Source organism: Lygodium microphyllum, chromosome 22 (genome assembly GCF_053477565.2).
Source record: "Lygodium microphyllum isolate KBCC chromosome 22, Lygodium_microphyllum_v1.1.10, whole genome shotgun sequence".
NCBI lineage: Eukaryota > Viridiplantae > Streptophyta > Polypodiopsida > Schizaeales > Lygodiaceae > Lygodium > Lygodium microphyllum.
This window is the reverse complement of record NC_141156.1, coordinates 41,618,592-41,690,680: the sequence shown is the minus strand read 5'-3', so window position 1 is coordinate 41,690,680 and position 72,089 is coordinate 41,618,592. Positions and strand designations below refer to the sequence as shown.

Genomic DNA, 72,089 nt, shown 5'->3' with positions numbered 1-72,089 from the left:
GGAGTTACAGAATCATCCCTGTTGCCTGTTGATGCAAAATCGTCACTAGGAAGTGACTGTGTGGTCAAATGCCACTTTCGCCAGTTTTGCAGATTTTCCCTTGTGAGGGTGAAGCTGTGTTTTTTGCAGTGACAGAATTTTTTGCAGTGTTCTGTAATGGCATCTGATTCTCTTTCACAGATTGTCACTGAAAAGCTTGACAAGAACAACTTCCAAGCATGGAAGTTTAGAATGACGAATTTCCTTATGGGAAAAGGATATTGGGAATTTGTTGCAGGAAATGAAGAAGAACCAGTTCTCCCTGATGTTCCCAATCAACAGCAAATGCAGGCATTTAAAGCATGGCATGAGAGAGCCAGGAAAGTTATGTACTGGCTGTCTATCAGCATTTCAGACTCTATGATTGTGCATATTCAAGATGCAAGTACGCCAAAGGAGGCATGGGATACTTTGTCAAAAATGTATAGCACAAATACGCAAGCCAGGAAAATGCAGCTCAAGCAAGAGTTGCATAATGTGCAGAGAGAAAATATGAGCATCAATGACTACCACATGAAGGTGAAGAAGATTGCAGATGCACTTGCTTCCATTGGGTCGCCAGTGGAAGATGATGATTTAGTTTCTGTGGCCTTGAATGGTCTAGGAAAGAATTATGCACAGTTTCGGACATCCATTTCAGTTCGTGAAAGATTTCCTGACTTTGAGGAGTTGATTGCTCTTCTAATTTTTGAGGAGCAGAGAAATGGTAGTGCATCTTCTTCAGGAGGAACTTCAAAAGAAGCTGTCTTCTACTCAAATCCTAGAAGACGTAGAGGCAGAGGTAGAGGAGGCCGATTTGGAGATCAGAATATGCAGCAAACTCAAGAAAACCAATCCTATGGAGGAGGACGTGGTAACTCTAGAGGCAGGGGGAGCCAAAGAGGTCGTGGTGGATGGCAAAGAGGCCAAAATGCAAACAACAATGTTGAATGCTACTACTGTGGTAAAATGGGTCATATGACTAAAGACTGCTATAAAAAGCAGAATAACATCATAAATGGAAAACTGCAACAAGGGAATTATGCATCTTCTAGTAGACAGGGTGATGACAGAAATGAGCATTTGTTTATGGTGCAGCACATGAATAATTCTATGACAAGTGCAGAAGAAAGCAACGATGTATGGTATGTTGACTCAGGTGCATCAAACCACATGACAGGTCATGCAGAATGGATGGAGGATGCAAGGAAAATGGAAAAACCAGGATTTGTGGAGACTGGTGATGATACTGCACATCCTATTGTGCAGATTGGAAAAATTCATTTGTCTATGCAGGATGGGAAAAAGAAATACCTGTCCAATTTATTTCATGTCCCAAATATCACCAAGAATCTGGTTTCTGTTGGTCAAATGGTTGAGCAGGGCTTGCAGGTCAGATTTAATCCTCATGGATGCTTTGTTGAGGATATGAAAAATAAAGGTCGCTTGATAGCAAAAGGAAAGAAGAAGGGCAGAATGTTTACATTGGATGCAGACACGCCTGAATTGAGTGCAGCAATGTTTGCACATGGGACTGGTGTAGTTGCAGATATTGATATCTGGCATAAACGCATTGGTCATGTTAATGTACAGCGACTTAAATCAATGCATGCCCAAAACATTGTTGCAGGATTGCCCAAATTCAAGGTTGCAGAAATGCATAAGGTATGTGAAGCCTGTTAGTTTGGAAAACAGGCAAGGAAACCATTTCCTAGACATGTTCAAGAGAGTGAGAAGCCATTGGAATTAATCCACTCTGATGTGTGGACTACTAAAGCTGCATCTCTCGGAGGCTATCATTATTTTGTCACTTTTATTTATGACTATAGCAGAAAAGTTTGGGTGTATTTTATGAAAAAGAAAAGTGAAGTTTTTGGGCATTTCAAAACCCTTAAAGCTATGGTTGAAAAAGAAACATGCCTGCAAATAAAATGCCTAAGGTCAGATGGAGGGGGAGAGTACCTCTCAAATAAGTTTGCAAGGTTCCTGCAGGAGAATGGCATAAAGCAGCAATATTCATGTAGTCATACCCCACAACAAAATGGAATTGCAGAAAGGAAAAACAGGCATATTGGAGAGGTATCTCGTGCCATGCTCAATGAAAAAGACTTGCCAGATTTTTATTGGGCTGAAGCAGTTGCTACAGCAGTCTACATAATGAACAGGACTCCCATTGCAGCAATACATGGAATGACTCCAGAGGAGAGGTATACTGGTAGGAAACCAGATATTTCTCATTTGAAAATTTTTTGTTGCATTGCCTATGTACATGTGCCAGATGAGTTGAGATCCAAGTTGGATCCAAAAGCTGAGAAGTGCATCTTTATTGATTACTCTCTGCAGCAAAAAGGGTATAGATGCTATAACCCTTCTACTCGTAAGTTTACAGTGAGCAAAGATGTTGTTTTTGATGAGATGAGTAGCTGGTATAAACCAGTAAATGTGATTGATGATGTAGATGCACAAAATGGTAATGCTGCACAGAATTCACAGCAGCAGTCACAAAATATTAGTGGACCTAGAGCGTCCTCTAGCAGTGGTTCATATTCTTCGCCATGGATGGGCAGATTGAGATCAGGAGAATCTTCTCAAAGTAATGCAGATAGTGGTACACAGGTATCACGAAAAGGAAAAGAGAAGGTTGATCAGCCCATGTTTGATGTGAATGCAGGTCACTCTTATGTGGATGGTGAATCCAGTGGCTCAGAACAGAGCATTGATGATGAGTTGGGTATTCCTTCTATTGTTACACCTGGAGTAAGGAAGACCAGGGATGTTTTGAGAGCACCTGGGAGTGAACCTACTTTGCGCAGGTCTACGAGAGCTAGGTATCCTGTAGATAGGCTGAAATATGATGGATTTACAGTCATTCACTATGCATATATGGTCAAAGTGATACAAGAACCAGAACCCACTTCTTTTGAGCAAGCCATGGGAAAAGAAAAATGGGAGAAAGCCATGGATGAAGAAATGGATGCCTTGGAAGCAAATGCTACATGGGAATTGGTACCTTTGCCTAAAGGTAAAAATGCAATTGGCTGTAAGTGGGTTTATAAGGTGAAGCACAATGCAGATGGTTCTGTGAACAGATACAAGGCAAGATTAGTAGTCAAGGGGTATGCACAAACATATGGCATTGACTATGAAGAAACATTCAGTCCGGTTGCAAGGATGGCAACTGTAAGAGAAGTCATTGCTATGGCTGCATCAAAGGGATGGTCTTTACATCAGATGGATGTAAAGAATGCCTTCTTGCATGGTGATTTGCAAGAAGAGGTCTATATGGAGCAGCCACCAGGTTATGTGCATGTTGTTCATCTTGAGTTTGTTTGCAAGTTGAAGAAAGCCTTGTATAGCTTGAAGCAAGCACCTAGAGCATGGTCTGACAAGATAGGACAGTATCTTGTCGCTATTGGCTTTCAGATTTCCAAGGTAGATTTCTCACTTTATGTGAGAAAAACAGAGAAAGGTATTATGCTGCTTGTCATTTATGTTGATGATTTGATTATGACAGGTGACAGTGATGAAGATATCCTTCATGTGAAAATGCTATTGAAGCAGAAGTTTGAGATGAAGGATTTGGAAGAGCTGTGTTATTTCTTGGGCATTGAGGTGATTAGATCACCAAGTGGGATACAGCTCTTGCAGAGGCAATATGGATTGGACATGCTGTCCAAATATGGGATGACAGGCTGTAAGCCTATTTCAGTTCCTTTGGAGCAGAATGTGAAGCTGAGCGCAGATGCAGGTGAGATTCTAGAAGACCCTACTATGTACAGACGCATAGTAGGAAGCTTGATTTATATGACTATTACTAGACCAGATTTGAGCTATGCTATTGGATTGGTAAGTCAGTTTATGCAGGCTCCAAGGAAACCACATTTGGATGCAGCTAGACGCATACTCAGGTATGTGAAGTCCACATTGCAGTATGGACTATTTTATGAGACTGGGGTTCAGATACAGTTGCATGGATACACTGATGCTGATTGGGCTGGTAGTATTTCTGATAGACGATCTACCAGTGGATATGTGTTCTCTTTTGGGAGTGTTGCAGTCACTTGGAGCAGCAAGAAACAGCCTACAGTTGCCTTGTCGAGCACAGAGGCTGAGTACAGGGGTGCAGCAATGGCTGCATGTGAGGTAGCTTGGTTGCATAAGCTACTTTATGATATGCATCAGCCTACAAATGGGCCAGTTGTCATTTATTGTGACAACATGAGTAGTATACACTTGGCAAATAACCCAGTCTATCATGCTAGAACAAAGCACATTGAGGTGCATTATCACTATGTGCGGGAGAGGGTTTTACTAGGTCTTATTGATCTAGTTTATGTCAGCACAGAGGATCAGGTAGCTGACATATTCACGAAGGCATTGGGCGCAGAGAAGCTGCGCAAGTTCAGAGACCTGCTTGGTGTGCAGGAATTGGGATTGAGCTCGAGGGGGAGTGTTGAGATATCGAGCTCCACTCGTGATACGCCAGGGTGACCGTTGTGTATTTATGTCACCGACTTGTCAGTTGCAGACGCGGTTGGTACACCACCCATGAATAATAGCTACATGATAGCTATCCCTATCTACTCTAGTTCGTGGCTCAGTTAGTATGCCACCTTAGTTAGTTGAGTTTGGTTTGAGACCCATATATAGGGTTCTTCTATTTCTTTGTAAGAGAGTTCTTTTGGCTTACACAACTAAGAAGAGGAAAACTGTTTTCAGCCTCCACCCTTGTGTGTATTCCCCCATTGTGCAAGCAAGAAAGCTTCAAGTGAGACTCCTTCCTTCTCTCCCACAATCTTAACAAGAATCTCCCACATGAGAGACATGCACTGGGTAATGAGAACCATCTCTAGGACCTTTGGCCAAAACCAAGCAACCACGACAGATCTTTCATGACCTATCCTAAAGAGAAACAATATATCATGCATCATGCAAACGACTGACAGAAATCAAGCTCTTACTAAGCATGGGAACATGTAAGACATCCATGAGCATAAGAGAGATCCCATCAACCAAAGCTAGGTGTATATCCCATGTACCAACAATAGCATAAGACTACTCAAGGCCCAAATCAATACATCCGTCAACCTCCCTCTAAGAAGAGAACCGTGCTCTATAAGGGGTAACGTGACAAGATGCCATAGAGTCCAAAACCCAATCAAAGGCATAGGCTTGATCACTGAGCAAGTAAGCTGTAGGGAGACAAGATGACAAGAATACATGCTCTACTGCATCATAATGGGTAACCACATGTACCTCACCCCTAGTAAGAGTGGTAACACCTACTACATTTATTGTATCTCTAACTCTTTGCTCATGTCGAGTTCGTCTCTGTCTCTGCTGCTCTCTAATATGTCTAAAGCATTTTCTTTTAATATGCCCAAGCTTTCCACAATGGAAGCATATAACATTTGTAACTGAAGAACCTAAAGAAGATGACAAGGAATCCAAGTCATCATGAATAGGGCTATCCATAGCATCCATGGAGCTCAAGGAGTCGAGGGCTGTCCCAACAAAGGGAACCTGCTCAAAAGACAATCATTTGCAAGTACACCAGTGGTAGAAGCATGCTACAAAGGTTCATGAAACCTCAACAGATGGGAAGACATAAAGGCATCAACCAAGGATGCAAAAGCTCCCACATGAAGAGGAGTCATAGCTAATTGCATGACATAACCAACCACAGTACAGTAAAGCATAAGACATCTATCATAAGAGCATACGATATTCATCATGGAATCATCCCATAACCATAATGGCAAACATGGCTCTGCAGTACATTAGACCACATAGTAGCATCCAAGTCAATGCAAGACCAATAAGTGGCATAAGATCGTGCAATGGTCAAGATCCAGGAGAAGCCCAAATACCTATACAACATCATCCATACAAGTGGCTTTGTAGGGTATACAACAGTAGACCATGTGCATAGATGGGTAAGCATATATAGCATCTACTCTCTAACATGGATGGGCAATAGTAGCCCCCAACTAGCATAGAAGCTAGACAACAAAGGAGCAAGAAAGCCATAATTGTAGCCCAAGCATTGTAAGTGCACTAATCAACCAAGTATCCCACAACAAATCCAAACACTAACAAGCAATCAAAGCTCAATGTCCAACTGCCAAAGAAGAATGGAGCAATCACTACTCAACATGTATCTGCATCCACCAAACAATATCTAAGAAAATCATCAGGCATCAAATGACCATCACATGTACCTGTAAAGATCAATGACAGGGTGCTGCCCTATTTATGACAGTCATGGGACTGTTCAAATAGTCCATGGCTAAGCTAAATTATCTCAAGCTCAATGCCAACCATAAATATCAGTGCCCAAACCCAAAGCCAAGTGTCGGGAGGCTTCAACAAGCCATAACTAAGTGCCAGATAAAGTAAATGAGTTGGGGGTTGTTGTAAATATCTGGGACAGGATAAAATTAGGCCTGATGTTGTGTGTACAGCCAAGAGGAGCTCAAGATCAAAGCCCCAAGTCATGTGCAAGCTTCAATAGGTGTCATAGATCATGAACCTAGCGCAAATCACGTGACTGGTACAACAGCACGTGACTGAGCAAAACAAGGTGGGGAGGCCTTAAGCCAAGTGCCAATGATGGCATACACTAGCCCCAAACAAGCCTACAAAGGCTCAAGTCAAGGGGAAGTAGAAACAAGCTCCAAAGAGTGAAGCTATGGTTGCCCCTGCTCTTCCAAACCCTGTTGTACCTGTGAATGGCTGAAACTGAGTGAAAAGTAGGCTCTTGTACCTCATATGCATAGCCTGATCGCACTCTAGAAGACCTGCTATGATACCAGTTGAAGGGGATGCAATGGCAGTGGAGAAGGAGAAGCTGAAGATGCGGGAGAGAAGAGCACACACAATGTAGGTGTTGTCAAGAATGATATGATAGCCTTATTGCACTATCTCATATATATATAAATAAAGAATTTGGGTGGTCACTTTACACAAGTAGGCCCAAGGGCCTTTTACCCCAACAGGTTGGTGAGGTGTGAATGGACTAGAGGACATGGGAAACCCTAACCCTAGCTCACTCAAAGGCTATATAAATGTTATGGCCTCTCAAGACCATATTAGAAACATAGGAAACACCAACCTACGTGAAATATCCATATTGTTGCAAACAACTACTTGAATCGATTTATAGCCATATTAAACATTTAATATTCAGGACCAAGGTGCAGACATAAAATACATATTATAATCATCCATAAAACGCCACTCGTGAAAAATATCAATCAAATTACAATCATCACAACTATTCTTGAATGAATAACTTGACATAGACATCATTAGTTTTCAAGAGACAAAGATAGATTGACAGAATAAGGCTTAAGTGACCATATCTAGGTGCCATCATGAAGATCTTCTCATTTTCGTGATAATTTTTTTTGAAAATATACAATTGATAATACTTAGGATAGGTGCCATCCTTTTAGGTGAAATCATATGTTATCCAAGGTCACTTTATATATGTTGATTCTATGTGTGTACATGTATACAAGTACTAAGGTAGAAAAGTACTAAGTGGATGACAATACCTAGGATAAGCACCATCCTTTCATGTAAAATCATATGACATCCAAGGTCACTTTATATATGTTGATTCTATGTGCATACATGCATACAAGTACTTATGTAGAAATGTGGATGATGCAATTCAAGCCCTAATACCTAGCACAGCCCAGTGGATGCCTGCATGGTAGGCATGACCTAAATCCACATATCCCTTCATCCAAGTAAAATATTGTGAAACCATTTCAAAGCAAAATGCCATGGCTAGGAACCCATTAAGTACAATGACATCCATAAAATATAATAGAGAATGAAGATACAGAACCAAGACTGAATAAGTAGATCACTACTCCAATGACAAAGAGTAGTTGCATCGATTAAGAAATATGTCAATGATGTTCCAACATCTATATTATAAGAAATGCATGGCAACGTACCACACAATTTGAATCTTGAACAAGAAATAGCATCACCAAAAAAATATACAAGATAATCCAAGAAAACATGCAAATGAAACAATACAAAACTGCATTTGCATCTGCATCATAATCTTCCATAACTTCAATCTGCATCATGACATCTGCAAAGTATTGTTTGGTATTGATCCAAACTTGTAAAACCTATATCTATTGACTTTCATGTCTATCTTTAGGTCCTTAAAACTTCTTATCTTCAAGTTGCTACTATAATTGTTGTTTTTGAGTTTTTTGTAGCCCTTCTTACTATATATCATGCATTTTAAAATGCTACAACACTTCCCATTGTTGTAAGAACTTTGGTTGTTGTTTCAAGAATTTAGGTTTATACAATCCTACCTGTAATTTTGACACTACCATGAAACAAGAAATTATTGCTACATTTACCTTTCACTTTTGTATGATCGGTTTGGAATCCTTCTTTAAATTAGTTCTATGTTGATGACAAGACTATATAATTAAAGCATTTCATGTTAGTGTAATTCCATATATATCCTAAAATTGCTTACATAGCCTTATGAGATCTTTCTTGAATGCCTCTTCAACATATATGCTTACTTTGATGGGTTTAGCCTCTCCTTCCTTATTCAAGTTGACCTCCCGTACTTCGTCCTCCACCACTCTTGCAGACATTCTCATAGTATGTTCATATTTTTGCTCAATCTGAATAATAACCTTTTGTCCTTCCTTATCTTGTACATTTGAACCGTCAATACATTGGTTCTCCTCAGTTTCCTGATTTTTAGGTTTTCCTTCCTGTCTAGATTGAGGATGACTTATTGCATGGTCCTGAACCACTTTATATTTCTCACTTCCTGACCTATCCTGAAATTCAAACTGCTCCTAATCTACAAAAGGACCTTCATGTTGTTGTACTCATGACTAGTTTTGATCTACAAGTTGAACAGTTTGCTATCCAAAAACTCACAGCAGTTTTGGGTTGCTCCTAATACCCTTGAATGACACTATCAACATCTATTTTAAACACTCAAACCACTAAAGGATTTTCTTGAAGAAATAACTCCTTCTCATCACTCTACATCATCCAACAAACTAATTGTTTGTGCATACAAATTCTTAAGAATAACATCCCAACTTAGAACATGAGAAAACATAATTGAGTATGCAAAGCAGCAATTTCATTATCCTTCTCCAAAGCAACTTCCTCAAGAGCATTAATAACCTCAAAACAATGTGAAACTTGCAATTCCACTACATACTTGACATGAGAAACCTCTTGTTGAAGCAAAGCTTTCTCTTTTTGAAGTCAACAGATAAGAAATAGAGCCTCAATTGTTGCAATTACTAATGCATTTTTTTCCTTTTTCCAACTGAGAAGAAAGCCATTGAACCATCTTAGTTGAAGATCAATCCATAGAGCATATCGCTTGCAAATCTTCAAGAAAACCAAATAAACTAATTGATTTCTATAATTCCTGATATTCAACCTACTATTGTAGACCTGAACATTGCTAAAAATTAATCACTTGTTATTTTAAAAATTCTTCATTCTAAGTGATTGGAGATTGATTATGATAGTTTGTAAGACACCAAAATATGGAAAATACATTTAAGCTATCCATGCAAGGTATATAATGCTCCATTCTCCCATTGGTAAGCTCATTTGTTGGGTTTGGCACACTTGAGGATCCTTGGTTGCTTTGGCTCTTGTCCTCTCTCACTCCCTCAGCCTCAATCTTTGGCAAAACCACAAGTAAGGGTAGCAATCATCATCATCACTCGAACTTGAGTCTAAATTTGAGATCAAAACATCTTCATATTTCTCCTTGATCTTCTCAATTGCTCTAAGCAACATCCAAACATGCTTCAAACTAGATTTAACTTTATGGCCTTCACGGTCATCATGCCACTCATAAAGATCATCAAATACACTCTCAAAAGAACTCAACTTTTCCCATGCTCTATTCATCCTTAAGCTTGCACCTTTCTTTGCTGCTGAAGAAAGCCTTTTGCAGATACCACTAAATTGCGTACATAAATCCATGCAAAAATACTTTAGGATTTTCCTCTTTCATAGGACTCATAAATATATAGACAACATCTTGAGGTATGTCCATACTCAAAGTAGACTTTGCATCTATTTTACTTATTCTTAGATTTACCCAAGATGAGACATGCCTGCAATTTGTAAATGACCTACTTTTCTTTCAACCAACCTTCTAACTTTTGCAATGATGAAATAATATATTTTCAACCTATGATATTCAAGTTATTCCTACAATTTCTGTAGTTTAGGCTGCATGAAAAACTCTTTTGCAAGTATTATCTGAAAACTCCTATATTGATCATATTTCTCTATCTTGTTAGGCCATCTCTAATATATCTTTGATAATTTAGGTTGCTCCTACCATTTCTACAGCTTCTGACACTTTTGCACTTTAGGTTATACCTCGTGGTTGATTTCGGTAGAGAAAAATCATTTCTTCTCCTTATGCTTTATCTTATTTTCTTCTACATCTTCCTATTCATCATCTTAGAGAGAAAAGTATTTCTTGCCAATCCATTACTCATTATTACATTTTCTTGAAGTTGCTTATGATCTCCTTCTTTGTTGGTAGCACATTTCTTGTGAGTCTTCTTTGCATTCTTTTCCACCATCTCCTGAAGATCTGAATTACATAAATCTTCATGAATTGTAGAAAACTTCTTGAAATGCTGGAATTTGCCTAAGTTGCAAGCATCTGCTTGGGTGTATGTCTACCTTGAAACTACATGAATCTCTATTTGCTCTAAAATATCTTGAATGCAATACATTTTAAAGAAGAGATAACCTGATACCCTCCATTTATAAAAATAAATCATGATGTCTTCCTAGAATAAAAGATCACCTTTCTCTCATCGTTTCTAGTTTCCTCTCACCAAACTACACCCTCTTTTATTGCTCTTGTATCTTCTTCTATTGATATTTCAATTTTGAAGAAGAAACCTGAAACCTTGAAATTAGGGTTGCATCTTGAAACTCCCAAAATGAACCCTTGAAACTACTGCCTATCTCATAGATTTGAACTTTCAACTTGAACTAGACTGCTTTGAAACTAGAGCATTGAGAACTCTTGAATAGATTGAGATCTTCGGGCTATTGACTAAATTGTTGCAATAGTATATTATTTCCATTGCATGAATCTTGAAATTAGAGCATCCCAATAGAACTTATAGTAAGAATTTCAAAAAAGGAAGATGAAACTTGAATGATCTACCTTATAGACATGACTAAAATCTTTAAATAGATTCGAATCCTCTTCTGCCACCTGATCTTTAGATATTATAGTCATGTGCTTTCACATGCTACTCTTGCAAATTTCTTATTTCCAGTCTAATGCCTAAATCATGAGAATTATACCCATGCAACCAGCAAGATTACCAAAATCTTATGGCTTCTCAAGTCCACAATAGAAACACCAACCTGCTTGAAATATCCCTATTGCTACAAAAAACTTTTTGAATCAATTTATATCTATATTAAATATTTAATATTCAAAACCATGGTGTAGACATAAAATACATATCATAATCATCCATAAACACCACTCTCTTGAAAAATATCAGTCAAATTATTATCATCACGACCATTTCTAAATGAATAACTTCACACTGAAGATAACATTAGTTTTCAAGAGAAAAAGAAAGATTGATAGAATAAGGCTTAAGCAACCATATCTAGATGTTGTCCTAAATATCTTCTCATTTTCATGACCAAAATTTTTTAAAAGATACAATTGATAATACCCAAGACAAGTGCCATCCTTTCAAGTGAAATCATATGATATCCAATGTCACTCTATGTCACTAAATTGATTGCTTATTACGCATTCTCTATTTAGTAAATTTATATCAATAAACTAATGACTCACTTTTCTTTAAGTGTTGATGATGATCTAGCATGGCCATTAGACCATTTAGAGACCAGTATTTCTAGTGCATCACTTAATGGGGTGATCAAAGCACTGTGATGGGGATATCTGGTACAGGCAGTACAAGTTATGAAGGAGGAAGGAAGTGTCTCCCAAGTGTAAGAGTGTAAACAAGAATCAAGGAGTTACACATAAATGAAGATGGATTGAGTTCTAAGAAAAGGAAGTACATTAGCATTGTGTATATGTATTTATGTGTGCATTCGGGGATGATTGGAAATGTTTACTTGTGTGTAATGAGCATTGCATTCATCTATGGTCATTCTCTCCCTTACAAGTCAAGGTTTAAGGTATTTTCTTTCATTAAGAAAGACGAGAGAGGTAATTCTCTCACTAAGAAAGACAAGAGACATCATCCTCTGGAAGTGAGGAGAGAAGTGATTTTCCCTTTCTAAGGTCTAAAATGACACAAGCTTTTGTGTGGAAGTCAATCTTAAGGTTGAGACCCAAGGCAATCTGATGAACTCTCCTTATCTATGGCTCAAGGTGGTTGCATGGACCATAAGTTAAAAATAGAGTTTAAAAAGCAGCTCTTCTTAAAATAGGCATGGTGAATCCATTTTTAAAATATCTCGCGATAGAAACTTGATCTCTAAAAATGGATCGAGTGGATTATTGAAAACGACAAAATCTACAACTTTCATTAGATGTTTTTTCATTCGAGCAACACATAGAGAGATATTTCAAAATTGGTGTTGCATAGTAGGTGTTGGAACAGCCACATCTTGCATGAAGATTAACCTTTCCAATCTTGGCACTCAAGTCTCTCTCCAAGAAGAGAAGATCTCGAAGCCTATAAAAGAGGAGTCTCTCCTTGGGTGTGGGAGAGGTAAAGGAAGCATCACTTTGTATGCATGCAAGAGAAGGAGAGAAGGCGGTTCAAATCTCACAAAATGCTGTGAAAGCTCTGCTAAAATCAAGCTCCAAGAGGAGATCCCTGTAGGAGAGAAGGAGAGACTCAAGAAGGATCAAAAGGTGCCAGCTTCCAACTTGTGCAAGAGTTAGTCGGTTGTATACCGTGCAAGGAACCGTGATCTTGTTCCTAAGATCTACAAGTAAGAACTGGTTATGTGTAATGGAGGAGCTTGCTTCTCATCAATGATATAACTCCACAAGGAGGGGGACTAGCCCATCTTCCAGTCCCTAGTGTGTTGTCAATCTCTCTCTCTCTCTCTCTCTCTCTCTCTCTCTCTCTCTCTCTCTCTCTCTCTCTCTCTCTCTCTCTCTCTCTCTCTCTCTCTCTCTCTCTCTCTCTCTCTCTCTCTCTCATCTTTCTTTTCTCTCATTTGTTCTCTCTCTACGCCAACATAATATTCACCATATATCTTTTAAGTATATAAGAAAGTCGAGCATATATCTCGGATCTTATAACACTTTACATATGCTGATTCTATGTGCCTACATGCATTAAGTAATAAGGTAGAAAAGTACTAAGTGGATGATGCAATTTAAGCCCTAACAATAAACATGGCCAAAGGTCACTCTTTGTAGATGAGAGATTGTACTAGTTCTACTTTCATGAGCAATTGAATAAGCGAGATCTTCTTCTTGTACTTTGTGAGCTCTCTTCTCCCTCTTGTGCAAACTCTTCCATACTACAACTTTGATATTTCAACATGGTATCTGAGTCATCTTTGATCCATTAAGCTTCCTAATCCTATCTTAGTTGAGTGCACAAGAAAGTTTCATTCTTCATCTTATCCTCTCAACCTCCATAGCTAGATGTGGACATGTAGTCAGTGGTGGAGAGGGCAAAGGAGGGCATATTAGTTCCAGTTTCTTTTAAGGAGTTCTTCCCCACCTTAGGGCACAGCTACTCATCATCCTAATCGTCAACATTGTGCACGCAAAAGGATAGCATTGGCATTTTTTCCAAAATAGTGCAGTTTTCAACAACAATATGCATCTTGTCAATTCATGCGGTGTAACGTGCCCGCCCCTCAAATCGCAGGGCCATGTCTTAGCAGCCGATCGAGATCTAGAAGATGCTGCCCGACACTCCCAAGGAATGACACGGGGTTTGTCAACTAGGGTCTCTCGAGTCTACCTCGCAAAAGAACTTATCCGGCTGTTCCCACTAGGATCAACCTGAAGTCCGGGTTCCTAGCAGTCGAGTCTTTCTAACAGCCTTCTAGCGTCGGTCTTCAGCCGCTCCACTTTGCATAGATACAACTGGACCCAAGCAGACTCATACCGCACTTGGTTCAAAGAGAATGGGAAACGAGAGGGATGCATCGCTCGACCTCTCTGCCCGTAGGACATAGTCCCATTCCGGTCCCCTAAAACGGTATGGATCAGGGTTCTAACCAACATTGTCTAAGGTCATCGTCCAACCTTCCCTAACATTCATCGCTAACATTTCCTTTTGAGGAAAGCTCTCGGCTAACCGAGACCACCCTTCTATAGGATAGACCCATTGGTCACATCCACCATGCTTCCCTCGGGGGTTATTTTAGTTATCTAATTACCTACCACATTACGTTTGACACATAAAAGCAGCTTCCTTAATTAACCCTATTAATCACATGTTCCTTTACGTAATTTAGGGCACTGACACGAAAACAAGACAAAACAAGATCAAACACTTCCTTAACTTATCTTCAGATTAATGTTTGTCTCCTGCCCATACAGGAGAATTAAGTGTTCCTTTCTGCCTCCGTAGAAAAATCCTTCCATCTCCCGGCAGTAAAACCCGAAGGTTTATCCTCCCAAGATTTCACCTTGTAACTAGTATCAAGGCCTCGAGATCCCATCTCGAGTCACATAGAACACTTGTGTAGGGCTCGGAGGCATTGGGATTTACGGCCAGATCCCCCACTAGCACCCAAGCGTCCTCCTACTCCAAGTAATTTCCATGAAGAGACCTCTCGCGGTGGGTTCGGTCCACATTCCCAGCGCGGATTCATAACCCCCTTGGAAAGGGTTTGGCAGCTCGCGGGGGGGTAGCTAGCGCCATCCTTCCTTAATTATTCCTTTAGGGAATCAATCACAGCTGAAGCACCCAGCTTACAAACAATAACTAAGGAAAACATCCCTTTCATTTCCAATCAAGAAAATATCATTTTCTACATCAAGCAATCACTTTGCTTATAACCCACTTGTCCTTAGTAGGATCTCCTCTTACCAAGGCAACCAACCAAATTCACTTAGAAATATCCTTTTCAAGACAACCAAGCATAAGCCTTGATCAACATTCCATTTGGAGTCAGGTTACTAGCCTAGCTTAAACTAGGAGGGTATCCACTTTCAATAATCCAAGACAAGATCATTAAGAACAACTCACAGCACGTGTGTTTAATCACTCAACTTCTTTTGAATCTCTCTTTCCCCTGGGTTTTATCCTAGGGTTCCAAGTTGTGAACCCTCGATTCTTTGCATGTCTTTTAACATACTTGGTAATCTTCAAGACACAATATATTGCAAAACTTTGTCATACATTCTTTCCATCCTCTCTTAGTGCGATGCTATGCAGAATTTTCTAATCAAACTTATCTCGCATGCACATGGCTTGTTTAATATATTAGTACAGCCTAAACAATCTTTAACTCTCTTTATATCTGGCAATGAGTACTTGTTCCTAAAGTGTAGGGTCCCATGTGACTTGAGTATATAAAAGTTTAAACTCAATTCACTAATCACCTCTATGCTCTAATATAGGTAAAAGATAAAACATCTTTCCTTGTACGCGATCCATGAAAGTCTAAGAACCTGATAGTATTCTAAATGCAATTTTACCCTAATATTTCATGTGGTCTCTAAACATAAACATTGGCTATCATAGGTTAAGACAACCTATTTGTGGTATGCAAGATCAAGACATGTCTTCCACGTGGAATGCAAGATAGATGACAAGTCCTCTATGCTTCTGTGCAGTTGCATCCTATGAATGGAAGCTAACATTTCATGTATTTATTTTAATCACGGAAGTAAACCATGAATTATAGTTAACAAATCATGCACTAAACTTAGTGAAAGTCTATCATTTTATTTGATATATTATGAAAACCTTATCATTTCATGTGGCAGAATGAAATCAATAGTTCTTCCCTAGGCCAAGGAGAACCTGATTTCGTGAGATGGGGTCTGGAGTTGTGCTAATTCCCGCATTGGCTATGCCCGGTGCTCCACTAATGGCCGCAATTCCAACGGCTCCAACTGCACCATGAATTCCACATGTACTTGTCCCTTGAGCAATTATGGTAGCTCCTGCGGTCTTCACTCCTTCTTTGCACTTAGGGGCCATGGTAAGTAGCTAGCAAAAAACTCTCACCTTCCTCTTTATTTCTACCTATTTGTTTTTCTTAACCTTTCTCTCTTAGCCTATATTCTCTCTATTTATCTCCCCTAGACTCTCCTCCTCTTCTCCCTCTTCTCTCTCACCCTTCTTCTTCTCCTTCTCTTCCTTCTCCTTCTCCTTCTTCCTCTTATTCTCCTTCTCTTTCTTCTTCTCTTCTCTCTCTTCTCACTACTTCTCTCCCTTCCTCTTCCCTTCTCTTCCTTCTCTTCTCCTCCTCTTCTCTCTCACCCTTCTTCTTCTCCTTCTCTTACTTCTCCTTCTCCTTCTTCCTCTTATTCTCCTTCTCTTTCTTCTTCTCTCCTCTCTCTTCTCACTTCTTCTCTCTCTTCTCACTACTTCTCTCTCTTCTCTCTCTCCCTTCCTCTTCCCTTCTCTTCCTTCTCTTCTCCTCCTCTTCTCTCTCTTCTCTCTCACCCTTCTTCTTCTCCTTCTCTTCCTTCTCCTTCTTCTTCTTCCTCTTACTCTCCTTTTCTTTCTTCTTCTCTCCTCTCTCTTCTCACTTCTCTCTCTCCCTTCCTCTTCCCTTCTCTTCCTTCTCTTCTCCTCCTCTTCTCTCTCTTCTCTCTCACCCTTCTTCTCCTTCTCTTCCTTCTCCTTCTTCTTCTTCCTCTTATTCTCCTTCTCTTCCCCTTATTTCTCTCCCTTTTCCTCCTTCACACGGATCACCAGGGGGGGCTTTCCAAGGCACCTGCTGGACTGGGAAAGGGGGGGGCACTCTACTATCTCAATCGGAGAGGGGGCCATATTTTTCTGCCAATGGGTAGCCTGGTTGTCTGCCAGGAGGAGGGGGACGAGCTTCTACCTACGTCCGTTGGAGGGGGCCTGATCTGCCGGAGAGCAGTGGGGGGGGGGGATGCTTCGCAACGACAAGGGGGAGCACGCTACGCCAGTCGGAGGAGGCCTCGAGGCCTGCAAAACGGAGGGGGAGGGGAAGGTTTATAGGTGGAGGGGGGGAGGTGGCACGGCGGTGCTACCCGCCAGCTGGGGGGATGCATGCCCCCCATCTTCCACACAACACACACACACACACACACACTCTCTCTCTCTCTCTCTCTCTCTCTCTCTCTCTCTCTCTCCCCCGCCATGCACATGGCAGGGGAGAGAGAAAGGGTGAAATTTTTTAAAAAATTTGTCAAAAAAAAAAGGAGGGGGGGGGGGGGGTTTCCTATGGGGGTACAGGGACGTTACATCCTCTTGGGCTTAGAGGAATCGAGATGTCCTCATCTCGAAAAGACCTAGGGAAAGGGGGGGGACTTTCCAAGGCACCTGCTGGACTGGGAAAGGGGGGGCACTCTACTATCTCAATTGGAGAGGGGGCCTGATCTGCCTACGTTCGATTGAGATAGTAGAGTGCTTCTGCCTACGTCCGATTCGAGGGGGGGGGCACTCTACTATCTACCAGGAGGAGGGGGGGGAGCTTCTGCCTACATCCGTTGGAGGGGGCCTGATCTGTTGGAGAGCAGTGGGGGGGGGGATGCTTCGCAATGACAGGGGGAGAGCACGCTACACCAGTCGGAGGAGGCCCCGGGGCTTGCAACGGAGGGGGAGGGGAAGGTTTATAGGTGGAGGGGGGGGAGGTGGCATGGCGGTGCTACCCACCAGCTGGGGGGTTGCATGCCCCCCCATCTTCCACACAACACACACACACACACACACTCTCTCTCTCTCTCTCTCTCTCTCCCCGCCATGCACATGGCAGGGGGGAGAGAGGGTGAGATTTTTTTAAAAAATTGTCAAAAATAAAAAGGAGGGGGGGTTTCCTATGGGGGCGCAGGGACGTTACATCCTCTTGGGCTTAGAGGAATCGAGATGTCCTCATCTCGAAAAGACCTAGGGAAGACAAGCATTAATGGGCCTTAAAGCATGTGGGTTAGGACCCATTAGGCTTCTGCTGCGCTACTCTGATTACTCAAATTCTTAATTTAAAATAACAACTTGTCACAATTCATAGGGTTCAATAGGTTTTATTCCAAGTATAAGACTTATTACCTCAAGAGGATCTTCTTAGGATATCTAGTCATCCTCAAAGGTTACAACATGCTCCAAGCCTTCATCATCATATGGTTCATAATGTGCGCCAAAAGTAGAGTTTAGACAGCTTCGTTTGACCGCATGTTCCTGATTCTTAGGGCCCAACTCAGGACAATTTGTTTGGATGTGTCCTAGTTCATTGCAGTGGAAACATCGGCATTTGGGACATCTTTTACGGATGTGACCTATCTCACTGCACTTGTGGCACCTCTTGTCTTGATCCCATGTGTCATCTACATCATAGTTCCCTAATTTAATCTCTTGGACGATTGGATTCGCTTGAAGTAATGCGTCTTGCAAGTCCGTTGGGTGCATTGATTCCAATCGAGTGTTTATGGGTGGATTCATTCCAGCACAGAACTTTGCCACATGTTGTGACATGTCCATTTGTGGCACATACTTTTAAGAGAGAGGCAAATTTCGAATAGTATGCATCAAGGGATAGTCCAAGTTGCTTTAATTTATAGAATTCGTTCATCTTCTGTGTGCGATAGGCAGGTGGCAGATACCTCCCTCGCACAGCTTCCTTAAGCTTATTTCAAGTGACTGTCCCCTCTGAGATTGCTTGGTCTCTGCACCACTGTTTCCACGAAAGTCTTGCTTCTCCTGTAAGTTTAAGTTTGGCGAGCATGGCTTGGTTAGCAGGTGCAGTACCTGCTGCCTCAAAATAGTCCTCCATGGACTCAATCCAGATCTCGACATCCACTTGAACAGTCCTTTCCTTGCCATCAAACTTGAGTGGCCTAATTTACTTGAGAAGGAACTTCTTCTCTTGCATGTCAGCATTCGTAGGTGCCGAAGGTGCCTGACAGTCAAGCCATACCACTTAGGTTATTTAGGTTATGCCTATGATCTGAACATTAATCGATCATGCATTATTAAGAAGTTTTGCTCTGATACCAACTGTAACGTGCCCACCCCTCAAATCGTGGGACACGTCTTAGCAGCCCATCGAGAGATCAATCTAGAAGATGCCGCCTGACACTCCCAAGGAATGACACGGGGTTTGCCAACTAGGGTCTCTTGAGTTTGCCTTGCAACGGAACTTATCCGACGGCCGTTCCCACTAGGATCGACCTGAAGTCCGCGTTCCTAGCAGTCGAGTCTTCCTAACAGCCTTCTAGCATCGATCTTCAGCCGCTCCACTTTGTGTAGATAGAACTGGACCCAAGAAGACTCATACCACACTTGGTTCAAAGAGAATGGGAAACGAGAGGGATGCATCGCTTGACCTCTCTGTCTGTAAGGCATAGTCCCATTCCGGTCCCCTAAAATGGTATGGATCAGGGTTCTAACTAACATTGTTTAAGGTCATCGTCCGACCTTCCCTAACGTTCATCGCTAACATTTCCTTTTGAGGAAAGCTCTTGGCTAACCGAGACCACCCTTCCATAGGATAGACCCATTGGTCACATCCACCATGCTTCCCTCGGGGGTTGTTTTAGTTATCTAATTACCTACCATATTATGTTTGACACATAAAAGCAGCTTCCTTAATTAACCCTGTTAATCACATGTTCCTTTACGTAATTTAGGGCACTGACACGAAAACAAGACAAAACAAGATCAAACGCTTTCTTAACTTATCTTCAGATTAATGTTTGTCTCATGCCCATACAGGAGAATTAAGTGTTCCTTTCTGCCTCGGCAGAAAAATCCTTCCGTCTCCCGGCAGTAAAACCTGAAGGTTTATCCTCCCAAGATTCTGCCTTGTAACTAGTATCAAGGCCTCGAGATCCCATCTCGAGTCACGTAGAATACTTGTGTAGGGCCCGAGGCATTGGGATTTATGGCCAGAGCCCCCACTGGCACCCAAGCGTCCTCCTACTCCAAGTAATTTCCATGGAGAGACCTCTTGCGGCGGGTTCGGTCCACATTCCTGGCGCGGATTCATAACCCCCTTGGATAGGGTTTGGTAGCTCGCAGGGGGGGTAGCTAGCGCCATCCTTCCTTAATTAGTCCTTTAGGGAATCAATCACAGCTGAAGCACCCAACTTACAAATAATAACTAAGGAAAACATCCCTTTCATTTCCAATCAAGAAAATATCATTTTCTACATCAAGCAATCACTTTGCTTATAACCCACTTGTTCTTAGTAGGATCTCCTCTTACCAAGGCAACCAACCAAATTCACTTAGAAATATCCTTTTCAAGACAACCAAGCATAAGCCTTGATCAACATTCCATTTGGAGTCAGGTTACTAGCCTAGCTTAAACTAGGAGGGTATCCACTTTCAATAATCCAAGACAAGATCATTAAGAACAACTCACAGCACGTGTGTTTAATCACTCAACTTCTTTTGAATCTCTCTTTCCCCTGGGTTTTATCCTCGGGTTCCAAGTTGTGAACCCTCGATTCTTTGCACGTCTTTTAACATACTTGGTAATCTTTAAGACACAATATATTACATGACTTTGTCATACATTCTTTCCATCCTCTCTTAGTACGATGCTATGCAGAATTTTCTAATCAAACTTATCTCACATGCACATGATGCGTTTAATATATTAGTACAGCCTAAACAATCTTTAACTCTCTTTATATCTGGCAATGAGTACTTGTTCCTAAAGTGTAGGGTCCCATGTGACTTGAGTATATAAAAGTTTAAACTCAATTCACTTATCACCTCTATGCTCTAACATAGGTAAAAGATAAACAATCTTTCGTTGTATGCGACCCATGAAAGTCTAAGAACCTGTTAGTATTCTAAATGCAATTTTACCCTAATATTTCATGCGGTCTCCAAACATAAACATTGGCTATCATAGGTTAAGACAACCTATTTGTGGTATGCAAGATCAAGACCTGTCTTCCGCGTGGAATGCAAGATAGATGACAAGTCCTCTATGCTTCTGCGTGGTTGCATCCTATGAATGGAAGCTAACATTTCATGTATTTATTTTAATCATGGAAGTAAACCATGAATTATAGTTAACGAATCATGCAGTAAACTGAGTGAAAGTCTATCATTTTATGCGATATATTATGAAAACCTTATCATTTTTTGTGGCGGAATGAAATCAATAGTTCTTCCCTAGGCCAAGGATAACCTAGTTCCGCGAGATGGGGTCTACAGTTGTGCTAATTCCCGCGTTGGCTATGCCCGGTGCTCCATTAATGGCCGCAATTCCAACGGCTCCAATTGCACCATGAATTCCATCTGTACTTGTCCCTTGAGCAACTATGGTAGCTCCCGCGGTCTTCACTCTTTCTTTGCGCTTGGGGGCCATGGTAAGTAGCTAGCAAAAAACTCTCACCTTCTCCCTTTATTTATGCCTATTTGTTTTTCTTAACCTTTCTCTCTTAGCCTATATTCTCTCTATTTATCTCCCCTAGACTCTCCTCCTCTTCTCCCTCTTCTCTCTCACCCTTCTTCTTCTCCTTCTCTTCCTTCTTCTCTCCTCTCTCTTCTCACGTCTTCTCTCTATTTTCTCTCTCCCTTCCTCTTCCCCTCTCTTCCTTCTCTTCTCCTCCTCTTCTCTCTCACCCTTCTTCTTCTCCTTCTCTTCCTTCTCCTTCTTCTTCTTCCTCTTATTCTCCTTCTCTTTCTTCTTCTCTCCTCTCTCTTCTCACTTCTCTCCCTTCCTCTTCCCTTCTCACTTCTCTCCCTTCCTCTTCCCTTCTCTTCCTTCTCTTCTCCTCCTCTTCTCTCTCTTCTCTCTCACCCTTCTTCTTCTCCTTCTCTTCCTTCTCCTTCTTCTTCCTCTTATTCTCCTTCTCTTCCCCTTATTTCTCTCCCTTCTCCTCCTTCACACGGATCACTTGGGGGGGGGGGGGGTTGGGGGGCGGGGGGTTTTCCAAGGCGCGTGCTGGACAAGGAAAGGGGGGGGCACTCTATACTACCTCAATCGGAGAGGGGGCCAGATTTTTCTGCCGACGGGCAGCCTGGTAGTCTGCTAGGAGGAGGGGTGGGGGAGCTTCTGCCTACGTCCATTGGAGGGGGCCTGATCTGCCATAGAGCAGTGGGGGGGGGGGGGGGAGGGAATGCTTCGAAACAATAGGGGGGGAGCACGCTACGCCAGTCGGAGGAGGCCCTGGGGCCTGCAATGGAGGGGGAGGGGAAGATTAATAGGTGGAGGGGGGGGGGAGGTGGAACGGGAGTGCCACCCGCCAGCTGGGGGGCTGCATACACACACACACACACACACACACACTCTCTCTCTCTCTCTCTCTCTCTCTCTCTCTCTCTCTCTCTCTCTCCGCCATGCACACGGCAGGGGGAGAGAGAGGGTGAGATTTTTTTAAAAAAAATTGTCAAAAATAAAAAGGGGGGGTTTCCAATGGGGGCGCGGGGACGTTACATGCGGTCTGTAGAAGGTGCGATCCCAATAGCCACCATGGGCATTTGTAGCCCCCTAAGTGGACTATCCCTACCTAAATGGGTTTTACAAAATTCTCTCTCTACTAGTCATGCAGAGTGAAATCCTAACTGTGTGTGTGGTTGGTAGTCATAATTAGAAAGCTTGAAGATCTCTTCTTTCAATCGTAATCATCCTGGTTGAAACTAACAATGATTCTAATCTTTGATTAACCTTGTCTAGAGTTCATTATAGATGTGGAGGCTCCATCTCAGGACTAGACATACTTAGTGGACATCATTAAGTCCATAAAAAACCGACATTTCACATCTCAAGTGCGGCATAAACTGTGAGAAGACTACTTGTAAGCACTAATGCTATATTTCTCACTCATTGCTTGTCGATATTAATTAGAAATTTGAATCTTAAGTCTGATATATGAATGCCATTTAGGATTTTAGCACAGTCATTAAGTGCTTATCTCATTAAGTGACATTATAAGGCTATATGTAAAATTATAAACCCATACACAATGTCATTGCTCCTCTCCAAATGTTATCTTGTTGATGTTCAATTAAATTTTGAATCACTTTCAACCTATTACTTATTTGATTTAAACATAATTTAGTTGCCTTCATTCTTATTGCCTACTTTGTAAAGAATTAGACACTGTCGTTTCCCTATGCAATCAGTAATATCTTCCTATCACAACCTATGTTGATGTAAAACCTCAAATCCACAAGTTTCATGGGAGAGATTTCCATCCATGGAGGGTATTGGTGAAATATAAAATGATGGAGAGGTGTTGTAGGTCCTTCATCAAAGGGACCAAGGCCATTGACCCATCCAACCCTATAGATGTAGAAGATGATGAAAGAGCCCAAGCTATAATAATATTGCACCTGGATGAATCCTTAATCCACCTCATTGATCAACTTGCAACTACAAAGGAGAAGTGGGATGAGCTCGAGAAATTGTATGGTGCAAGAGGAAATAACTACAAAATCTTCCTCAAAATAGAGTTCTTCATCTTGAAATACAAGAAAGGAGAAGACTTGGGAAAGTTCATTTCCCACATGAAGGGGCTAATGGCCCAACTAACTTCAGTCCAAGCTCAAGTTGCCAAAGAAGATGCCATCGCAATACTTTTAAAGGTTGTAAGGAAAGTCTTTCCAACTCTTGTAACTACTTTAACAAATGTACCAAATACTACACACTTGAATGTGTCATTTAGTCTTGTCTAGACAAGGAGAAAATAAATCAAAAGGAAGATAGCACTAGTTCAACATCTACCTCAACAATTCATGATCAACTTTTAGTTCATATCATTTCCATTAAATGTTCCTTTTGCAATAAAAAGGGACATATTGTAAGCAACTGATGGAAAAAATATCTCAATAAGATGAAGTGCAATAAGTATGTGCAAATGGGACATATAATTAGTAAACATCCCAACTCCACTGAAGCACCAAAAGAATTGGAGGCCAACTATGTGAAACACCAAAAGAATCGGAGGCCAACTATGTCTCTAAAGCAGTTGATGACTGCCTTTTCTAGTATCCTTTGTATCATCTTTCCATAAATATCATTGTAGCCTACTTTATAAAGGCATCCCACTGATTGATTAAGGGGAAAAACATTTACATCCTACGTAATCCAATGCTACCTTGGTATTTGGGGGGGGGGGGGGGGGGTATTAGAAGTATAGCATGAGAACCCTATGCAAGCAAGGGTGCACAAGGAAAGGTGAGATGAGAACCCTATGCAAGCAGGGGTGCATGAGGGAAGGCGAGGTGTGAATAGACTAGAGGGTAGCAAAAACCCTAACCCTAGCTCCCTCAAAGGCTATATAAACATGGCCAAAGGTCACTCTCTGTAGATGAGAAAGTGTACCATTTGTACTTTCATAAGCAACTAAATAAGTAAGATCTTCTTCTTATACTTTGCGAGCTCTCTTCTCCCTCTTGTGCACACTCTTCCATGCTGCAACTCTGATATTTCAACACCAATACGAGTTCATCTTTGGAAGATACAAGATTCCATATATAAACTTGGTGGTAGCCATAGAGCACGCAATGGAAACAAGATGAGACTTCATCCTTGTAAACATGGAGCTTGACAAGGCCTATGATAGGTTGAGATGGGACTTTTTATTGGTTGTCATGGAAAAAATTGATTTGGGAGACCCTTTTGTAAGATGGTGGACAACTATTCACAAATGCTACTGCTAAGATTGGTGTCAATGGATATATGTCACATATTTTTAGGTGCAAAGATCAATGAGGCAGGGGGGCCCTCTTGCTCCACTCCCTCTACTTAAGGTTGTTCAACATAGAGTGGAAAGAGGCCTTATAAAGGGACTCCCCCTTCCTAATGGGGTACAAATGTGCACACAACTCTTTATGAATGATAATTCAAATATAGTACAAGAAAAGAAGCAGAATCTCCAATTATTATTTGGATATGTATGACAAGTACACCCAAATCTCAAGTGCTGTGATTAGTAAATAAAAAATAAAGATGGCATTTTTGGGTCTAGGGGGACCACCTGGACTGGCTATAGAGGGTTTGGGTTCAGGATGATTAAGGTGGGTGAGGGTGAGGTACTTAGATATCTAGAAGCCCCTATTGGTATGGCTGTGACTACCAAACAAAAGATGGACTAGCTTCTCCAAAGAATTAAGCAAAAGCTACTAAAATATTCCAAGATGTCATTGTTTGTTTTGTAGGGAAACTAATGGTAATAGATAAGATAATGTGCCCAACAATCATGTTTGTGGTTGTGGCGGTCATGCCTTTTACGAAGGTGCAAATGGATAGATTAGAGAAAGTACTTAGCTCATTCCTATGGGCATATGGCAATGTTGAGAAGTGACATGCCATTCCACGGGATCTAATAGTTGAAAGTACTTACAATTGAGGCTTGGGCCTTGAGAAACGTGAAGAGAAAGTTAAGAGATTCTCCTTCAGCTTGTTACACATGATAGAAAGTGATGAGCCATGGGTAGTTATCGTAAGGGATGTGCTCAAGAAGGGCACTTTGAAGGGAGGCAGATGGGGTATGTTGACGTTGATGGATGTGAGTTAGTGAGTAGGCTAGTGGACAACTAGAAAGCAATGATAAAGAGATTAAAATGTAGGGATGGGAATTCTAGGAAAGGTGATGGAGAATTATTACAATGCGTATGGACATTTCCTCAAGTCTATGCTAATGACACCATACCATTCAGCCAAGAAATGAAAACTACAAAATGAATAGCGGACAAGTGCATTGTGAGATGGCTAAACATGTGGTATGAGGCCAAGGGTGAGTTGCTCAACACCCAAGAGGCTACAAAGAAGTATGCACTAGGAGGGGAGGGGAGAAGGATAATAGAAGTGGACTTGAGAGAAAAAAATGAGGATTGGACATTACTTATGAAGGTAGGCCCCATTGACGGCAATGCCAAGGGTAAACTTGCCAATAAGGTGAAAATCAAAAGAGATTTCTAGGGAGAGAGGATGGCGATAGCTATGAAAACTCATGCTAAATGGAAAGATAGTAAGGAGCATAAATTCCTTCTGCATCTTATGTTGCATTTAGTGGGAATCAATGAAGCATGTACTTTGGACTTGAAGGGAAGTGAGGCTAGTATGGAAGAAACTAAAAGAGTGGTTTAAAGTTGCAAACCTAAATGAACTGGTGAAGATGTAGATGGATTTATTTGGCGACATGGAAAATGGATGAAGAGTCACTAAAGATTTGGAATATAGTTAGGGTAGTCCTCTTTAAGCATGTTTGGTCTAATAGGAATAGAGTCCTGATGGGTAAGGATAGCAAAATAGCCAGTGGTGACATCTATAAGATGGTTAGGAGGAGAGTTTGGCCATCCTTAGGACCTTGAAAGGGAAGATGCATGTATTTAAAATAGCCTATAAGAACTTAACAAGATGCAGTTAACTTTGGTAAAGTGCCAAGGCTAAGTCAGCACTTGTATGTATCTCAAATTTGCTTATATTAAATATATTTTACATAGCATTATCAAAAAGAATAGATGAAAGATCAGTTAAATGTTAACTAATATATATCACATACACATGTATATTGCACAAAAAGTGTAATATAATAAAATTATTGTAGAAACACCACATTACATAACACACCACCATAAAATTGTTCTAGTGTGCCAGTCACAATACCGAAATATATGGCATCAAGTGAGAGTCCTGGAGTGCCTCTCTCTTAACGGCTGTGAGTCTCCACGTGGCGGTGCAAATCTCTACCGCTTTGAATCTTCCTCCTCGTACCACCCCTCCAACAGGCCTGCTGTGCGCAGCGTGTTCTCTGCGAGGCCGTTTACCGTCGCACGCCATACTACACAACTCACCAGGTTCTCTCTCCTCTCACATTCTTACCCCCCCTCCCCCCCCCCTTCCTTCTTCCGGACCCTCTCGCGTGTTTGCCTCTGTAACCAGTATGCCTGATACGCGTGTTGTCTTCACCATAACAAGGGCTGTCTGTCTTCGATCCTATTTTTCAATTTTGCGTTATAAAGGCGTCAAGAATTTATAAAGCGAGTTTTTTAAAGGACGTAAGGTAGAGGTATTTCCCCTTTCTCAGCAGCTTACTCCAGTTCTCGATGATGTTAAGTTAGGAAATAAATCTCTCCTTGCGGCTACCCCTTTTTTTGATGGGCTATCTTACGGTCTACCTGCTACCTGCTTGAGCAGTTGTGTACAAGCTACAGTTCTTTCGGCTCTCAGGGGGTGAATGTTGTACTCTCCAGATGGAAGAGGGTTGAGAGAGCCTGATAATTGCTGGGTTACTTTAGAAGGATTGGAGTGAATCATAAGAAGTTGAACAAAGTCAGTTCAATGACATATTTCAAAACATAAGGCCAATGACTTGTGTGCAGGTGTTAGTCTATGTTAGCGTAGACCTAAAGAGAAATCCTAATGCATAGGGCCAACGACTTGACTGCAGGTGTTTGTCTACATAAACGTGAAGATAAATCCTAATGCTGCACAAAGCCAATGACTTGAAAGATCAGCTGAAGGTGTTGTCAATAGTAGCATAGACCTTTTCTTGAGTATCAACATATGTGATGAGAGAGAGAGAGAGAGAGAGAGAGAGAGAGAGAGAGAGAGAGAGAGAGAGAGAGAGAGAGAGAGAGAGAGAGAGAGTCTCTTCCCCCTTTTCTTGTCCTTAGAATCAGAGAGAATGGATTGTGCATTAACTTGGATAAGGTATTCAAGTATCTTAGTGTATGTCTGTCGACATAATCATCATACTGGGGATCCTTCCTTGTAGTATCTTTGAAGAGGATGAGAGCATATAGATACATGTCTTTGAGGTACTATAAGATGGTCTTTAATGTGTAAACATGTGTAGCTAGAAGTTCTAGGTAAGAGACAATGGTAAATGCTTTTAATAAGATCATCTACTCAAGAACTCTGCTAAGATAGAGAGGCTATTAGCATGATATGCTAGAAAAAGGGTATTCTTGTTTGGCATGTGTTACTTCTGAGAATCCTAATAATGGGTGATGGTGCTTAAACTTGCTAAGCAAAGTCAATAATAAGTGAGTTGAGGTGCTGCATTGTGAAGCATGAAATGGTCCCATAGATCTTCAACGGCACAAGCCATATAAGCATAGAAGGGAACATAAGTAGTTGGTAGTTGGACATTGGACTTGCCTTGTAGATGTAGACCCTGTTAGTAGTCATGAGTGTCTTCACAATCATCTCTTGCTTGTGAGCCTTAGTTCGAGACAAATGAGAACATTAGGAGCTCTGACACTTAGTTTATCGTGTGTTTTTGTGAAAACATGGGATCTAGAGCATGGTAGCTATGGTGGCTCACTTACATAGACTAGATTCATATAGACACTGACATGACAGAGACCAAGAGACTTGACTCAAGAACAAAGAACAAGCAGCAAGTACACTATACTGAAGTACAAAAGGACAATGACATTGCATTCATCTCACATGAAAATGATAAGCAAGTACAATGTTAAACAGAGTTGGGTAGGTGACAGTCTTTCCCTCTATGCCTATGGGATTCCTCCAGTTTGCATGTCCTGAGCCCATTTGCTCTTACAAAGAGGTAGCATGGATGTGATTGCAAATCTCAACAGTTTTGATGGAGGAAGTAGCTCTGGCTAGGGCATGCATTTCTTTTCTATAAGTTTTGGGTGTGTTTACATTGCTAGAGATTGGTTTACAACTTCTTTGCATTTCTTTTTCAATGGCTGGAGGACTTGTTCCCACTTGGCAGAGGTGATCAGCATTATTATTTTGCAATCTGCAATTTATCTATTTTATTGCTGGAAATGCAGTTGGCCAACAGTTTTAGGGTCAGTTTGATTAGGTCAGCCAGATTTGGGCATTTCCTGCTAATTACAGCAGGATGAATTGGTGGCAGCCATCATTCTATAGTAGATCTTCAGCATACTCCTACATCCAAGACACTCCTTCATCTTTGGGTGTTGCCTTCCATCATCAGCCTGATTCGATGCCCTCATTGATGCCTTGGGCTGAGTGTAGGGATTGTTTAGTCCACTCTATGTTCAACTTTCATTCAGATAAGTGCATATTTTCTTCTTTTATTATCTTCATTCATTGCAGTCTTTCTCTTTCCTTCTCTCTCCATGTTTATCTTTCCTCTTCCATTGTGCGCTCACATGGTATAATCACCAACGCGAGGACTGGGAGGTTCTATGAAAAGAAGATCACATTTAACTTGCTGGTTGGTGCAGATTTGTCACAAAGAATGCTGATTTTCTGCCTTCTCAGTCTTAGAGCACGATTTTTTCTCTTTATGAGTCTATAGGATTTTGTCCTTGTGCATGTACGTAGACTTTGGGCCGCAACGTAGGTGTGAATGAAGATCTCTTCTCTCTACCATCCAAAGACCTTTGCCCATTGTATCACCATAGAAAAGAGACATTGGATGCTTTGTGTTGATGATTCCCTTTCTATGTAGGATCACATCAACAGGATGGACATGCGAGAGGAGCTTGCAATCCTTGGTAGGATGATCTCATTGAAGGATATAGCAATGATTCTCCTTACTCAATTGCCATCTCCCAAGTATGACGTCTTCTACATTAGCTTGCTTATCTCTAGGGTTTGGGAAACTCTTCTATGGGAAGAGCTAGCTCCGCTTGTTTTGGAGGATGAAGAGCGACTCATAGATATTGGTGATAGTGGATCTAGCCTTACTAAGCCTTTTATTGTAGGTTCAGGAAGGGATACAAGAAGGCAAAAAAGAAGAAGAAGTAAGTTAGACACTTGGATGCTTCCTCCGGCTCTGGCATAGATTTAGAGAAGCCTAAATGCCCACACTATGGGGAGGGGCATGCATTGTGAGGAGAAGTGTTGGAATAAGTACTCTCATCTTCATTTGGGAGCGAAGGATGGAGCTAAAACATTCTGCCATCACCTTTGTCTTCTACCCATGCGTGTCTCACATCTTGCATGGTCCTTCTCATGTGCGCTCCCTTGCCCAAATTATCCACCTTTGCTTATCCCATAGCCCGCCCAGTGTATGAGCATGTATACGTGGGAGGTGCCTAGGTGCATTACAATAGGGAAGGAGCTGGCTGATGAGAGATGATGAAGATGATGATGTGTGTGAGAGAGAGCATGGTGGCGATGATGATTGGGCCAGCAAGGAAAAGTAGAATGGTTGGTGCTAATGGGGGAGGAGGAACGATGAAAGTGGCAATGACCAATAATCCAGTTTTGTAGAACTCTTTGACTAGTGGTCCCACCAAAGTTATAAATTTTTATATTCAATGAAATAATTCTTTTTGGATTGTATTTGTGAGCCAAAGAAATGTCAAAAATATGATTAGTTAGTGGCAAGTTGTATTTGGTTAACATCCCCTCTTGATCCCATAAAGGGTGATTGAAGAGAGTGAGAAATAGGCTTGGAGTCTCTGTTCAAAAGGCCCCATTCCAAACAGCCCATGGGTGTCACACAAGACTAACCATGGGCTTACTACGATCATAGAGGCGATGGATATCTTCTTTTGAGTTGCGCAAGAGGCCCACCCTAGTGAATCAGTGATATCAAGACATTAGAACAAGGGTGCCATGAAGGTTTGTCCAAGGGTATGCAATGATCACAAAGATGACGCAACACTCCTATGGGACATAATTGCAATTAACATTCCTTCTTGGGTGGGGTGGTAAGTGTTTACCACTTAATCTTGGACAATAGATTCTTGATTGGCTCCAAAAGTAGTATTTCTTTAACTTGTATTGCAATTGGAAGAAGTACCGTGAGATTGCTCTGATCTCCTTTGAAATCCAATGCCCATTGCTTTTATTAACGACCAGCAAGCCTTTTTATCAATTTGCCCCTTGATCTGACAAGAGATTGGCCTCCAATTGACCCTTGGCTGGTCAAATCTGGCTGCTCAGCACCACTATTCTCAAATGGTAAACTGCCATGGTGGACACTTTAAGCTCTAGGATGCTAGGCCACATGAATCTTGAGCTAGATAGCTATTGTTCTAGTGTGTCGTTACATTAGTTGCATGCTCATGCATTGATTACTGCTTCATTGTCACTTGTGCTTATTTTAATTTTTTCTGTCTAATTTTTGAAGAGGAATACTGTTTTCTTGGTTTTCCATTGGTTAGGAATTTCGGCAAGCTTTTGGCTGCTATCTTCTTCTCAGTGATGGGAAAATCTAGCATGGGGGTATTAAACTTTGATGGAGACTAGGTCTGGGAGCTGAAGATTATAACAAAGGATCTCTCAGCTGAACGAATACTGTTTCTTTGTTCTCTCTTGATTGAGAACTCTGGCAACAAACCACACTCTTCTTATATGAGTGATTTCTGTTTTGAGGGCCCATTTGTGTTTTGAGGGTGGGCCCATAACACCCCAACATTGTCTTGATCCAAATATTTTCATCCAATTGTTTATTTATTAAGTTGATAAAGGTTTAAAGGCTAATAATCTGTTATGCAACTTGTGTGGGGGGCAGGGCAGAGAGGATGGAGGGAGGGATCTCTTTCAAATATTTATCTTCTCAATGTGTTTGTTTGTAGGGTTGAAAGAAATGTCTACTTCAAAAGAAGGCGGATCGAAGAGTCCAATATCCAAGATTCTAAGCTTCAATGTTGGCAAAAGCAGTACACCATCTGAAGCAGTAAGTGCACATCCTGATTCGCTTTGACATTTTCATGATTACTGTGATACCCAGGGTATTCCATGGTATCTAAAAGTGTAACATATCTATGTACTGTTGTACAAAGATATTACTGTACACAATGTATTCCATGGTGTCTAAAACCTTATGTCTTTGTACATTCGAAAACGTCACAGGAGGTTTGTCAAAGGCAGAAAACACTTATGCATCGTCGGTCTGCTGTTAGTGCCGAAGTTACAAGCCTGCAAGAAGCTGAAGCATTCCAGCCCAAGGCAAGTTCTGCTGTAATGCTGTAACATTTGTCTCAACTGCTCTGATTTTTTTGATAGATTTCAGTCCTAGCTTGTTTGTTTGACACGAGCAGAGTTTACTTTTCTGCACAGAATATACATATATGTTCATTCAAACTCTCCAATGGGTTTTATATTAATTTGGGGTCTTATCATCTTCCAGGTCATTCTGAAGAATGATGGTGCTAGACAAAGAATTCAACGTGCTTTAGAAAACAATTACTTGTTCAAGTATTTGGATCGAGAACAAGCAAAAACTGTATGGTCTGGTATTCGATCCCTAGTTATGCCAATTGTATTTTTTCAATGCTTCAGTGAATTAATAGGGACCAAAAATTGACATTTTCTACTCATGCAAATAAGGTTATTGATGCTGTAGAAGAAGTCAAATATAATGCAGGTGATATTATCATCAACCAAGGGGATCTTGGTGATTGCTTCTATCTTTTAGACGTAAAATCCCTTTATCGAATCACCTTGGCTGATAATCTTTTGAGAAATATTTAATGAGATTGCCCCACATGCTATGAGTGATACCATGCTTCTTCTATGACAAATAGGAAGGGGCCTGTGAAGTTTGGCTGCAGCAGAAGGATAAACCACAGCCAGAAATGGTAAGGCAGTATGTAGCTGGTGATAGTTTTGGTGACCTTGCTCTTCTATACAACACTCCTCGTGCTGCAACAGTGAAGGTATTCTCAAACTGTCCTTGTCTATAGTGAAGAATAAAACCTATCATCAAGAGTGGTTCATAGGTAGATAGGTTGATTATTTTCTACGTCATACAGTAACATCTCTGCAGGAGTCCGGTGTTTCTTTCAACAGGCAAGCTCCAACTGCACACTTTGGGCCATGGATAGAATGACTTTTCGGACCATCTTGCTGCACACAACTAGTACCAAAAGAAAACTTTATGAAAAGTTCTTGGAGGATGTACCTCTTTTGAAGGTCGGCTCGTCATTTTAGCAGCTCATGATGCATCTTATATCGACTCAGAAACAACTTGGAACTTCAATTCCTGTAATAAGACACCTGATAAAAACAGAACATTGGCTATTACGGATAGAAATTAATCCTTTCAGCTCCAGCCATGCTGGTGGGCCCTTGTAATTTGTTGATTTCTTTTGAGTATTTTCATTAGCCACTTGTGACCTTGATGTTGTCTGTGTTGTTGTTATTGCTTTTCTTTTGCATCAGACACTCGATAAAAATGAAAGAGCAGCTATTGCTGATGTCCTGGAGGCCGAATACTTCGAGGAGGGTAAAGAAATTCTGGTTGAAGGTCAACCAGGAGACAAATTTTATCTTCTTGAAGAGGTTGTATTGTCTTATGAAAGCTTCTTTCAAAAATTAGAACCCTCTTTTAATCACGTTTTGCTAGACCTTAATCTCTTTTGTGTGTACAACAGGGGGAAGCAGAAGCCAGGACAGGAGGAAGAGTGGTTATGAACTACAAGCGTGGAGATTACTTTGGTGAGTTAGCCTTGCTGAACAATAAGCCCAGGGCTGCCACCGTTGTTGCTGTTACTAAATGCAAGTGTGTCTCCGTTGATCGGCACAGTTTTAAGGTTAGCAAATACATTTCATCTTTTAAGGTTCGAAATTATTGTACCCTTAGGAGCAGGTTCTGCATTATTCTGTGCTACTTTGAAGCTTTAGCAATTATCTTGTTGAACCATAGAATGTAGATTTTTTAATTCATTGACCCTGGTATGTGGAAGTTTTTCCACAATATTCTAAAAAGTTATGTGAAAGTGAATTTTTATCCTTCACATTGTGTAGCAGCTTAGAAGGAGCAAAACATTGTAAATGGCGAAGCCAACTCAGCAAAAATTTGTATTCATCTTGTTATATGATTCAAATGCAGTGGGAGGAATGAACGGAGATAGATGTTGAAAGACACCATGAACTAAATGTACTTCACACTTCAGAGAGCACAATTCCTAAACAAACAGAATGTTGTAATCAGGTGCTTCTGTCTAGTATATTTAGCATTATATGCAGCTTACTGGTGGCAGAAACTAAATAGGCAAACCACAGGTCTGGCAGGTTAGTAGAAAGAGAGAAAGCTAGCTGTATTAACATCTACACGAGGCCAAATTGGCCTATGAGACAGAGGATAGATACAGCTTAACCCAGGGAAAGTATTATGTATCCTGAGTAGAGAAGAGAAAAGTATGACTGAAGAAAGATCTAGCTAGGGACGATGAAAGCTGACAAAAAAGAGAATTAGAACCAGATATCTGATACAACTGCCAGAGATGGCAAAGCTGATGAAAAGTATGGAACTGACTGATATAAGAAGCTGTGGAACTGCCTGATATAACAAGCAGTGAAGGAAGTAAGAGGATCAATGTCATCTTGTGGTGTGCGTCATGGTCATCCAGCATAGATGCCAAAACATTGGGGCTGGGCTGCACAAGGGTGTGCCAGTATCCTCTTGCATTTTCTGGTGGTATCTTGAACATGAATGTGGACCAGTGAGCTGACTCCCAAATTAGAGTTTGGCTTATAGGACGTAGACACACTTTGGGAACACACACCGTTTAATGAAACCTTAGGTAATTTACATGTTTTGGGGCTGTTTTAAAGAACTAATCAGTTTATAATGCATTTTTAGATCAACACTCCCTCTTAGGCCCAAAATTGGAACCATAAAGGGATTGCAAGCATAGCCCTAGCCCATAATCACCCCGATATGTCCCACCTCAAAGCAGCCAGGGCATTGAACAAAGGGTACACATTGGCTGCCTAATAGGCTACCAAGACTACAAAGGTGATTATCTTATATCGTGAGTCCAAAGAGTCACCTTGGAGAGGCCAAGGCATTGGACTCCTCGCGTGCCTAATGGCCTAGTGGAACCTACAAAGGTTGGATGGAACCACCTTTTTTTTTGGGTTGGGTTGTGGGTTTGAGATATATGGTTTGTGGCCTATCAAATATTGTGCCCCAGGGGGAGAATGAAAAGGGATGGTTAGATCCAATCACATCATAAAGTTATCTTGACTACCCGTGGGTGTTGATGATGAAGAAAAATAGTGAATAAGTATGGAGGTGTGGTGGTAAGGTAGTAAAAGAATTGTTGGTGGAAATAGCTTAGGATTTGCCTAGGGGAGCTTTGCATAGTTAGATGCATAGAGGTTTGCTACATGATGAGAATGTGTATGCAATAGGTGCCACTTGGACAATGTTCCTCATGGGAAAATTGTTCACTTGTTCAAGTACCCTTTTACAAAGATCATGATGATCATGCAATGAAAGATTAGGTACAACAAGAAAGAGAGACCGATGTCAAAGAAAAATGCCGAAACTTGTAGAACACCAAGAAAGGGTAGAAAACCCCCTCTCAACCATGGATGTCGATGCCGAAGGAGAAGGAACTTGATGTTGGTCTTTGTGTAGTGTCAAGAACTATAAAGAAGGATGTGGATGAAGCACCCTAGTTGGAGAAGCTTGGAAGAAGCTATAGTTATGTATCAAGAGATGTTGCAAGATTTGCCTTAGGAGGGAAAGTCTCCATGTGGTTGAAGAGCAAGTCTCCAAGGAAGACGAAACCACAAAGGAATGATGAACTTCCCATGTCTCCAACCTAGGAAGAACTAGTGCAAACTTGCATGTTAGTCCTAGATTGAACTATAAAACCTTGCTAAAGAGATTAGAATTTGCGAAGCCGAAGGACAAAGTAGCCTATGTGCTTGACTCATTAGCCTAAGGAACTAAGAGTACTAAATAATGTGAAACTAGTCTGTGTACCCTAAAGGGAGCATAAGTGTGTGGTGACTATCGCACACTGCCATCGGTATATTGTTGCCAATGAAACCTATGTCGAGGTGGCAAAATGGTCCTAGGTGGAGTTGCAGGAGAAGACTCTGAAATGGATGCAAAAAGTGTGAGTGGAGTGGTGTTAGCAAATTAGTGATCCAAACCTGTAGGTGTAATGTAAGGGGGGGGGGGAGATGAGGCTGTCCATGTGCCACATGTCTAGTGGCATGTATGCTAGGAGGAGTAGATGGGGTAGCGGTGCGAGATGTAGTTCCACTTGACCGTCTAGGGGGAGTGGAGGCAATTATGGCGTGCTATGGTTTCTTAGCTGGAAAACCTAGGGCCATAGTACAACACTCCTTGTCTATATGGCTTGATCTTTGGCAGTGTGTGCAAAACTTATTCCTTCTTGGAAGTTGCTGCCAAATGGGTTTGGTTTCTTTAGTATCTTTAGTTTCGTCTAAAGAAGGGGTGTCACCCTTGTTTTGAGTTGCCTTCCTGGCTTGAGAGTTTTTGCTACCTCTGGTGTTTTCGTGGTTATTAGAGCCTCTTCCGAATAGGAAAATGGGAAGGACTTTTTGTGGACTTGGCCATGTAGCCTTTCATAATGCAAGAATTGGCATTCAAACTCATAGAAGGTCAGCAATTGGGGCAACAAAATGATGCAGTACATAAAGTTGACACATTTAGAAGGTTGCTTGTTCAAAAAGAATTTAACTCGATCATTGATTGACTTTAGGGGGCCAATGGTGTGGCAAATAGTTCAAGGAAGTTAAATGTACAAAAACATGAGGTTTAAGATATAATTATCGAGTTTTGGCCATAGCATATGAAATAGTTGGAGAATAATTGAGGATGGAAGTTAGATATCTATCCCCCTTCCCCCCTCCCCTCCCTCTCATAATGCACATGCACTCAAATTACTCTCAACATGGCACAAAAAGATAACATGATATATAAGAGCAAGTCATACTCTTGTATTACTCAATGAAAGAAAATGTACAACATAGGCACATCTTAGGATTACAGCCTCTTGATGCTGCACATTTGAGGGTTCACCATTGAGTATAGGCAATCATACATAGAGTGGAAACTAAGTAGAGCTTAGAGTCATTACTACTCCCTATATAGGTGCTTTTGGGTGTAACACCAAGGAATAGCTACAAAGCCCAAAAGTAGGGAAGGGGGAGTGGTGACCTCACACTCACCCCTCCTCAAAAGAGCTTGAAGTTCCTTTCCAAGTTGTTGGGCATGGAGGCCGCTTATTACAATGCTTTGCTAACCTAATGCAAGCTATTTCTAAGAAAAGATACATTGCTTCATAGTCTTATTACAATCTAAGTAAGGGCTTAAGATACATTGCTTCACAGTCCTATTACAATCTAAGTAAGTGCTTAAGATATATTGGAAGTATTGTTGGGATTCTCCTTGAGCCAGATAGGGAAGGCCTCTTTGCCTTTTTCACGAGCCTTCTTTTTTGAAATCTAGGTGGCTTTTTGAGAGGGCGCCCTTTCTACTTGGTGAGGTACTTGAAATAACCCTTGTGCTCTCGGTCCCGAAGGATTGCCTCAACTTCAAAGAGGTCGTTGGAATGGATTTGTGGAATGTGCTGTCCCCAATGTGTATCTGGGTAGAATCTATGTACAAAGCGTGCATAAAAAGCATTGTGCACATAGATACTCTACGGTAGGTCAAGCTTGTAGGTGACACCATTTAGAACTTGGACTATTCGATATAGTTCATAGTGTCATGATTGAACTTTGGGCTTGTGTTCTTGGGTAATGACATATGCTTGGAGCTGAGACAAGGACTATGTCTCCCTCGGTAAAAAGGACTACTTTCAACTTCTTGTTGGCTTGCTCTGTCATGATGATTTTACTCTTCTCTAGACTCTACTTGGCTGCTACATTTTTGTCTCCCTAGTTTCTTAAGAAATCTTATGCATCTTGATTTTCTACCTTTGTGGCTCTGGAGGCTAAGACCAAGAGGGCAATGATTTGTATACTTGTGGCTAACTCAAATGGGGTGTAACTGGTTGCTATGTGCATTGAGCTATTGTAGTGGAACTCTAGCACATTAAGATAAAGTTCGCAATCTTTTTGATCCACTCGAGCATAGCTTTTGAGATAGTGTTGGATTTTTTGATTCACTTGCTTTGTTTGCCCATCTATCGTTGGGTGGAAGAATGATAAGAACTTGAGTTGAGTCTCCAAATCTTGAAGAGTTTCTTTCATATATTGCTCATGTAGTGACCATCCCGATCTGATACAATGGCTAAGGGCAATCCATGTAACTTAAAGATATAGGGAAGAAAGGGGGGCTATCTCCTTGAAATTCAATGGCGGCTTGGCTAGGACGAAGCATGCTTGCTTGGAAAAATAGTTCACCACTACAAAGATCACAATATACCCATGGGATTTTGGGAGTTCTACAATGAAGTCCATGCTGATGATATCCCATGGGCGGCTTGGTACTATACTAGCATTGGTTGAAACAAGCTGATCACCTTTGTGTGAGGAGTCTTCACTAGCTAGCAAGTTGGGCATGCCTTCACATGGTCAATAATCTCCTCTATGTTTGGCTAGAAAAACTATCTCCTTAAGGATTTGAGGACTTGCTTTGCCCCTTGTGTTCCTGTAGTTTCCCATCATGCACTTCATGTAAGATGCACTTTTTCAACTCCACACTATTTGGGATGTATAGTCTCTTGCATACAAAAAGGATTCCTTCTTCAAGTGTATGTATTCTGTGAGGTATCCCTTATCATGCTCTAGTGTCTCCTTTACTAACTCTAAAATACTTACTGTGCGCAAGCATGTTTTTTAGCTAAATGCATTGGCTATTTTGTTTGTGGAACTAGGCTTATGCTTAATCTCAATGTCAAATTTTGTAAGGAAGCCTAGTCATCTTGCTTGTGTAGCAGACTTGGATTGGACTTGAAGTATTTGGGAGAAATGTTGTCCGTGAAGGCTATTGTGTATTTGTCTTGCACATAGTGCTTCCACTTCCTATGGCAATGTATCATTGCTAACATTTCTTCTCATGGGTGCTCGAACTAGTCTCTGCTTTTGTGAATTTCTTAGATTCATACGCAACTAGATATCCATGTTGCATCAACACTCTCCCAATGCCATAATTTGAGGCAACTGTTGAGACAAAGGGTTTGGTGAAGTTTGCTACTTTAAGCATGAGGTCTTACTCATACACTCCTTGATAAGGTCAAAAGCTACTTATTGATCATTTCCCCACTTGAAATTTCCTTCTCCTTTATTAAGTTGAGATAGTGGGGTCATTATTGTCTTTCACAAACATTCTACAGAATATTGTGAAGCTTAGAAATTCTGTAACTTCGTGGACTGTTTGTAGTATTGGTCACTTCTTTACAGCTTTTACTTTCTTTGGGTTCACTTTGATTCCTTCCTTCCCCACAATAAATCCCAAGAATTTTAACTCCTTCATTGCAAACTCATACTTCTCTAGCTGGGCATATAGTTTGTGTTATCTCAGTTTGTTAAATACCATTTTTAAGTGTTTTTTGTGCTCCTCTAATGTTTTGCTATAAACTAACAAATCATCTATGTAAATGATGACGAACACATCTATCTTTGGCTTGAATACTCCTTCCATCAATCCATAAAAGGTTTTTGGTCCATTGCTAAGTGCAAATCCTAGGACTTAGCCATTCAAAGTTTCCAAATTTAGTGCAAAAGACAGTCTTTGGGATGTGTTCGTTAGCTATGCGGATTTGGTAGTAGACTAACCTAAGGTCTATTCGAGCGAAAATATTTGGCTCCATGAAGTCTATCTAGCAAGTCGTCTACTTAGGGTATGGGTTATTTGTTTTTTATGGTGATTTTATTGAGTCCCCTATAGTTTACACACAACCTAAGTTCTCCATCTGTTGACAAACAACATTGAGGCTCTGAATGGTGACTTGCTTGGGTGAATAAAACCTTGCTATTCCAACTTACATAGTTGCTTCTTAAATTCCATCAACATGGTGTGATTCGTTTAGTACGGGGCCTTAGTTGTTGGTACTAGCATTGGAATTAGCTTGATTTTATGATCTACATCTCTCTTTGGGGGTAATCCTTTTAGTATCTGGGTCCATCTATTGAAAAACAACATTGAGGCTTTGAATGGTGACTTGCTTGGGTGAATAAAACCTTGCTATTCCAACTTATATAGTTGTTTCTTGAATTCCATCAACTTGGGGTGATTCATTCAGTAGAACGGGGCCTTAATTGTTGGTACTGGCATTGGAAGTATCTTGATTTTATGAACTACATCTCTCTTTGGGGGTAATCCTTTTAGTAATTGTGGGGCATTACATCTGTATACTCTTTTAGCACTTCCTTTATTTCCTTATTGCCTACTTACAATTTTGGTGCTTTGGGACCCATTCTCCAAAGGTGTCATCATACATAGGTACACCATATGTCCTTGCTTCATAGACTTCTCCACTTGTTTGGCAATGCATGTCATGATTCTAGGTCAAATGCTTGTGATAGGTTCTTGGGTTGAATGAGTTGAGAGTTCTTGGGTTACTTGGTCTTGACTTGGCAGCTTTGTAAGAGGCTCATGGTTTTTTCTCCCTCACTTGCACTTTGATTGGTGATCTATTTGGAAGTTGCATTCTCTCATATGGGACTCGTACTCCTCATTGCATATCTAGTAACATCTCATTGTTTCCTTTGCCAAACATTGCCATAACATACTTATCAATAAAATTTAGGGCCCAAAATGACTTCAAAGTCATTCATAAGTATCACTAGAAAGTTAAGCTTGGCCTTCCATTTCCTTGCTTCAAGTTGAACTACAAATGCTCGTTTCACTTCTTTTGCTTCTCCTTGCGTAAAGGTCACTGTTAATCCTTTTGATACTTTGGTTAATCTCAATCCATTCTTTACCGTACGCTTTGGAGTAAAAAGATTGTGAGTTAAGAAATAGTCTAGTAAATATTACTTGTTTTAACATGAGTCTTAATTTTAACTTTTAAAAATCACAATGTATATGAGAGTCAAGTTTTAAGTTTCAGCATTGATTCATGAACACAAGTAGGGTAAGGGGGACTGAAAAAGTGATGGCTCCCCTTTTTGTGACGTTTCTTTGGTTGGAAGCAAGGCCTATATAGTGACAAATCCCCCAACTTTTAAGCGGCAAGCACATGAAAATAGGAACATGCCTTTTACATAGAGTATGGAGTCATGATTGTCACTTTATTAGTATTCTTACTCAAGTAGACACATAATACACCTCATTCTATGGGAAGCAAGACTGCTTTTCTTCCTGCCCTAAGCTTGTCACAGAACTGATCGCGGCCCATCCTTTCCTTGGCCCTGGCAAGGCCTTTCTTTCCCTCAGGCATGTCACAAAACTGGTCATAGTCCATCCTTTCCCTAGTCCTAGCAGGGCTGTTAAGTCAAGTGCACATTTTTCCTCCTGCCCAAATGCGAGACAAAAGGAAGCTTTGTCCATCCTGGAATGTAGACCTGCCACATACAAGAAAAAGCAACGTCTCAAAAAGGGGGTTGTTGCCAATATTAGTGCAAAAAATAAGACGTTGACTGAAAATCTGCATTAATGCTCATGTTAGTTCATCATTCCATTTTCAAACGAGTACAAAGATGTGCTCTTTCCTTCCAACTTGAACTTGCAATGAATTAGCCCACCAATGACAATGCAGTCGTGATCACTATAAATTGATAGTCTCTCTAACTTCCTCTTCTAAATAGCTGCTCACTTGCCATTGCCTAATGTATGCTACGATCCCATCCCTTTGTGAGTGCAAGGCTTGCCTCGCTACAAGACGTCCCTTTGTTGCCCATATCTCGTGCACAAGCTTTTGCTCTTGGACAAACAAGGGTGTAAGGTTTGTCCTTGCGGTGGGATACATGTCAAGCCTGTTGCATTTTGCACTGCTAAGAAGTTAGCTGCTTCTTGCAAAAGCCCATCTACTGTGTTGCCTGCACTATTGACAAAACTGCCAAAGCTAATCCCTACTTCACAATCTATTTCCCTCTCATCTCAATCTGTCAAGGGAGATCAGCACAGTGCTGTACAAAGTGAACAAAGAAAACTATCATCAAGCTCAGCTATCCAAAGTGAACACATCAAGCTGTCCGCAAGCCCACCAAAAAAGAGGGTTTGTTGTTCAGATTATGCACACCTACTGAATTGATACTTACTCAATGTAGTACTTATTAACTCTCTAACACCTCTTTCTTCTGCATTACATACTTGTATCTATTTTAGACTATATTGCCAATTAGATTGTTAATGTGTTTTTAGGTGTTGTGGTGTTATGCAGAATTATCATTCCACCCAGTGTTCAACTATTATCTCACCATTGTCATTTGCTTTGTGTTCCAAGTAGACTGCCCATACCTCTTCCCTCAAAAGAGAACTTCAAAGGTGGCACATTCTTTGTTGTGTTTGTAAACACAACAGCCTAATTGCTCTCTCCATCATGAGGACTAGATGCACAAGGATTACCAGAAAAATAAGTGAAAGGCATATGTTCACACCAGCCCAATGATGTTCTCTTCCTCCACCATTCAATGCTGGAAATGCACCAACATCATGGGAGGAATCTGAGCCCTCCAATACTCCAATTGCTAAGCCTATAACCAAGAGAAGGCAGCTACATTGGATAGAGTTGGACATGGCCAAGGCAATTGCTACACATGGTGAGGGTATGTCTATGTGAGAGTGTCATAGGCAATTTGGCATGAGTTATAGATGGTAGATCCAAAAAGAAGTGTAGGGGCCCCCAAACCATTGTTACAGTTGATGAGGAGAAAGCTCTTCTCAATTTTGGGCATTCAAAATGCAAGACATTGGGCAGTCGATCTCCTTGAGATGCTTAAGATTGAAGGTTGCTGAATTGTGTCAAATGCATGAGACCCCTTTTTCCAATGGCATCCTCGAAAAGAGTTGGTGGGATGAATTTTGAAGGAGACATCCACAACTCACATTTGGAGTAGATGAAACCTAGACAAAGCAAGGGCAATTAGTCTTCGTCCAGAAGTGGTGAAAATGTTCCATGACAACTTGCAAGCCATGTACAATCTCCATAATTACCTTCCCGAGAACATTTGGAATGCAGATGAGACAGGTGTGCAAGGCTGCAAGGACAAAGGTATGCGGGTATTGGCTCGAAAGGGGTCAAAAGTTGTGTATGGCATAACAACGAACAATCGTGAATGGCTCACGATTCTTTGTTGTGTCAATGTTGCTGGAAATGCCCTTTCGGGTTATTACATTTTCAAAGGGAGGAAAGCCATGCAAAACTACTTGATGGAATGCGAAGATGGGGCTGTGATGTCAATGCAAAATAAAGCATGGATGATCGGGCAACTATTTGAGGCTTGGCTAGAACATTTTAGAACTGCAATGCCCAATCCTCCATCCCCCTCAAACCGCCACTTGCTAGTTGTTGATGGCCATGGAAGTCACACACACCTTGAGGTGGTACAAAAAGCTCACAAGTGTGGCATTAACATTGTCTCACTATCCTCACACACATCTCACAAGCTCCAACCATTAGATGTGTTTGTTTTTAAGCCCTTTAAGGCCAATTTTTGCAAGGAGAGAAACCTTTGGTAAGCTCGCAGCTTCTCCACACGTGCAAGTAAGGGTGAACTAGTTGGCATTGCATTCAAGGCCTTAATTGTTGCTTGCATAGAAAGCAATATTCAAGCAGGCTTTAGGGCAACCGAAATTCGGCCCTTGAACCATGACATTCTTAGCTATGAAAATTTGCCATGCTCCAATTTGGATGTACATGTGCAAATCGAAGACCTCAACCATGATGTTGATGGTGGCATGGATGCCCAAGACTGTAGCCATGTTCTTGAGACACAATTTATGGAGTGTTGAAGATGGGCTGAACATCCAAGAAATGGATGATTGCAACCATGTTCCCGTAACACCGGTCATGGAGGAGTTGGAAGGACAGGTTGCTACTACTCTTAGCCACTTGTCTAACATGTGTGGGCCACCAAATGCTCCATCCACTAATATTGATCAGCAAGATTGCAATGTTTTGGAGTTGTTGCGAATACCTCGAGAAAATGTTGCTATCACCGTGTGCATGGGGGGGGGACTTTTGTGGACTATTCCAACTCCTTGATCCTTACCTCAGTCCAATTCATTGAAAGTTTGCAAGCCAAGAATGCAAAGGAGGTTGAGATCGAGAAGCAAAAGGAGGCAAAACGAAGATTGCGAGGACCAAAAGAGATGAGAGAACCAAGCTCTTGCTGAAGCTCGCAAGCAACAAAAGGAAGAAGATAAAGCTGCCAAAGAGTCTAGGAAGAAGTGGGAAGCACAACAACTTCAATTTGAGAGAGAGCTTTGGGCAGAATTGTGGGAGGGTGCACCATCAGCAAGCAACTTACCTACCTTGCATGCGCGTGCAATGCAAGAGAGGCTAAAGCGTGCACAAAGGCTGTAGAGGATGAGAGATAAGCAAAGAATGGATGCCATCAGATAAGGATCCTCATGTCAGTCCTACTTTATCGAAGTAGAAGCCAAGTAATCCTATCTAAAGTCTATCATTATTTGCTCCACGAGCTACCTAGGTCTGAGAGCATTTTGTAGTAGTTGTAGGCCTCATTAAGTTGCCCATGTTGCTAGCTAACAATAGTAGTTGCAACAACCCTTTGTCTCAATTATGTAAGACCCGACAATTAACTTGTACTTAGATCAACCATAGCTTAACTTACACTTGAATTTTTCTTTTCTTTCTCTATTGCCTACCTTAATCATTGTCTGGAACGATGCAAATATATCGCGAGAGTTAAGTAACCATGAGAGAGAGAGAGAGAGAGAGAGAGAGAGAGAGAGAGAGAGAGAGAGAGAGAGAGAGAGAGAGAGAGAGAGAGAGAGAGAGAGAGAGAGAGAGAGCTCACCAATGGTCGCAACATGTTACTTGGTTGCAATCATGCTACTACCCTTCTCCAAAGTCCAAATTTCCTATCTTAATCGTCATCTACAATGATGCAAAAGACATTGCAGCATAATGCCACTTGAACAACCAAAAATGAGAGTTAGATAAAGTGCGTGAGAGAGAAAGCTCACCAATGGGCACGTGATGTTACTTGGCTACAATCATGCCAACACCCTGCTCCCGAGACCAAACTTTGTTCCAAGGGCTGTATATTTTACAGAGAAGAGGTTGCATGTGCAAGAGCTAGACATAAAATGTTTCATCTACTAACAAAGACCTAAAGATTGATTTCTGTACAAGCCATAATCCAAGTAACAAAATAGAAGATTGGTCACTTTTTGAACAAAGCACATCATACATACACATTCAGGTGGAGGAGCCTTTGTGTAACAAAAGAATTACTAGTTTACTACCATCGATTGGTTACCATTAGAAACTGTGTTGCCCGAGTGCCACAGATATTTGCATCAAATCGCATGACATTGCTAATTCAATATGCAAACCCTACAACTGTAAATTGCTTGGAAGAAAAAGCAAGTCTACAATCAGGTCTTGCTTCAGGTTTCTTCTTGCAGGCTTTACCTTTGCTAGCAATTCGAGTTAGCCTACTTGTGGCCACCCATGAGAGGCTAACTCTCTCATTGTTCCATCCTTCAATTTGCATAGGTGCGTGCGCAAAAAACAATACAAACAGACTTGCCAATATTTCATAGTACATAGGATTGCCCTACATGGATGAGCAAAATATATGGAGCTTTTAGTGTTCAAATACATGGATGAAGCTATAGAATATAGGTCTCTGCAGCAGCGAAGACCCAATAGTTTGCTAGCAAGGTCAAATGCACATTAATGTGGTCCCTATTGTTTCACCATCACTAGAAAGGAGATGTGTAGGCGGCACATAGATATCAACATGCATTTGTTGTAACCAACATGTAAACTTTCGGACATCTCTTACCTGGGAGACTACCAAGACTTTTTGTACTAGCAAAGTTGTCTTGTCTAGAGGAGCCTCACCAAGATGATGTACTATACTGCCTTGGTAGAAGTTATCATAGCCATCCGTGGCTTGTAGGATTGCTAGACAGACGCCTGGGTGTCCTCGCTGTTCTCTACAAGGCAATTGTGCACAAAAAATCCCTCGTTGCATTCTCAATCGATATAATTCTAAAGAATTGTATGACATTGAAAATCACCTATCAATTGACAACTGTCATGAAATGAGGAATATTCTCTCGAAACAAAATCAGGCATGTTGATCCATCATATTGCCTCAGTAGCTGTTGTGGATGCCATAATACCATTTCCTACAAATAACATTGTGAGGGCACCGATAAGGCAATAGTAGTGAAGAAGGCAGGAAGAATTTGATCAAAGAATTTGATCAAATAGCTTCCATTGCCTGGACATTCCTAGCCGATGAGTTATGTTATCTCCCTTGGCTGTTGCCTTGTCGATCTCAAACTTCGCTTTGAATCTATAATACAAAATCACATAAATAAGATGTCTTTGACCCAAGCCATAAGCATGACAATGATCTACTCCTTTGGCTATCCTTTCGGTAAACCAGTAGGCCAAAGCTATGGCCGCCTCCAACTTGAAGACGAACTTAAAGAAGAGCGGATTTGGGCAGATTTGTGGAGGTTGGGAAGACGATTGTACGCAGTAGCAAAACATTGGAGGCCTTCATTTTGGCAACGAATCAATTACTGGCGGCACATGGCAGAGTTGGAGGATGCTTGGTTTCCCATGGCTTCACATGCAGAACAATGAAGGATGAGAAGTAGAAGGAAGGATTCATGGTAGATGTGATCGCACAAATTAGTACAGAAATGGCAGTCGACCGTAGGGACCTGTAGATGCACGCCTACATACAACTAACTTGGCCTGGCACTGTCACTGTACTAGAGTGATAGTGCCACTTGGCAGGGCACTACCCTTCATAGAAAGGGCCTCAGGGAGCCATGCCCCAAAACTCTGGGTCTTTTTTGACCATCTTTTTTTTTGGGGTAAATATGGCTCTAATTGCCATGTTGCATCACCAACTTTTTGGTGGGCCCCAAGGAAGGGTAGGCCTTAGTGGCCATGTGCTCAAATAGGTAGTTTTGACCCAAAAATTGACAGAAATGGGTGGACCCAATAGATGTCACTAAATAGGCCTCTTTACCATAGTTGCCATAAAATGTATAATTCAGTTTCATTTATAAGATTGAGAACATAAACAATGGGTTAAAAAAATCTTGGGCAAGTCACAAGTATTATATGCAAGACTCAAGTACCAAAAAGTGGGGATATAAATATCATTACTAGATGAGTCTGATGTGTGAAATGAAATCCCTATCGCTAAGGAGGTTGACATGCTCATTATACTCTAGCACTCAAACAAGAGCATCATTTGAAACATGAGCATTTGAGCATTCAAAGGAGAAGAGTTTTCAAAAGTATGCCTCACATAGGTTCTAATTGCCACCTGTGTGCTGCTACCAATTGCAATACCTCTAGGGGTGGTATGCCGTTTTATACGAGTGCATGATACTCAACAGTCAATCTCCTCCAGCTCCATGTAGAGCTCCCTAAAGATGATGTTCTACTTCTCCTCTCTCTCTCTCTCTCTCTCTCTCTCTCTCTCTCTCTCTCTCTGTCTCTGTCTCTCTCTCTCTCTCTCTCTCTATTTACACTTTCGAGTGAACTCTCTCTTAATTTGAACTCATTTACATTTACATGAAAATTGAAGTTTAAATATATGAGAAGAATTAAAATAAAAAATTATCAAATTAAAAATAAGTATGGACTTAAGTTTTAAATTACTTATTGTGCCATCAATATCTCATGCATGTCTCTAAGTATGTGTAAGTTAAAATGACAATAGATTAGTTGTTTTAAGTGCTTGGTGCCAAGTTTGTTTCGGATCTTGGTGTGTAGAATAGGTTGATCAATTTCTCTTACACATACCAGTTTCTAACTGACTAGTGCTAAGCTTGTCTCAGATCTTGATGTGTGAATAAATTGATCGAATTTTCACTCACACACAAGATAAATAAAAAATTTCAAGCAAATTAAATCACTTCAACTTGTTAAAAGTGAAAACTAATAAGAGTGGAAATCTTGACTAGAAAAATAATGATGAGATTCATTAATCCTTTACTTGAGTAAGTATTCTTAAAGCCATCTTTTGCATATTGGATACCTAATATTTAAATGGCGTCCACTAAAAATAGGCCATGGATGTCTCTTTATCAAATTTCACTTGTTTTCAACAAGGTAGAGGATGTCATCTGGCCTTGGGATACTATCCAAAATATCAATAGTGCCACTATTTATAGAAAAAGTCGATAGGTATACAATTAATTGAATTTCATTGTTTAAAAGATTGAATTTACATTAAAAAAATTTGATCACAAATTATTATAGTGGAATCTCGACATTAAGAAAGTTGAAAGCCTTAATCTCATCGACGGTCCCTCTCGTGAAATGCATGAGAAGATCAATAGTGGCACCCTCCACACCTATCATGTGAAGATTTCTATATAAGGGGGTGATTACAATGACTAAGGTTCCCATGTTTGCCTAAAATGATTCTTTAAGGCAAAGTCGTCGAATGGCTTTGCTCTCCTCTATGCTTGATATAGGCTCCTTGGCCATCCATGCTTTGAATTTCTCAGATATTGTACACTTTTGCAACTTACTTTGCATGTCATAGAGTCCCTAAAGGAGTAACCATGTGACATCAAAGAAAGTTTTTGATGGCTTTTCTAACTTCGCATCACTATACATGCGGAAAATAACAAGCACTTTTATATTTTTTGTTATGAAATTCACAATTGCATTTGTATCTGTCCCTATTTTCTTTAAGGAGTAACCATGTGACATCAAAGGAAGTTTTTGATGGCTTTTCTAATTTCGTATCACTATACGTGTAGAAAATAATAGGCATTTTAATATTTTTTGTGATGAAATTGACAATTGCATTTGTATTTGTCCTTGTTTTCTTTATCACTTCAAGTTGCCTATGTTCTCCATAATAAGAAGATCAAGGCAATGTGTGGTATAAGACATTCACATTATAGAGGAAAATTCCTCCTCAAGCAAACATCCCATCCTTCGACATTTAAAGCATTGCTAGTAATGACTTGGATAATAGTGCTTGGTCCCACCTACATATATATTGAATATAGTATGGCTTAGAGATAGAGGCGAGTGATTGAGAAATATGTAGAGTTAAAGCCACTATACTCCTGGAAAATAATAAGCACTTATATATCTTTTTTGTGACGAAATTGATAATTATATTTGTATCCATCCCTGCTTTCTTCACCACTCCAAGTTGGTTATGTTTTCCATAAGAAGGTCAAGGCAATGTGTAGCATAAGGTATTCAGATTATAGAGGGGAATTCCTCCTCAAGCAATCATCCCATCCTCCAACAATTTGAAGCATTGTCGGTGATGACTTGGACAACATTGCTTGGTCCCATCTACATATACATAGAATATAGTACGAATTAGAGATAGAGATCGGTGATTGGAAAATATGTAGACTTAAAGCCTCTACTAATGGAGGTGGAAATAGATATAGAGAGACAAAGATGGAGATACTCAAGATTTAAGAAGCATAAAAGTTCAAAACATAAAACGTTAGAAATAATATTCAAGAATATAGATAGACCTATATAATGTCTTGTCGGATTTGCTTGTAGATGAATTGGTCAGTCATCCTATCCCCCTTCATACCCACATCCATGACATGTAAGAAGTGCCAAGAGGACAAGGGACAAGTATATTAATAATACCTCTTTTCTTTCAGTCACTCCATCTATCGGCGAGGATGGAGTACCCAAACTTCACCCAACCACCACAAATGGCCTCACGGGACTTATTGATTCTCTCTCTTTCCTCTCTCGTATGGACTCCTTGTATGGATCCATAGTGGCGATAGCTTTTACTATTTGTGTCCACTATCCACTCTTAGAATGTAAAAAGGGAGATTGCACTCGATGATGGTTTGTGTAATCTCGATTTCCACATTCCTCTCTCTCTCTCTCTCTCTCTTAAGAATGAGAGTGGGCCCAAATACATTCCTTTGTCTCAACAAGTTGGGCTTGTCTCTAGAATCTCTTGGACACATGGGTAGCAAGAATGGTGGAGGTGGAAGGGAAATCGGAGGGATCTATGGAGGGATAATCCCTCCATAGTAGCCATAGGTGTAGTTGAAGGGGTGGACGTGGGTGTGCACGCATCGGGTGAGACTATCTTCTCTTAAGCTTGTACCATACCAGCAGAGACCTTGCTTGATGCCTTAGAAATGGGAGAATACTTCTTGATGATCTCATCGGCCATTGCTTGAGGGATCTTTATGCATGGACTCCATTCTTCACCTATCTTAGACAAGTGGATGAGAAGTTGCATCACACTACTTGTTTGGACCTTGTCGCGATACTTGCAAGTCCAACAATAAGCATTGGTGTGATTAGTGGCTTTCTCAAGGTGTAGGGTATATAAAGAAAAGACTTCATGAAGGTCTTTAGGCATTGTTATAGATTATAGATAAGACTCAAGAGTAGATAGAGGTGGTAAGAGACATGGAGGTGGAGATGGAGGTGGTAAGAGAGGTGGAAGAGCATATGGTAAGAGAAGGTGATTGTAAGATTAAAGAGAGTAAGAGAGAGAGAAAGAGGAAGATGTAACTTGGAAGGAAGAGGAAGAGGTGGAAAGAGAGGAAGAGAAAGTTGAAGGAAAAGGAAGAGGAAGAAGAAGAAAGAGGAAGAGATGGAGGTAAAATTGGATAGATCGGATGGATTCAACGAGATTGGACAGACCAGACAAGATGGCTCTGTCCTCAAAGGGGATGGAACCTTGTGCAGTTCCTCCCATAAGAAGATTGTACGGCCTTGTTCTTGTTTCAACAAGTATCAACTATCCCTATCCTCTTTGGGATAGATGGTTGCCACTTCGCTTTAGGTAACTTAGTATACTTCAAGTACTTACCTACCTTTGCAATCCAAGTCTTTAAGATTAACCCATCTCTCTCTCCCTTGTACTTGGCAGGTTGTGGTATCTTGAACTTTCCATAGTTATCTTTTGAACTCTCACCATCCTTCCCATCACTTGTCTCATACTTCTTCTTATTCCTTTTCTTGTCCTTGTGGGGTGCTCCCGTAGTCTCTTACTCATTCTTCTTGCTTGCTACTTCAAGTATCCTCTTTCTCCTTCTTCTTCTCTTTGTACTTCCTAGTTGCTTCCTCTTGGGCTAACTTGTTTGCAAATCTATCTATTTCCTCTTTTGGTTGACGTCTCTTCTCCCCCTCCTTGTCTCATCCACTATTTAAATGCTTGCTAATCTTTAGCCTTCCTTCTCTTTTCCTACTCTTCTTTCTTCTTGTGCATGTTCATTCAAGTGGAATCCAAAAGATTGACATGCCTTCTAACTCTCTTCAGTCTTGCTACCTTTTCATTCTTGGCCATGACACTTTTTCTTGTCTTTAGCCCCAACAACAATGTTATCTACATTGTCTCCCATAGTGCTTGTAGGATTAGAAAATTTGCCTCATCTTTGGGTGGTATATCGTAGGGGAGCTGCACCTTGGCTCTTGGGGTGTTGTTGTGGGAAAGTCGTGTCCTATCGTAGAGTATGGCAACATGGGGTGTCTTGGCGTGGAGCTTTGCAATGTGGAAAGTCGTGATATGACTCTGATGTACTGGATCTTTCCTCCTGCTTTCGTAAGTACTCCTAGACTTCGAGCAAGAGTTGCTTTGATACGAAGTGTAATGCACTTGCACTAAAATCACCCACTCACCACGGCATTGAAAGGTAACACAATTTGTGAGAGCAAGGTACACTCTTGTATGGCACATCTCAGGATTACACCCTTGTGATGCTACACACGTGAGGGTTTATCATTGAGTATAGAGAATTACATGTAGAGTTGAAATGAAGTAGAGCTCAGAGTCACTACTACTTCCTATATTGGTGCATTTGGGGTAATGCCAATGAATAGCTACAAAGCCTCAAAATGGGGAAGAGGAAGCTCCCCCTCCCCCCCTCGTAGAGGCTCCCATTGAAGGAATGCATTTTTTGCTCAAACCTCAAGACAAAGCTCAATTAACATTAACCTAAGAGTGAGGAAAACCACTTTACTCCACAAATGCACAAATGTACAAGTATAAAAGTGCACAAATAAGCTTAATTAAATTGATACGTGTATCAAATCTTTAAGGGAATCAAAAGAATTGGATAAAAAGAAGGGGAGGGAAAAAAGGTGGTTGTGACAAACTGGCTTAAACTCCTTCACCAAAACATATTTTTGGCCTCATCAATCTAAGATAATAAACTCTACCAAATGATTGTGAGGACCTAATGATTGATTTCTATTGCTTTTTGTGATGCTAGCTCTTGAGCACAAACCTATTGATTCTTTATAGTTTGGAGAGTAGGGTAGATGAAAACTTAGATCTTCTTTATTGTTAATGAGCAATACATTAGCATGGTGTATCTCACCATGATTAGAGGGAACTAAAAACCTAAAGCAACTCTCCTTGGGCACATGGGAGCTTTGGTCAAGATGTCAATGTGAAAGAAGGGTGGAAATACTTTAAAGGAGATCTAATATTGAGTTCATGTATCTACTATTTTGAAAATCATCATTGAGGCTATAGAGGGGAATGAACAAATCTCATGATGAGGTGAAAGATTATGGTAGACATGATTGTAATCAACATTGGGGCTATCTGGTTTACATAAGGTCACACAATGAAACTTGACGATGAATGAGAGTAGAGAGGTTCTCTAAAGAAAAAAGTAGTAACAATAGTAGAGAGCAAAAGAGGAATAAGTAGAGACTATTGTTAGTTGCCATGAAGGGAGATGAGTGGAGTGACACTTGGAAGCTTGAATGATAGGTAGCTTGACATTTATACTCTGCTTAATACATTCCTTCTTGGGTTGATAGTTATCAAGAATACAAAGATCCAAACTTAGTAAAAATTGTCAAGACACAAACTTGTTATTTTATTAAGGATGATCATACCATCTTGTTGATTATATCTATTTCTTTTAGTGGATCCAATCCACACTGCATGCATTAATCCTTTCTCTTGTGTGAGTTTGACTTGATATGCTTGAATTTTACTCGCTTGTACCCAATCGGATAATATAAATGTACGTGCTATATCTTTGTTTTGAACTACTTAACCATGTTTTCACCATTATAACTTGTGACTACTTATGGTGGCCAATTCAATGAGCTATTCTAACTTGATATCTTTTGATATCAAAGGAATATGAAGTTTATCAAAAGGATACAAGTACTCTTTGTTGCTATCCATGTGTGCTTTGTGGAAACACGGATGACTAGTGAATTTAATCCAAAAGGAGGTACACATTTTAAGAAGATATTCAAACAAAGTTTGTTTTCAAGGAGTTATGCTATGCCAACGAGCTATCTTATCAATTGAGAGGGATAGACAAGACATGTGGAAATGAGTTATGGTGGTTATTATTGGTCTTGGACTTCTTGTCAATGTTAAAGGGAACAAGGTATCAAAAACCATGAGAGAGATTGTAGTCATTCTTGTTTGGTCAACCATTTACGCTAAATAATCTCAATACTAGGTGCTTTGCACTTAGATTTTCTTGGCGCTTCGCACAAGCTTTATGCTAGTGCTTTGCACGAATGTTAGTAATTGTTGAGTGTGCTTTGTGTCCTAAGGCATGTTTCAAGTGGCAAGAGGGTGTACACAAAGATCTTCATATTTTGGTTCTATGGCTCGAATATGGAATTGCATCATATGCCCTCTTGGTTGTTACAATCTGCTCAATATTGCCCAGCGAGCATATGCAATAGCAATGGGTGGTGGAGGTATGAAGAAACCAGCCTTGAGAGACACCAATGCTTTGCTCTAATCATTGTTAGTAAAACAATATGTAGGTGCCCTATGTATAGAGTACTACTAAGTTATAGCTTTGAAGCCCTACACGTGGAGCAGCAAGTTGTAGTACCATCACAAACATAGTCTTCCTAATGTACCATCACAAACATAGTGGTTCATGAATAAGAGCTACTTTTACACCAAAATCCATTAGTGTCAAGACACATCTACTTCAATGTAGATTTTTTATGATTTTTCAATACGATTGTAGCATGTATTTAAAAAGAAACAAAGAATATTGTTCACTTAGATTTAACTCACAAATATATCTAATATACGAACATAAGAAATATCCCCACATATAGGGATTACTAAAGCACATATGGATTAGCACATAACACAAATTTGCATATAGGAAAAGATGAAGAAAAAAATGATTGTTTAGTATGATTGTAGGGTTTGCCCAAAAAGGAACCAATGACATTATTCACATATAAATAATTTACATATATATCTATATAGGAACATAGTGGTTCATGAATAAGAGCTACTTTTACACCAAAATCCAATAGTGTGAAGACACATCTACTTCAATGTAGTTTTTTAATGATTTTTCAATATGATTGTAGCATGTATTTAAAAAGAAACAAAGAATATTGTTCACTTAGATTAATCTCATAGAAATATCTAATATACGAACATAAGAAATATCCCCACATATAGGGATACTAAAGCACCATTAATGAATCAGCACATAACACAAATTTACATATAGGAAAAGATGAAGAAAAAAATGATTGTTTAGTATGATTGTAGGGTGTACCCAAAAAGAAACCAATGACATTATTCACATATAAATAATTTACATATATATCTAGATATATAGGAACATACGAAATGCATATAGGGATACTAAAGTACCATAAATAGATTAGCGCATAATAATTTGTGTATCCCAACCATAAGAAAAATGAATGGAGAAATTGATTTTTTAATATGATTATAGGATGTATCTAGAAAGAAATCAAGAATATTGTTTGCATAGATTTAATTTACATATATATATATATATATATATATGTATAAGAACATAAGAAATATCCCTACATGGTAAGCGCAATGGTCATTAGTAGGCTACAACAATGGGTAGTATAAGCTAATTAAAACTTTCAATTTTGAAAATCTACCATTGGTGCAATTGTGGGGAACCCTAGTAGTGAGCATATAATGCAATTTGGTTCTTGATCTCTCATAGGTTAGTTTTCTATCCATCTACATTGCATAAATAGAAGAATGATAAGAATTAGTTAGAACTTAGAATGCATGGCTTGAAAGTACTCTTGAATCCCATGCAATGATGGGGAAAAGTAGTAGAAAGACATGACTAAAATAGAGAGAGATTCCTTCTTTTCCTCCTCCCTTCTCCTCCCTTCTCCTCCTTCCAATATATGACCTTAAGCTGATCATCTTGACATGATCATGTCAAAGTTGGATATACCTCCTAATATATGTTATTAAGCTAATTGTCTTAACATGATCATGTGTGTTGAATGCGACATTAAGCCACAATGAGAGAGAGAGAGAGAGAGAGAGAGAGAGAGAGAGAGAGAGAGAGAGAGAGATTTATGCATGGCCCAATTGATACATCCTCACATTTGATTGTGTTCTCCTTTATACATCCTCACATTTGATTGTGTTTTGAGAAGTTTTTGAGAAGAAGATGGGAGAAGTTTCTTCATAGTCCCTAAGCTTCTTTTAGTGGACATCCCTATGTTCATAGTGGGTAAAACCTCCTCTTTTACAATAGGCAAAATATATCTCCCTTACATAGTGGATCAATCACCATGTTGAATGCTCTTGCCATGGCTCACAAAGAGAGAGAGATTGAATTGTGGGCGAATTGTTGCAAGAAAGGTAGAGATTTATTTGTGAAAGGACAATAAGTGCAAGTTAATAGTGCTTGTATGATTGAAACGTGGCAAGTATCCTAAACCTTTTGCTAATAATTGTATAAGATAAGATGTTGGTCCAATTGGGTCATAAGTTGCATGCTTATATGAAGTCACCAAAAGAGAATAATTATATTTTTAAATGTCTTGGACTACTTGTAAATGTTGAAAGAAACAAGGCATTGAAAGCCACTAGAAAAGCTTATATATCGGCCCTAATTGGCCCCCATATAAGTCCCATGTTGATTTGATGTCACTTAAAGAGGATAAGTTTAGCATGCTTAGTCGTTAGTCTCAATTTATATTAGTGAATAGTTGGATAGAATGCATATATTTATTACTAGTGGTTAATTAATGTCTATCACTAAGAACACCCATCTACTTATCTAGATAATGAAAAGCCTTTATAACCTTGGTAGCACTATATTAGATTGATTCATCTTAGCATATATGAACTATTTGTGTGTGTGTGTGTGCGTGCGTGTGCATGCATGTGGAATATTATATTGATAATCGATTATTGTAACAAACTAACATTAATCATTGAGAAGCAAAATAGTAAAAGATAACAATCCCTCAAGGTTAACAATTTCGGAGGTTTGAGTGTACAACCTTGAAGTAGCCTTAAATGAAAGTAATGAGAAGCAAAAGAGTAAAAGATAACAATCCCTCAAGGTTAGTAATTTTGGAGGTTTGAGTATACAACTTTGAAGTAGCCCTAAATGATCATAGGTAAGTATATTTGTTATGGTTTCCATTTTGTTGTTTGTACTGGCTTGCTTATTAATCATCCCAAGTTTCTTTAAGGTCCCAAAGAAAAATGCATGGTAAATTGGAGTGTCACAATAAAGTATCAAGGTTTTTTGGAGAGCTTTTAAAAAAATATTTTTAAACCTATAGACAAAGGATGCATTTTCTAGAAAAATGTAGTGCCATCATTGGGGCTAGTAATCTCTCGATATGCAAGGTTGAAATCTCTCGATTGGCCCTCCTTGGTAGGGTTCATTTACTAAGGAGAAGGCTCTCAATGTGATGTTTGGAGAGGAGGCTCTTCTCTCATAGGTGTATGGGTATACATATTATCTAAGGAGAAAAAGGTAATACAAAGTTCAAGTTCCAAACTATATACGAGGGCCAAGAGCAAGTGCATGTAAAGATGTGGCACAAAGTCTTCTAATAAGGACGTACTCAAAAGTTGTGTAGAGCTCTTTTTAGCCATGCCAAATAGTCAACCAAGTGTTCTCCTAGCTTGTGATGGTTCATCGTGTTGAATTTTGTTTCTATAACACGCAAAGTTCAAGTTCCAAACTATATACGAGGGCCAACAGCAAGTGGATGTAAAGATGTGGCACAAGTCTTCTAATAAGGACCTACTGAAAGGTTGTGTAGAGCTCTTTTTAGCCATGCCAAATAGTCAATCAAGTGTTCTCCTAGCTTGTGATGGTTCATAGTGTTGAATTTTGTTTCTATAACACGTAATCATATTACACATAATAGATTTGGTACTATGGATACTACTTAACCTTATTTGACTTATTGCAAACTTGACAGCGTTTGTTGGGTAAGCTTGATGATCTTGTAAAGCGAAACACAAATGGATATGGAAAGGAACTTGGAGCATCCAATTGTAAAAATGAATGAAGCAATCCACTGCACTATACTATCACGTTACAATACATATACTTGGATAACCAAAGTTACAAGCAAAATAATAAAACTCTGACCAAATATGAACTAATAAGATTATAATAATATCATAAAGTTTATTTTTATTCAAAGGTTAATAATAGTATGTGCTTGTTTATAAAAGGGAAAAAATATTTATTTATTTTTGGCGAGCAGAAAGCTCATCATGGTAATTAATTGTGAAGAGATGGATATTTGATTTCTATTGAAGAGCAAATTGGCTTATGAGACAAATCAGCTTGCAACCAACTCAATGAGAGAGAGAGAGAGAGAGAGAGAGAGAGAGAGAGAGAGAGAGAGAGAGAGAGAGAGAGAGAGAGAGAGGAAATGGTGTATTTTGAGCAAGGAAGGGAGTCATGCTTAAAAACAAGGCCTACCTTACGCTTCAATAATAAGCCCAAGATGCTTTGGACTCTTTTGAGGGATAAAATGGTCATTGTTCTCCTTTTGTCATTGAAGACAAAATATTAAATGAAGCCTAACTTTAGGTTTCAAAAGGAAGTACATATTGCTTTTTAATTTTGAAAATTTTGTTTTTAAAGTTTTAGAACCATGTATATTTTTTAATGAACAAAAAAATGATAAGAGAATTAAGATTTATTCTACTAACCCTTAATGTTAGTTTAGTGGTGTAGAAGAAAGTCTGTTTTGAGCGAAGGAGGGATAGTCATGCTTTAAAATAAGTCTTGCTTTATGTTTCAACTATAAGCCCAAGATGCTTTGGACTCTTAAAAAAATGAAACGTTAATTGTCCATTTTTTGTTGTCGAAGACAATATTAAAAATGAAACCTAGCTTTAGGCTTTAACATAATGATGATTTTCAATTTTGAACTTAATTGTCTTTAAATTTTTTTAAGAATCACATATTTTATTATGAACATTGAAAATATTAAGAGAACTACAATTTATTCAACTCGATTATGAAGAATTTAACTCTTAATGTTAGTTTAATGTTGTGTAGAAAACAATGACTATATAAATATATACACATATGAAATGCATGATATGTTCATGAAGGCCAATAAGGCATAATAACAGAACTCAAGATTTTGGTTACAATCTAGTTTGAGATGATAATGGCACAAGGAAAAACAAGTTACTACATCTACAGGGTCAATTATGCACATTATGGTTGACCCTAAAGCATCTCACTACTTAAGAAAATTTGAACTCTTTTGTGATAGATTTTCTACCTTAATTAATTACCCATTTGCCCACTTTTTCGCTTGTCTTCATTGTGGTAATTTCACCTAGTTATGCTTTGAGGTGTCTTGGTGTTTAAATTGTGATCTAGTTTGGTTTCCCTAAAGTAGTTTGGTTATTTTTATGTTTCACCTTTATCTCATATATCCTTAAACTCTAAAGTTACTCCATTGTTCCCATTTGGTGATGTGGCATGGGTTTACCCACTCAAACCCTTGTATCTCCCATAATAATTTCATTTTGGTCTCTAGTATGAATTATTACATTCTTAGTACTCTTTATTGCCTAGTTTCTCTTTTGTTTGTCATGCCACTCATTAGGAAGGCCTAAACTCAAGAATGGTATTTATCATCGTCTCTCTTGTGCTTTTCGTGCTGCTCATTAGGGAGGTCTAAACTTGAGTGGGATTCAAACTTATTTTGCAACTATTGACTATTAAAAAGCTTGTGAATGTATCACTTGCTTATATTCCTCTTCTATGGTTTTGATTTCCTTGTGTACTTTCTTTTGCACTCTTCTTGCCATTTCCTTGACTTCATCTTCAAACATATTTATTGATGTATTTGCCTTTGTTGCCAAGTTTTCCTCTAGCTTAGTGAAGCTAAGATGTGGTGTGTGCGTATGTGGTACATATACATACTTTTGATTGCATCTCTATTTTTGACTTTTCATCTAGCTCAATCATGTGAATATGTGATAAATAAATAAATAAATATAACTAGAAACCATAAGTGATTGTAGCATGTGGAATTTATATTGAGATGGTAATATCACCAACTATGTTAAACATAAGCTTTTGCTGCAAATATTGAGGTAACATGATTGCTAAGTGCTGCTTTGTAAGGTGGTTGACATGATTGCATAGCTCGACAATCAAATTCTTGATTATTCTTCTATAATTGAAACTCATGTTGAAATTGATCATCCAATGCATTCCCATTTTATATCATATGAATCCTTTTATTTGTCAATCTACACTTGTGTTGGTGAATTGCAATGGCCCCATCAAAATGGGCACACAATGATTTGTTAGAAAATGACCTCATTTTCTTTGTTAAACCCAATATCTTGCTTTTAAAAATTTCATCAAGTTTTCTTTGTATATGTATTGTGAAGAAATTCCATATGGACATGTATAAGCATTTAAAGTTTGATTAGTACAATTACAAAACACTTATTAGTAATTTTCCTCAACCAAGTTGAGTCCATGAGTGCACTAAATTTTAAGATCTTAGAAACGTGCTTTTCATACTTTCTTGAACATTATTAGTCCATTTGAAACTTATGTTTGAGAATATCAAATATATAGAAGTTGTAGTGTTTGCGAATTTCATACCTTTACATTATAAATTGAACCATTTTGAGTGTTATAGACAATACAAAAAATATAACACCAAGGATTACATTTTTCTAAGGTGATAAGTTTTGTAACTTCAAGTTGTAAAATGTAAAACTCTCCATTGAAATATAACTTCTTTGTGTGCTTGAGTAATAAGGATTGTCTACATGTAAAGTGCTCTTGTTTTATCAGAAGGGAAGCTTAAAAACACCAAAGACATCTAACATTCTCACAAAAGCTTTATCAATTCTATATTTTAGAACATCTTGCAAATAGATCAAAAGTAGGTTGGCTCACATAAATAGCGATGTTCCTTAGAGATAGGTAGCTTTTGCCTTTGAATTTCTACAGTATTTGCGAGATCAAGCTTATTTTAGATTTACCCTCGCCAAACGTTTAGGGATCATGTATAGTATTATCAATCTTAGTTTTATTTTGTTCTAACTTCAGCAACCCTTTACATGCTTATAATGGTTTTTGAGTGGCCAAAGAATCTAGCAAGCATATGATAAGCTTAAGTGGATTTTTGCTATTGTCCTTATTTTTTGTCCCTCTAATTTGTCATTGATCTAAAATTATGTTCATAATGAGATCTCAAATTATTTTATAGGTTTTATGTTAGCTTGACTAGGTGAGCACAAGTTAGATTACCTTTTTGATTTGACTACCACTTTCATTTCTTAAATAGTAGGCCTTGCTTTATGTAGCAAACAAGACTTATTTGACTGATAGAATATGTAGATTGTACCATTATTTGCTATAATTCAAGTTTAAGATTGACATTGATTGTTGATAATCTATATTGCATCAACATTGGAGAGCCCCCAATAAGAGTATAAGATGCCACAAAAAATGCCTAACTATTTGAGCTCCATATTTGAAGAGATCATCTACTTCTTCATTAATGGATTGCCCATTGAGACGACCAAAGAGAACATAGTTGAAGAGATCATCTACTTATTCACTATTTGAACTCCATATTTGAAAAGATAATCTACTTCTTTACTAATGGATTTCCTATCGAGAGCAAAGAGAGGTTGAAAGCTAGGAAATTGATTTCTAAGGCTACCCTTTGCTAATTTAGATTACAATAAAATGGTTTATATGTCTGACAATATTTGTGCAAAGGTAAGGTGCTTGTCATGCTAGAGGAAGCACATTGAAGCATATCTAGAGGTCATTTTGCAATTGAGATACGTGTGAAGTCCTTGAAGCTCTATGGTGGCCAACATTGTTCTTAGGTATTGTTACCTCTATTAAAGTGTCACGAGTGTTGATGCTTCAATGGTATCCAAGTGGATTGAATGCCCCTATACTATCTTATAGTAAGAGCATCTTAAGAAATTGGTGTATAGATTACATAGGACCCATCCTCCCTACAACTAAGTATATAATTGATGGCATGATGGATGTGTCAAGACCAAGCTTGGAGATATAATGATGCAAAGACAAAATTCATGTTTCTTTTACATAAGGCATTTTGAACAATTTGATTGTCCCTTGAAATTAGTAAGTGATCAAGGTGCACAATCTATCAACAAGGTAATCATTGATTGTATGTTTCCTAGTTACTCATTATACAAGTAGCAAGCTAAGAATACAAAAAAGGTTTAATGTGCAATCATAACCAAAATTGTAGAAGCTAGAAGTGGTGACCAAGGATATAAATTCATTGTACCCTCTTGGTTGTTATCCCCATACCATGTGCCCTTTTTCTTTGATATATGCCCATAAAATACATGGTTTTCAGAGACTAAGTTCAAGGTGCAAAGTATGTTTCCCTTTAAAACAACCTACCTTGAATGCTACCACCATACACCACTTCTCTTGAAATCATTGAAAAGGATTTTGATACCCAACCCCACCAAGCCTTATGCCTACCTCATGCAATCATCAAGTCAATATAAAGTGATTGTCTCTATCATTGCTTATGTAAATCTTGCATGTCCACGTATATGTTCTCCTTATTATCATCTTAAGTGTTCTTAAGGTGGAAGTACTATGAGTTCATTGATATTACATCAACCCTTGACCTTATTAGACTAATTTAGTGTCATTATGAGAGTTTTGAGGTCTCCAAAAAGTCTTGTAAGAGATCCTAGAGAGAGAATATTTGGGGTTTGAAAAAATAATTTTATGGTTTTAAAAAGTTAAAATGTTCATAAGCATATTTAAAATTATAAAATGTCAATATCATAACTTTCTTGTGGCTTACATCAAATTTAGATATTTGGGCTCCCATAAAGGTGATAATGATTGGCTCAACAATGATTTGATCTTTTGTCATGAAATTGGCAATTAATAGTTAACTTTGAATTTTTAAACTTTCTTTTGTCTTCCTTTTTCCTTTCTTCTTGTTCTTGTTTTTTTTCCCCTTATTTTTTTTCTTTTTCGAAGTCATTGTTTTTTGAGGCCGCGATCTTCAAATCACATCATTAGCCATAAATCAATCATCCACTAATCTTTACATTGTTGAAAAAAAATATCTTTATTATCTTTGTATTTAGCTAGAATATGAGTATGAATCAATCATAAAAATAATAAAACTTAAAATTATTTCAGAGTCTGTGAAGCATGTGTGGAGATTTGAAAAAAAGAAAAAACTTGATCTTTCATTAGATGGAAGGTTATATCTTAAAGCTCCCATAAACAATAGCACACATCCTTTCTACAATAGCTCTTTGTTGATGAGTTTCAATGGTGATGGCTATAATTGTTTTTTAGGATGTAACTTAATCTTATTGTAGAGAAAAATGTTCTAAGATGGGAGAACTAATTAACAAAACATAGAGATAAATTATTGCATAGTGAAAGCAATTTAACCTAGTATGTTGTTTGTGTTTATTAGTATTAACATATTAAAAAATAGGTATATGATAAAATTGTCCAGTGTAAGACTCTCTATAATAAATGTAAAATTGTTATACCTATTTTCTTAATATGCTACTACTAATACACATAATAACTGTCAATTGTAAGACTCTATATCCCTAGTAGAATTTTTCCTATAAACTTGTAGCTTGTCAATAAGATCCTTTTAAAGCTCTTTAAGGTTTAAATGAGCATTCAACCTTACCTTGATATAATTGAATTTAGATGTATTCACTATTGCCTTAATATGCTTAAACTTAGATGAATTTTTTGCTTTGTGAAGAAAATTAAAAAATGCATCATTATTTATCTCCAAAATCAATTCTTACTTTATTATTTGAAATAATAGCTTTTTTGTCAAGTTTTATCACAAATACTTTAGATGTGCTTTTTCTCTATCCAAAATAAAAACCCATATAAAAAGTTGAACTGTTGTACGAAACATGAATTTCTTGGAGACAGACTATAGAGTCATAAACTAAAATTACATTTCATTAGGCAAGGGAGAAAAAGTTAGACTATTGTAAGAAACATGAATTTCTTAGAGATAGATCATGAACTAAAAGTATATCTCATAAGACAAGGAAGAAAAAATGAACCAAATCTTATTATTAGACATATACAATATAAATCTACACAATTAGTTGAGACAATTCTACTTTGTATTTCATGAAATAACTAATTTTTTATTTGGATTTAAAGTTTTTTAAAAATATTTGCATCAGAAGTCTCTCAACATTAGTTTCAAACACACATTGCAACAAAATATATTTTCTTACAGTTCAATATGTAAATATTTATCTTAACCTATGTAGAGAATAAGTAAACTTTATTTCATAACATCTCAAAGGAGCAAATAAATAAATTTTAGAGGATATCTTACTTATAGATTGAAGGTCTTGAGTGTTTACACGTAGTTATGTTGTTTTGATGCTTGAATAAATGAGCTAAGAATGAAAAGAAAGGTTTTATAAAGGGACTCCAAAACATGAAGAAAAGAAACAATTTTAGCCTTGAAAAGTGTGTAGATTTAAAAAAAATGGTTTTTTTTCCTTGGATCTAGGGCTATCGACCACCTATTGAGAAGCCCTATACAAAAGAGCCATGTTTTTATTAGAGCATCATTAGTACTTATTACAGGGAGTTAGTTCTCTTGCAATAGTGAAAAATACACTCACCCATAAAAATGATAGTCTACTTGTAAACTTCAAAGGGGATGGCATTAAACTTATTGACAAATGCCTACTTTCTTCAAAACTTCACTCTCATGAATCTACTCCATGAACTAACAAAAGAGGCAGCTTCTCTCAACATGTTACATCTGCTCATGGAAGCAGAAGAGGATACCCTCCTAGCAAGCCAAGAAACTTTGGAAATAGAAACCTTGTTCTCTATGAACCATCTATAAAAAGCTCTACATCTACCAACTTGAAATGTAAAGGTATAACATTGGAAGATTGCAGCAATACTATTAAGAAATTGCTTTATGATTGATGTAGGTTTCTTTCATAAAGCAACCTCATGGAAGTAGGTCTCTTCTCTCCAAAAGAAACTCAAAGGTTGTAATCCATGTTCTTTTTGCCAATATTCTCATGTAGAAAATACATTTCAAATCTCTTTTATGAGAATTCTTTTTTGCTCAAGACATATTTCTCCCTATTTCGATATGATTATCCATTACATTTGGATGATCTTTTCTTCCCTCTCTCAAACAATCCTTGTATCTCCCAAATGATTGCTTTGCCAATATAAAAAATATGTTATGATTTTTTCACATGTATGACTCAAAATTCTATTTTAAAGATCACCAACATGTCGTCACTACCAATCTCAATATTATTAGGGATGATTCTCTTAAAAAGTTACTAAAATTGAGACCAAAGACTACTCAATGCTTTTCTTGCCTTTAGAGAAACTTTAAACTTGCAAATCACCAGTCTTAATGTGTCTTTTGCACAATTCATCCACAATAAACTCAAAATACTAATGAGGTCGCAAAACTTGAAAATATTTATGCTTTGTATAGAGGCGAGCTCACACTCAACCGCCAAGACCCGTAGACCGCTTATTCTTTCAAGCGTTTCAAGCCAAGCACTAAAGGCTACCTCTCATATAGTCGACGGTCTCTCTCTCTCTCTACGAGTGTAGTGAGCTTACCTCCATGCTCGATTGAGTTTCCTCCTCTCCTAAGCACTCCGATAGCTCCACGATCGAAGTGCAAGCTTCAATTGAACTCGATCCTCAAGCTCCACGCTCCAAGCTCCATTGCCTCACGAGAAGAGAAGAGAAGAGAAGAGAAGAGAAGAGAAGAGAGCTTCTCCACCACGGCCCCTCACCCTCACACACTCACTCCCTCACACTCTCACACTCCCTCTGTCAAGCACAAGCTCAAGTAAGCAAGAAGAAGAAGAAGAAGAAGAAGAAGAAGAAGAAGAAGAAGAAGAAGAAGAAGAAGAAGAAGAAGAAGAAGAAGAAGAAGAAGAAGAAGAAGAAGAGGAGGAGGAGGAGGAGAAATACTTTTGGCCACACACAAGAATGAGCTTCTCATTCACTTTTCAACTTTATATACAAAACCCTAAACCCTTTTTCCCATTTTCCTCTATCTTCCTAGCTTCCTTTCTACCGCCCATCTACCTTTACAATTTTCATGGGTGAGAGCATGACGCTCTTAAAATAAATCATGGTGCGCCTTGCACTCTTTTACAAAAGTATTGACTTGCGATTTTTCTTGTGCGTCTCTCTCCTTGATTTAGGACTTTTTTGCACTTCTTGTGTTTCCAGATTTTTCTTGTCATGCCTTTGTCTTCCATTCCACTTTTGCCTTGGCCTTATCTTCTGCTTTAGATTTTCAGGATTTTCCACCTTGTTCATTTGAGGGTTAACACTTTGATGCTCTCACATCCCACTTCTTCATTGTAGGTTTGGACAAAGCCCTAAATAATTATTTGTTTATATCTAAAAAATTCTTATTACAACTAGCTGAGGATTGGTGGATCAGATTTTGCCCCTAGTACTCTTGATCATAACAACATTCTTCATTCATTTCAAGAACTCACAAATAGTTTGAATCTTGAACTCTAGCTTCTTTATTGCTTCCTTTCCTTATGGTGAATTCTAAATTACATAAATTGGATTTTAGATGGCTTATAGATGCATCATCTTGCCTATACTCTGAAATTACCATTCTATGTACAACTCTACTAAATACATGTAAAGTAATTCTTTGAACTATGTATAGGATCTTTGATTTAAAAAAAATCTTGACTTCATACCTATGTATCCAATCGTAGTAGCTCATTGATTCATCTATTGACCTTGTTATTAACCTTTCTAATAATATTTTTAGTTGTTGTTCACTTGATATCAAGAGATGCTATGGGTCTATTCCTCATGAAGGATCTGAAGGCTTAAAGAGCATTCTAAGCACTATAATCTCTTGGTCCTTCCAAACTTCTAAATCCTCTTGTATTACACTTCAAATATAGTAGACAAAAAGGCTTGCATATTGTGGGACATACAAAAGGAGGTCTCCAACTTCTTGCAGGTCTTTGATCCATATGTTTTAGTTGGTTCCTAGATGCATGCTATGTATGCCACCAAATGGGGCACTTGAGATTGCAAGTAGAAAGATACCCACCATAGAGACGAGAGACAAACGGGAAGAATGAGAAGCCAAAACAAGAAGGGTCATCAAAGGCAATTGAAGAACACAAGCCAGATAAGAAGCAAAAGGGAAAAGAGTGGCAATAGAAAGAGGAAAAGGAGATCCAAGCAAAAATGAAGACAAACAGAAAGCTGATAAACCAAAGGAGTTGACCAAAGAGAAATTCAAACTTGTGAGGCTAGGGGATAGGGAGAATAGGCATTTGAGCAAGGAATACCCTAATGCAAAAAAATGGAAGGAAGAAAAATATAACTCTCAAGAAGTTGGCAAAAGATAATGAAGAATTCAATGGATTTTACTTAAACACTCATTATGGCCAGCAATTCACCCAAGTTGAATATAATAACTTGGAATATCTAGAATCTCTGCTTAGAAGGGGGGAAGGCTGCATGCATGCACATGGTGAAGAGGAGAAAGGTAACATCCTAGCACTACAAGAAATCAAATCAAGTCTCAAAGATGTGGAAGGGCTGAAGATTAGCGAGTATGATCTGATACTAGCTAAAGGGGTAGTAAGAGGCAGATGTGGGACACTAATAATAGTGAAAGAAGAGATGCAACCATAACTGCTATGGAAGGAGGCAGATGGATTGGAAATTGGGGTTAAGGTTGATGTTATGGGAAACATGATCCATGTATGGTCTATCTATGCCTTGAATACATTTGGGAATAGGGCCAAGGTATGGGATGCAAATCACTTGAAATTAAGGCCGTAAATGACAATCATGTTTGGAGATTGGAACATGGAAACCACACAGTTAGATAGATCACACAAGGGGGGGACAATGATATTGGTAGATAGGGAGAATAGGAAAGGATTGATGTGGCATCATGATCTAGTGGATGTCACCCACATGTGCAAGCAAGGAGAGGCTATAGTCTTTATATGGCACAATCGACACAAGGACAATTCATGGCATGTGAGGAGACTGGATCGTGCCTATGCCAATCAAGGAGGATGGTGAATCGTACTCCAACCAAATCTGAAGGAGTTGAACAATGTCATTGACTTTGCCACACTACCCCCATTTTGGCATGCCTTAAAAATGGTGTCCTCAAGAAGTCAAGCAATGGGCCACTCCAATTTATGTTTGACAACTCATTCCTTAAAGATGTGACATTCACTCGAAGGTTAAAGGATAAGTGGAGAGAAGTCACTATTGATATATTAGACCCATTTGGAAAAATAAAAGCTAGCATAGTGTAGCAGTGGGTGACTAAGACTATGAAGTCACTCTATCGATATATTAGACCCATTCGGAAAAATAAAAGCTAGCATAGTAACTGTGACTGAGACTATAATGTAGCATGGCCGTTCTAGAGCTAAGACTAGGCAAAGAAAAATGGATACAGTTTTCAAATGTAGAACATGCGTGCTAGCTATTCTCATTTTGTATCTTCATAATAGGTCTATGGTCTCAATGCTGCAAAGAATTGAGGATTTCATTAAAGTGGTGGAGGAGGAGAATTGCTATTGTACAGTGAACTGAAAATGATAGGCTAGAAGATAAGAGGATGAGAAGACATTATGCACAATGTGTGGAGAGAGAGAGAGAGAGAGAGAGAGAGAGAGAGAGAGAGAGAGAGAGAGAGAGAGAGAGAGAGAGAGAGAGAGAGAGAGAGAGAGAGAGAGAGAGAGAGAGAGAGAGAGAGAGAGAGAGAGAGAGAGAGAGAGAGAGAGAGAGAGAGAGAGTGTGTGTGTGTGTGTGTACTGTAGTTGCTTATTTTATTACTTGCACTTGTATATATACAGGATACATTGAATGGGGTAGGTGAGCTCCTTTTCCTAATATTTGAGATATTGACAATGAGGATTATTATGGGATCCTTTTGTCCACATGTTGCATATCCTTATCTCTTTACAACAAGTATCTTATCTTGCTACACTTCTATCCTAACATCCCCTCTTAAAAGGATTCCATGATGATTATAAGATAGGGAATACAACTGAATACAACTAAAGGAAAGAACAACAATGAGTTAATACTAAAGTCTCCCTCCCTAGACCATGCAAATGATTTGCATTGCAATCTTAGGTTTCAAGTGAGGAACTGATTTTGTAAGAAAGTCAACAACATTGTCACAAGAGGGTACATTATCAAGTGTAATATGGGAGTTTTCCACGAACTCTCGTACAAAGTGACAATGCATGTCAATGTAACAGAGCTTAAGACTTAATTTTGGCCCTTGGGCCACATAAATGTATGCTTGCTGTTAGTAAAGATAGGGATTGGTTGAGGTTGGTAGCCAAAGTTGATGTCTTCTAGAAGTTTTTAAATGCAGATTACCTCTTGTGCTACCATGTTGCATGCCACATATTCTCATTTGGTAGTAGAAAGGGCTATTGATTGTTGTTGTTTTGTATCCTAAGAAATGGGCCCACTTACTAGTGTGACAATAAATCTTGTATTCCAAGAAATGGGCCTACTTACTAGAGTGACAGTAAATCTTGTAATAGACCTCCTAGTATCAAGGTGTTCCCCCCAATCTGCATTTGAATAAGCCTTCATGGTAAATTCATTGTGTGCTTTTGTAAAGTATATTCCCACACAAGGTGTGGCCTTAAGATACCTCATGACTCATTTGAGTTGCTTCGAATGCTTGTATGTTGGTTGGTGCATAGCTCTTGATAGAATATATCCTATATAATACAAATTTGGTTGTGATAAGTGATTAAGTGCCTTAAATGTTCAAGTGCTTCCATGTATGGGATAGTTTCCATTTCTTTGGGTTACTCAATGGAGTGAAAATGAGATGAAGAGGGGTTCGCGGCAGCTAGATAATTTGAATAAGAAGAGTTATCATTGGATTACAACCAATCATGGAGTAGCAGAAGAGGATATTTTGGATATATTTATATTGATGCATTTTAATGAATATAGGGGATTGATCTATTTCAATTTCAAGACAACTATATATAGGGCCATAGTTAGTAATTGCAAACTATGAGGATATGATGGATTTAGCTTTTGACAACATAGCACAAGTTGAGTTTGCTAGGATAGGTATATCATCAACATAAAGTCCTAGGATGATAACGATATTGCCTTGGATAAGAACATAAATGTTATGATCAGCATTGAGCCATTGAAAACCATGGTATACTAAATGGACATGTATGTGGGTATACCATTGTTTGGGTGCTTGTTTTAAACCACACATCGCTTTGTTAAGGAGACAAATATGGTTAGGATAACTTTGATCTACAAAGCGTGGAGGTTGGCATGTAGATTTCCTCTTCTAAATGTCCATTAAAAAATGCAATATCGAGATCTATATGATTTAAAAACAAATCGAATTGAGCAGCCATGGAAACAAGTACACGTGAAGAAGTCAACAATGTGAGCTAATCTCTTAGGAAGTGGGACTAATGAATTTGTCTCTTTGCTACTATAACCTCTTGCTAGTCTTGGAATGGAGGTTCTAGGGACTTCTTTACGACTACCAATCTGGCTTTGTACTTGTTGATTCTTTCATCAAGCTTTAGCTTCTTGCAAAGAACCCAATTACGACTGATTGCGGACTGTCCAAGAGGGAGAGGAACCAAAGTCTAAGTGTGACCTTGGATTAGAGCTTGATATTCTTCAGACATGGCATCTTGTCAATGATGAGTTTCAAGACTTCAAAGAGCTTGAGCTACCGATGGGAAAATAGGAGGTTCTTGTATGTTGGCAGAGAGAATCTCTGTTGACAATGTTTGTCTGGACTAAAGGATCATCGAAGATTTTGAAGCATGGAGTAGATATTGATCGTATTTCTTCTTCATTTGAATTTGATGAACTAAAAATGGTGACGGGTTTAGATAAAGAAATAGACGGAGGTGGATGGATGCTTCTTAAAAATTGAGTGCAGTAGGGGAAGTAGTTCTATTGCTAGAAGGCATGTAAAAAATGAAGGTTGATCTCTTAGGAAGTGGGACAGATGAAGATGCCAATTTGCTGCTTTGACATCTTGGTAGTCTTGGAATGGAGGTTCCAGGGATTGAAGTTGCTAAATATGGCTTTGTTTGAGCTGAAGGTAAGGTCATTTTATCAGTAAAAGGAGAGTATGTTAATACCTTACATTTCTAAACTACTAGATATGGTGCCATTTGTGGGCTGCCATGGTATGGAGCGGGAGAGATTATTGAGATTCCAGGCCATTGTGGAGCATCATTATGCTCATAAGAATGATGGTGAGGCATTGTAGGAGCTGAGAACATAGATTTGGTGATAGACACAAGTAGTTTTGTGCTGCCAAGTGTAACAAGCTGTAAGATGTCATGGGGCTTATTTTCATTTAGATAAACTTTTTTTGGTTTCATTTAGATAACCTTTTTTTGGTTTAGTTTAGCATTTGAAGAACTAAACTTTTGTAACCACTATGACATGTGACTTGCAAGACCTTGGAATACAACCCAACTTATGTAGCCCCAACCTCCTATAGAGTATTGACTACCATCCACAACTAGCCCCTTGAAGAGCACATCATGCGTCCTTGCTGAGAACCTACCGATCATGCTACTTTGCTACCGGGGGGGGGGGGAGGGAAGTTGCTGCAGAGGGAGGAAGCAACTAGGGGGGGTGATGGCGAGGAGGGGGGAGCGCGGGTGGTGGGTTTGCTAACGATAAAAGACAGTTATGATCAACTCTTAATCCCACTACTGCAGGTAGCCATTAATCTCACTACTACAGGTAGCCAAGTACCATCCCCGCAGCTATTCCCCTTGTCCAGTCTCGCCTGGTAGCCAGGTGAACTCAAAGAATCATGAGCTAGCCATCTTCTCCCCCCACCACATAATCATTCATGTCCACAAGCCCAAGAATGTTCAACAGTCACCCATGTCTACCTGACCCCATCCAAGGGGGTTGTTAACCGCGGCGGGTACGTGGATCGAGCCCGCCATGAGAGGTCTCTCCGTGGGCACTACTTGGAGCAGGAGGACGCTTGGGTGCTAGGGGGAGCTCTGGCCATAAATCCCTTACCTCTGGATTGGCCTTTCTACCACTCAATCTTCGACCCATGAATCAAGCCGTCCCCTTTTTGAGTTGATCCACAGTGCGATCTCTTTCCTTTATGACTTACCATAGTAGTGTAGTCTTGTAGTACCCCCACCCAAAAAATTTGCTACAACTTGGACTAGGAAAATCACATTCCCAATTTTTTTAATTCAAATTGAAGCCAAGGATGCCCTCTTCAAGATGAACTAAATCGCGTCATAATAAGTTTAAGACAAAAAATTCTACAATTCAATATTTGAGAATGAATTGTCCAGGCCTGCACCTTGTTTTAACCTGTAGCAATAGTATTGAAATCGGTAACTCAACACAATTCACAAGAATTTTTGCGAATGTTTAGTTGAGTAGGATCTATCTCAAAAATGTGTCAAGCTATTGTTATGAAAGAAAAGGCTAAAATTAATTTAGAGTAGATGTTTCTTAATGACTGGAGGATTAGAGAACAAGGTATTGCTTGAAGCTGCATATTATCTATGGTATATTTGTCACACCAAATACACCAATAATTTTTTGTAGGATGGATGTTGAATCTTTGGCTGTTAGATCCTGTAGTATTTTAGCAACCTTAAATCTTTGACCATTGAGCCAACAAACCAGTTGGTGGCATACAATTCCATTGACTAAATGGTTTCCCTCCCTCAAAGAAGACATGCAGAGCAGCAAGATGACAAGGAGGAAGCAATTGTACTAAGAACGAATGTGATCTACATGAGAAGACTTGGAACCACAGGGAAGACCTTTTGGTTGTGAAAGTGCATTTGAGCTAGGATTGAGATAC

At 39.3% G+C, this 72,089-nt stretch overlaps 2 protein-coding genes across 9 annotated transcripts; both read left to right on the top strand.

Annotated features, from left to right (window-relative positions):
• Window positions 1-26,766: 26,766 nt before the first annotated feature.
• On the top strand, window positions 26,767-57,340 carry LOC148017072 (cAMP-dependent protein kinase regulatory subunit-like). Of its 8 annotated transcripts, none has more exons than XM_087663048.1 (10): window positions 26,767-26,957; window positions 31,635-31,735; window positions 31,912-32,007; window positions 32,189-32,284; window positions 32,389-32,478; window positions 32,586-32,717; window positions 32,851-32,973; window positions 33,223-33,342; window positions 33,435-33,593; window positions 57,102-57,340. In XM_087663048.1, the coding sequence occupies exons 2-10, from the start codon at window positions 31,646-31,648 to the stop codon at window positions 57,189-57,191; spliced, it is 996 nt and encodes a 331-aa protein (XP_087519174.1). In that variant the 5' UTR covers window positions 26,767-26,957; window positions 31,635-31,645; the 3' UTR covers window positions 57,192-57,340. The 8 variants fall into 8 exon arrangements, with proteins under 8 accessions (XP_087519174.1, XP_087519178.1, XP_087519175.1 ...); XM_087663052.1 differs by lacking the exon at window positions 57,102-57,340 and adding an exon at window positions 55,409-56,513; XM_087663049.1 differs by lacking the exon at window positions 57,102-57,340 and adding an exon at window positions 53,010-55,386.
• On the top strand, window positions 39,282-44,541 carry LOC148017073 (MFS-type transporter clz9-like). Its single transcript, XM_087662794.1, has one exon. The coding sequence runs from the start codon at window positions 42,827-42,829 to the stop codon at window positions 43,394-43,396; it is 570 nt and encodes a 189-aa protein (XP_087518920.1). The 5' UTR covers window positions 39,282-42,826; the 3' UTR covers window positions 43,397-44,541.
• Window positions 57,341-72,089: the final 14,749 nt, after the last annotated feature.

Coding starts and splice junctions, on each gene's coding strand:
- LOC148017073 (XM_087662794.1), top strand. CDS start 42,827: ATGTTCCATGACAACTTGCAAGCCATGTACAATCTCCATAATTACCTT.
- LOC148017072 (XM_087663047.1), top strand. CDS start 31,646: ATGTCTACTTCAAAAGAAGGCGGATCGAAGAGTCCAATATCCAAGATT. Junction 31,736..31,911: donor GCAGTACACCATCTGAAGCA/GTAAGTGCACAT, acceptor AAAACGTCACAG/GAGGTTTGTCAAAGGCAGAA. Junction 32,008..32,188: donor CTGAAGCATTCCAGCCCAAG/GCAAGTTCTGCT, acceptor ATCATCTTCCAG/GTCATTCTGAAGAATGATGG.